At 39.7% G+C, this 72,089-nt stretch overlaps 2 protein-coding genes across 2 annotated transcripts in view; both read right to left on the bottom strand.

Moving 5' to 3' along the window:
• The window catches only part of LOC102788779 (C-type mannose receptor 2-like), a 10,119-nt gene extending 7,235 nt beyond the window's left edge, over window positions 1-2,884 (bottom strand). The window contains exons 1-4 of the mRNA XM_006805845.2: window positions 2,813-2,884; window positions 774-859; window positions 561-662; window positions 95-229 (exon numbers count right to left, since the gene is read on the bottom strand). Of these exons, the coding sequence (XP_006805908.1) occupies window positions 95-229; window positions 561-662; window positions 774-828 (292 nt within the window). The 5' untranslated portion in view covers window positions 829-859; window positions 2,813-2,884. The remainder of the gene's footprint in view (window positions 1-94; window positions 230-560; window positions 663-773; window positions 860-2,812) is intronic.
• A 27,742-nt stretch (window positions 2,885-30,626) lies between these two features.
• LOC118455425 (C-type mannose receptor 2-like) lies at window positions 30,627-67,849 on the bottom strand. Its single transcript, XM_087830040.1, has 9 exons — window positions 67,780-67,849; window positions 67,603-67,704; window positions 67,286-67,426; window positions 62,508-62,650; window positions 50,580-50,680; window positions 48,873-49,006; window positions 48,328-48,467; window positions 31,030-31,133; window positions 30,627-30,768 (listed from the first exon to the last, which is right to left on the bottom strand). Exons 1-9 carry the CDS (start codon window positions 67,847-67,849, stop codon window positions 30,627-30,629), a joined length of 1,077 nt encoding a protein of 358 aa, XP_087686166.1.
• Window positions 67,850-72,089: the final 4,240 nt, after the last annotated feature.

The following is a 72,089-nucleotide window of genomic DNA, read 5'->3' as shown; positions in this document are numbered from 1 at the left end:
ATTTATGTTAAGCAGAAAAAATTTGCTAGGAAACTGAATCACTGAATTCCCGTCTAAAGCTTTTTACAAAGACAAAAACTTTCATACAACTCACACTGATTGGACAAACATAGCAGCGTTTTCAGCTCTTTGGTCTTTTCAGTCAGCAGGTCTCTCTCCTCAGTCATTGAAGAAAGTTGTTTCTTTATTTCTGGCAGATGATCAGCTGAATCATGTAAGCAGTTATGATCTGAAATAAAGATAAATATTCATATATTTGAAACTCAAAAGACCTCATGCATTCATCCTGAGACTGTTTCAGATGTATTTTAGAGTTAAACAAAAAGTTTTCCTTTAAACCATGTTAAATATGTTTGTCAGTTTTATACTGGCATGTGAATAAAGAACCATTATTACTGTGATCTTGTCTTCTTAAAATTATTTATAAATTTTGAACTTGTGAGACTTCCTTGATTTGAATGTTACCATGTTTGTTAAATTTCAGTTGAATTTCATTAGAAAACTATTTATTATTTTGGGACAGTAAAGTAGAAGAAATATTGATGAACAATCCAACTCACAGTAAATACCAAAAGTGATCAGTCTAGCCAGCAGGAAAGCACCCAACAGGCAAAGAGAGAGAATACTAACTAAACAGAAACTCCTCTTAGAGCTCCTTTGACCTGAAAAGAGAAAAGGGGGGAAAAACCAGGAATCTGAAAATCCCCCAAAATATACAAGAGTAATAAGAGATATGAACAAACCTCTTCCTGTTTCTGTCACTTCTTTCTTACCCCTGTGATTTGTTGAAGATGTTGGGTTATCAGGTTTCAAATATATTTCCTCCATTGCATGCAGATACGAATTATCTCTGAGAGCTCTGCAGCAGAAGACATGTGAAAAGTCAAAGTATCACTGGTTTCAGTGGAAGTTACATATTTCATATGTAGTTTGTGCAGTTATGTCACCACTGACACTGGACATATTCTCAAGCTGTGTATATATTGTGTATACCGGAAATGTTCACATAACATGCAGGGATTAATTAATTTATGGATTAATAAAGTATGCTGATTCTGATAAAAGCTGTATGCCAGACACTAGAAGTACGAATAGACATATTAATGTAATACTGGATCCCTTTCCAAAATAAATATTAATAATAATAAAGTTTTTGGGTTTTTTTTGCCTTGTCTGCTTAATTGGCTTCTCAATATGATGGAATCTACATAAATACAGAAAATTCTCAGGAGTTCATTTTCAACTGTTTTAATCTCAGTTATTTACCTCAGTTGAAGATTTGTCAGCCTTGTGTAATGGATATTTTTAAGACTGCTACTTCTGTGTCAAGCTAACCTTAGTGAGTGAAATGCTCCATATCGTCTTATTCTGGCTCCATGTAATCCTTCAGCTACACAAAAGCTTTTATTACACATTGTTCTGACTGTATTCTAGTTCCTGTTTGTCCTCTTTCCTCTAGAGATTTGTTGTAAATGCAACTTTTTAGAAGCACTATTATATTGATATCTGTGGCAATATTAGTCTTGGATCTGTTAATAAGATGGACACGCAATGATTTCTGAGCAAGTATGAATGATAGGATATAGTCACATCAGAGAGTTTCTGCAGCAAAGTGACAGACATGTCTGGAATGGGACACAAAAAAAATCGTCCCTGGTATTTCTCGTCCAGTACAATCAGTTCTTTGCTCTGTGCTCTCTCCCTATATGTTTCAAATTTTTTGATTATTGATACTGAAGTTTCTTTTTTATCAGGTTAGTACAGTTATTGTTCAGTTAGGACATCTTAGTTTCACTCCAGCGCAGCATGTGATACTTAAAAGTTACACTTTCGCTATTAGAAGCTGCTCATGATTAAAATAGTCGTTCGTTTACTTGAATTGCTCCGTTCTTAAATATGTCTCTATCTATTTTCCTACCACTTTGATTCTATTTTCCTCTGTCTGTTCCTCACGCTGTTGTTGAAAATGTGATTCCTCCTCCTGCACCTTTTCTCAGCTAATCCTAATAACAGCAGCTTGCTGTCACTGCGAGGGCTTACTAGTTCGCTGACATTACTGTTGACAGTGCAGCTGCTAACATGTTGCTTCATTTTTACACATTTCACATCCATTTTAAGTTTCTTTTAAGATAAGATAACCTTTATCTCTCTCACAGCTTTTCTAAGAGAAAACTAAAACTAGATGTGAAAAAAACATTTTAGTTACAAATTATTTTGTGACCTTGGAAAGAAAAGAAAGGAAAAAATATTGAGAAGTTCTCGTTAGTTTTAGTATCTGTTATTTTGGTAAAATACCGAGCCTGATGAAGCATAGAGGGATGTGTTTGAGATTTTTGATATCTACTAGACTGAGTCAAGTACTTGCAAAAAATATGTACCTATGTTACAATTACAGTTACAACTAGAGTACTCTAGAATGTTGTTGTACTCGCATATATTTACAATCCACAATGGATTGAATAAATGGGGTGTTTCCTCAGGTTTTAAGTATGAGATCACTTAGCTGTTTGTTTATAAAGGTGTAAACACATGTAACATGTTTTGTTTTGGGGGGTTTTGTATGTAAGATGTGAAAGGTAGTGCATGTCAAACAGACTGCGGTAACATACACTTGTGGTTTAAACTACAAAATTTGAAGTGACATTAAAAATGGTTATGGACCTTTCAAGTGTGCATAACTTGAGCTCAAAAGAAGACACGAATTCAATGATAATTTTATAAAGAAGGCCCTCCAGATGTTTTTTTTAATTAGTTTTTCAGCACTGAAAAAATACAAGGGCTCAAAAAGGTTGAAATAAAAACCTCCACATACCCCGTCTTCTGCTGTTTCGCTCAGATACTTCTGCGGTGGTTGAAGAGAGCAGACAAATGAAGAGGCTGGAGATGAGCAGCAGATGTGAAGCAGAGACCGCCCACTTTCATCACCGGAAGATCGGCCCGAGGGAGGGCAGCAGCTGAGGAGGTTCAGAGATGCTGAGGTCCCCAAGAGCCAAGTCTCATATTATGGGGGTGCATGACCTGGGGCTTGCTGAGACCCCCACCCCTTATTTTCTTCTATAGAAGAAATTATCGATCACTGCCGATCTCTCACCAACTCTGCTGGGTTGATCTTACTGCTTACTATCTTCTTTTTTTTTTTTTTTTCTTTTTTTTTTTTTTCTCTTTTGCCTGTCCCGTTTGGCTCTTTTGCCATCAGAATTATTGTCTAAAGGCGAAGAAAGATGCCCAACGGATTTTCTTTACCAAATTGACCATCCCAGCTTTGCCGTAATGGTCCATTTGATTCACCTTTTATTATTTATTTTATTTTCACTTGCTGAATACGGGACAGACTTGACTGGGGGAAAGAAAAGGGAGAAAGAAAGAGGGAAAGAAAAACAGTTGAGAAGAGGGACGGGGGAGAAGGGCAAAAAACAAAAACCAACAGAATAAGCAGAAGAAAAAAATACATATATCGATCACCTGTTGAGAAAGAAAAAAGAAAACAAGCAGAAGAAAACGAGAGTAATAGAATAAACAACATCACAATGATATATGGGAATATGACAGTAAATACTAAATATTAAACATTATTGTGCAGCGCATAATATCGACAGCACAGTGTGCTTTGAGGTAGGAGCCAAAAAGGGTGTAGTTTGTGTGTGTGATCACCCGTGTGTACACCTGTGAGCATGGACGCGCTTATTTTTTTAAAAGGTTCCTTCATGTAATGATCTGCTAGAGGGTGTGGGGGGGCCACAGCCCCGTCCTCCAGGGCATGAAGCAGGTATGGAGGAGATCAAGACTCCAGACATCCAGAGGCCCCCAGAACACAAGAGACCAAGGAAGACCAACAGAGGGGCAGCCGTGCCACCATCCCAGAAAGAGCTGAGGAGAGTCCCAGATGAGGGGTCATTCAGCAGCCACGGAGCAGAAGCCAGGGGGGGTTGCAGTGACGTGCCCGTGAGTTCCGCCGGCAGCCAGCTGTGCCTGAGTGACCGAGCCCCAGGCCAAGAGGCCGGGGGCACCCCACCTCCGAAGTGGCCCGAGCGAGCCCCAGGCTCCAGGCCCCGATAAGCAGCCGCCAAGAAGTGAGCCGGTGTGTACCTGGGCGCCCATCCCCGGACACAAAGAACCACCAACGCACCGATGTCTGAGGGAGTCCGCCCCCGGCAGGGGAAGTGGTGGGGGGAGATAGGCCTCCAAACCTTGGAGGGCCTGAGATGTCCTCAGAGAGGTGGCGTCTGATACCCAACCTGACATATAGACACAGACATACAGGCACACACAGATACAAACATCCATTCCCACCCTCATGCTCTCATATGCAATTACTCAACACTCAACCAACGTGGAGACAGACATAAAGAGACGCTGTACACACAATCACACTCCCCAAGCGTACTCTACAAACCGGGTCTAGGTACCCTTGCCCCTGGAGGGGGGAACTGCACCCAGACCCAGGTGGTGCTACCCTTTTCCCTGCGGTGGGGAGAAGCAGACCACCCCGACTCCGCAGCAGCAGGGAGGCCCCACATTCCGGACCCCAGTCGGACGGCCAACTCCTCCTCCTAGCCCCCCCCCCCGCTCCAGCAGGCCGCAGAGAACGAGGGTGAGAGAAGACTCCTAACTTCCCTCCACCCGCTCACTGCTTACTATCTTCTGTCACAATAAGTTGGGTGTAACAGGCAGAGTGAGGACCCAGAGTACAGGACTATGAGACAAAACTGAATTAAGAGCACAGCTTTACTTCTCTAATTAAAAAACACAAAGGCTTAACTCCTGTGTGGTGTTCAGTTTGACCCAGATACACAGAGACACACAGAAACATGTCCATGCACACACACACACACACACACAATGTTACACTGTTTTCATTTAAGCACAGAGGAGCTTTTTGCTCTCACTTTCCCACACTCTTTACCGTCCATTGTGTGCTCAGGACAAGTTAGAAAATAATTTATTCTGATTCTGTAAATCTGAAGATTCACTTTGAATTCCCCAGTGAGAGATTTCCCCTGCTCAGCTACTGATATAATTCGGATGATAGCAGGGCCCACAGAATTTGCAGCAAGCCATGTTTAAGATATCAAGTCATCCTTTCTGCTGCTGATCCGACTAAATTCTGAGATTTATACTGGATATAACCAATCCTGAGGGGTGTAATGGAAAATTTTACCTCAAAGTTTTTACCTCATTTAACCTTGGTGTGAAGTATGCAATACTGCCATTAATGGTTATTTTACAGCAGCACTCACTACTGCATCATTGTAAATGCAAAATGTGGTTTTATGACATCTGCAAATCACTGCATTCTGTTTTAATTACATTTTGGTTTAAATGGGATATGGAATTATATTTGTGTGAGGCAAGAGTAGTTGAGAATTGCCTTTTAGATGCTGACTGACTGTGTCCACCCATCTTCTCGCCCCTGTGGTGCTTGGTGCTAACCTCATTAAATGTTGCACAGCTCAAAGACTGCAGACTTGCACATCATTTTGCCAATTTTTTTTTGCCAATTTCAAAATAAAAGAATATTTTCAAAAGTCCAGTTTTATTCCTTTATGGGGAAAAATCCCTTATTACAGGTGGCTAAGTGGAAAAGAAATGTCAAAGAGGCTGTGGTGCCAGGTTTAGGATTTTATGAAATAAACCAACATTACATAAAACAACATTGCCAAAGCAAATGCAAAATTTCCTTAAAATTATTTCAAATTATATACACTCTCGCTGCATTCTGTTATTTAGCCATGCTCTTATGGCCAAGAAGGAGCATGAGGAGGTGGGTTCTAGTAACGAAGCTCCTGTGGGCCTCGGCTCGCTGAGGAGTGGCTGCCTCGGAGTGGCTGCCTCGGAGTTCAGGGCTAAGAAGAGAGACAATGACATGAAGAATAAGGTTCGGTGCAGCTATATAAGGAGGAAAACGTGCCAAGTGAGAGGGGACATCTTTGTGAGGCGCTGAGGCTCCCAGCTGTTGTATGTGTTTTATGATTGCCAATGTTAATAAAGCCCGAACCTCTGACATGGACTGGGGCAGTCTCTGGTGTTACTTCCTTACATTCCAAGCCGAACCGGGCGGTAACACATGTTTTAATACCCACTGAACCACACTGAGCTTGGACAAAACTCAATCAATTCAGTGTTAATAATTCTATAATTGATGCCTCTAGAAATCTGCCGAGCATTTCTTTTGAACCTAAAAACAAGGCAGCAGCATCTTGAAGCCTTTGCTGTCTTTGTTTAACTAAACAGACTAATGGCTCAGCCCACCACTGAATTTATTTCTGGAGAAATGGAGCAGATATTATGTTCCCTGGGAGACTTCTTTATCGGCAGTGCAGGTTCTCAGTCATCCAGGTCATCGTAGTCAAAGGAGCTTGCAAAGAAAAGCGTCTGGACTTCTTTAAGTTACTTGAATGGGCATTCTTAAAGTCAGCAAAGAGGCACAGAAAAGAAGATCAGACACCAGCGAGGGAGGATAAGAAGGACAGACGCAACAACATTGTCATCCCCTATGTAGCTGGTGTATCAGAGAAACTCAGGAGGGTTTTCTCCAAGCATGACATCCCGGTGTACTTCAGACCCAGCAACACACTCAGACAAAAACTGGTTCACCCGAAAGACAAAACGCCAAAACACAGACTTAACAATGTGGTGTATGCCGTACAGTGCAGCGAGGAATGCCCAGACCTCTACATTGGAGAGACCAAACAGCCACTTCACAAGCGCATGGCACAACACAGAAGAGCCACCTCCACAGGACAAGATTCAGCTGTCCATCTGCATCTTAAGGATAAAGGACACTCTTTCGAGGATGCCAATGTTCACATTTTGGACAGAGAGGACAGATGGTTTGAAAGAGGAGTGAAAGAAGCCATCTATGTCCACTGTGAGCGACCATCTTTGAACAGAGGCGGTGGTTTACGACACCAACTCTCTGCCATCTATAATCCAGTTTTGAGATCCCTTCCCAGACGCCTTAACGCCCACTCACACCCTGGGCCATCTGACCTCAGGAATTCGCATGATAAGGTGGGGCCAGGTTTCACAATGAACTCACCCGAAACTCTGGCTGATTGGGACCCACACCCAGTTCCACACCTTGGCTCAGGCGATTAGAGGATCATCAGGGGGTCCTTTTGTCCCTCTGTGGGGGGACACTCCCACCAGGTTTATATCTGGGACTCTCCACAATTTGACCTTAGAACTGAAGAAGCCTCTCGGATGAAGGTGAAACGTCTTCAAGTAACTTAAAGAAGTCCAGACGCTTTTCTTTGCAAGCTCCTTTGACTCCTAAAACTATTAATACTTATAGCAAAACCACTCACTGAGTTTGCAAAACTAAAAGCACAAACACTGCTTTGCACTCAGTTTGCAATTTTGTAACACACACTTTGCAAAACTGTAGGCACAATTCACTGCACAACACTTTTTTTTGCAGAACTTTAAACACAACTCACTGCTTACACTCAATTACCAAATTTCCAACACACTCCTAGCAAAATTATACACATGTATGGCTATCATTAACACTATTTTGCCAACTGTCTGGCACACTTTCACATGTGAAAACTGTTTTAGATAATTAGTCCACTTTGCAATCAGCCTAAGCACTATAAACAGGCCACAGGTAAGCTGTCTATGTGGAGTACAATGGAAAGAGCAGTAAGAGTGAGAAGAGTGAGAATCAGAGGAGGCCGAGGGAGAGGACGTGGAGGTGAAGAAGTTGGAGGAAGAGGATGTGGAGGTGAAGAAGCAAGAGGGTTAGAGGAAGTTAGAGGAAGAGGACAAGGAGGAGCAAGAAGAGGACGAGGAGGGGAAAGAGGAAGGGTAAGAAGAGTAAGAAACAGAATAACTGATGACATCAGAGCTACAATAGTGGACCATGTCATCAACCATGGGATGACCCTGAGGGAAGCTGGCCAACGGGTTCAGCCTAAACTGAGCCGCTACACTGTGGCAAGCATCATTAGGACATTTCGAAATGAGAATCGGTAAGTACTTTGTAGCACTGCCATACTCTGATGAGAAACACAACAGTACCATACATGCAAAAATACTGAAATTGTTACTTTACAGAATTGCTAGACGTCCAGATGTTGGGGGCAGAGGCAGAATGTTCACTCCAGAGCAAGAGACCCATATAGTGAACATGGTGATTGCCAATAATGCAATAAGACTGCACGAAATACAGCAGCGCATAATTGATAATGACACCATCTTTCAAAATATACACAGTGCAAGCATTTCTGCACTAAGTCGTGTACTTGCGCGCCACAGAATAAGAATGAAGCAAATTTACAGAGTTCCTTTCGAGAGAAACACAGAACGTGTAAAGCAACTGCGATATGACTATGTGCAGGTAAGCTAGTGTCATTGGTTCTGAATTTGGAAGTGCATACTGTAGTGCTGTGCATGGGCCTGATGTGTTGCATTTGTTTTGTCTTGTCCAGAGAGTGATGGAACTAGAAGCAGATGCAACGGGACATGAGCTACTTTTTGTAGATGAGGCTGGTTTTAACCTCAGTAAAACCAGGAGACGTGGCAGGAACATTATTGGACACCGTGCCATCATCAATGTCCCAGGACAACGTGGTGGTAACATAACCATGTGTGCAGCTATAAGCCAAAATGGTGTTGTTCACCATCATGCAACCATAGGCCCATACAGTATACCATACCAAAAGTATGAGCTCAAACTGACATAGCCTACCTTGTGCACAGAGAAAGCAAAAGCCAGATGTGTTTTTTATACATACCATCAGTTTTTAGTTGGTGCATTGTGTGCTTATTAATATGATGGCTTGTGTTAACTGTTGGATACGAAAATACCATTTTTACAAAGGTGTGGAGAGTTAAGCAAGGGTTATTCGCTTTTACAAGAAAACTACAATGTTTTGCTGATTGGGTGAAGAGTTTTCTTATTTGTGTGCAGAGTTTTGCAAAAATAGCCAATAGTTACAAAAAAGGTGCTTAAGTCATCAGAAAAAACTGTAATGTGACTGTGTTAGTGTTTTACATTAATGCATACACTTCCTTGCAGAAACCTTGTGCAAACCTCCTCCTCCCCATCATCACTTGTACCTCGTCACTCAGGCTTCATTCAAGCCTCCATCTTCATCTCCACACTAGCATCTAGACACAGAGGGATCCTGCCCTAATCCCTATCAAAGCTGGGATTCCATTCTGCTGTGATGGCCATCAGAGTCTAACCGCCAAAAACCTCAAACTCAATTCTGTACATCAATAAATCATGTTCACTTCCTTCTAATGACCTCCTTGTGGCATTCCAGCATGTTACAATTAAAAGTCACCCGTTAGCTATTAGTTGCTCATGATCAAAGTCACCATTAATTTTACCTGAATCCTTGAATATCTCCTTTCCTAATTATGTTCCTCCATCTATTTTCTTACTATGTTAATTTCAGCTTACTGTTTTTTCCTCATACTCTTGTTTAGACTGCTGTCCCTCCTCTTGCATTCCTCCATGGCTAGTGCTAACAACAGCAGACTCCTGTGACTGCAAGGGCTTGTTACAAGTTGTTACTGCTTGTGATAGTGCAGCAGCAGTAGCCCCGACAGCTAACATGTTAGTTAATTTGACACATTTTGCTTCATTTCGTTTTAGTTTTAGCCCTGGTTTCAATACACAGCTGCCTTAACTGAAAAACAGCTTTCCCACATAGCATTGACTGAAGTTCAGCACAACAGTCCCCTCTAGTGGAAGCGCTTATGGTTACGGTTTAAGAGGTGCCAGATTATACATACAACAAACCAACATGAGCTTTAAAGATTTTCAGTTTCAAAGCAAAGCAGCAGTTCACCAAAATTATTTAAAAGTATACTCTCTTATACTCTGTTGTGTTCTATCTTAAAGGAACTTTTTATGGCTTTCACTCGTTGTATTTCTCCATGTTCCTTCGTCGCTTGTCTTCATGTTCCGTGTTCCCCGTCTCAGGTTGTAATGTATGGGGTCAAAATGTGGTCATAAATATTTTGTACTTGTAAATCAGGATTTGTATGTGTGAAAAGAATTTGTGTGTGTGTTATGTGTGATGTTTGAAACATCACTAATGTCACATAACTTTGCCGACATGCGTCCAACAGTAATGGTTTAATGTTCTTCATTATTAAACATTCGCACATAAATAAGTGACATATTCAGTACTTACTTTTCACAGTTCACTCTTGGGCCGCTTCCTTCTGCTGTATTTTGCGGCAAAATTATCCACACCCAACGCCGCGCTATGAATTGTGGGATATATGGGACCACGAAGCGTGCACAGGACTGTCACTACCCGATCCGTACCGGAAACCCGATCGGTACCCCGCATGCGCGAAAGGTGTCTACTTCCGGTCGTAGCGTTTTACGATAGTTATGGGTCAGAGTATCGGTTAAGATGTTAAGAATAATAAGTATATCTTAAAATGTTTGCAATAATGAAGCATTTTAGTACAATGTAGACAAAAACGAAAAATAAAAAGATAGTTACGGATCGGGACTCCCCGATCTTTACTGCGCATGTGCAAAGTCGGACCGTACAATTCGGGTCTACCCGATCCGTACTGCGCATGTGCAGATGTTTTCTTCTTCTTCTGTTCGTTTAATGGCAGTTTACTCCCCAGTGTACGAGGATACTGCCACCTGCCGACCGAGCGAATGAACCCTATTGTAAACTGAATTGGCGTCATTACAAACGTGTGTTAAATTTGATTTAGTGATAATCGAGTGTGTTTATGCTTGTCTGTGTGGAGAGGATTGATTGGAATAGTGATTATGATGTCCGCTACCACTGTCAATTGCCAGTAAACACTTCATCTGGCTGCTGAATCTTCACGTGACATATTACAAAGTCTGTATTAATTCTGTAATTAGGTGTCATTCTTCTTATTTTACGGCGCTGTTGTTCAATCGGGGAACGCTCTCTGTTGAGGAGAAAAGCATAAATTTGTTTGTATACGGATTATCCATAGTTTAAATGTCCCGGTAGTCGAAAAGGAGGCAGAGCTGTTGAGAAATGCTAGGAGCTAACTGGGCGCTAACCGTATCATTCAAATATATTGAATGTCGCAATGTTGGCAAAGAGAGGAAGTGACGTAAGATTTGCGCATGCGGGGTACCGATCGGGTTTCCGGTACGGATCGGGTAGCAACAGGACCGTGTCACTACCCGATCCGTACCGGAAACCCGATCGGTACCCCGCATGCGCGAAAGGTGTCTACTTCCGGTCGTAGCGTTTTACGATAGTTATGGGTCAGAGTATCTGTTAAAATGTTAAGAATAATGAGTAAATCTTAAAATGTTTGCAATAATGAAGCATTTAAATACAATGTAGACAAAAATGAAAAATAAAAAGATAGTTACGAATCGGGACTCCCCGATCCTTACTGCGCATGTGCAAAGTCGGACCGTACAAATCGGGTCTACCCGATCCATACCGCGCATGTGCAGATGTTTTCTTCTTCTTCTGTTGGTTTAATGGCAGTTTACTCCCCAGTGTATGAGGATACTGCCACCTGCTGACCGAGCGAATGAACCCTATTGTAAACTGAATTGGCGTCATTACAAACGTGTGTTAAATTTGATTTAGTGATAGTCGAGTATGTTTATGCTTGTCTGTGTTGAGAGGATTGACTGCAATAGTGTTGATGATGTCCGCTATCACTGTCAATTGTCAGTAAACACTTAATCTGGCTGATGAATCTTCACGTGACACATTGCTAAATCAATATTATTAAGTCTGTAATAAGGCGCCATTCTTCTTATTTTACGACGCTGTTGTTCAATCGGGGAACACTCTCTGTTGAGGAGAAAAGCATGAATTTGTTTGTATACGGATTATCCATAGTTTAAATGTCCCGGGCAGTCGAAAAGGAGGCAGAGCTGTTGAGAAATGCTAGGAACTAACTGGGCGCTAACCGTATCATTCAAATATATTGAATGTCGTAATGTTGGCAAAGAGAGGAAGTGACGTAAGATTTGCGCATGCGGGGTACCGATCGGGTTTCCGGTACGGATCGGGTAGTGACAGACCGCGCTTGATATTTGGGGAAATCAACGGCGCATTTGGAGTACGCATTTGTTTTGGTTTTTTCCAAACCTTTATTTAAACATCAGTTTGGTCTCCAATTATCAATCATTAATAGGTCCTTATTAGGCTTCGGAATCAACGTCGTCAAACCTTGATTCATGTAGTGGGAAGTTGTTGGTTTCCTATGCTTTCTGCAAATACCTCAAGAAGAAAGGGAGACAACTCTTCAGAAAAAGTTTTATATAATTCAGCAGTAAGACCATCCGTACCTGGAGATTGGGCAATTGGGCTATTTATTAATAGCCCAATTGCATTTTTAACTTCTTCTAATGAAATGGGTTGATCACACAATAACGAATCTTCTTGGCTGATAGATTTAACATTCAGCGATTCTAAGAGGTGATCTGTAGCTTCCTGAGAAAATGTAGAGCTATAAAGTTCCTTATAGAAATGACTACAATGTTTAGAGATTAATCTGTAATCCTCTGTTATAACCCCATTTATCATTAATTTGCTAATATTATTTATGCTTGAGTGTTTCTTTTCTAAACTGAAGAAATAATGGGAATTACGCTCACCTTCTTCAAGCCATTTTGATCTTGATCTGATAAAGGCTCCTTTTGCTTTGTCTGAGTATAAACGATCTAATTTATCTTGTAATTTAGCAAGGCTCAATTTATCCTCTTCAGTTAAAGTGTCAATTTGTTTATTAGATAACTGTGTAATTTGAGAGATTATATTTTCTTCCTCTAACCTTTTGGATTCCACATTAAGGCTGCCAACCTTCCTTAAATATTTGCCAATTTCAAATTTTAATAATCCCTAGTTATTTCCATACTTTAAATATTCTTGAGCTATAGACCAAAGGTTTGAGATCAAATCTTTAAGATCCTTTTTCACATCGTCTTTCTGTAATAATGAGCTGTTGAGTTTCCAATATGTAAATTTAACAACAGAAGAATTAGAGAGAGAAGTTAGATTTATTTTAATATATATTGCTTTATGATCTGTTGCTGGAGAAGGCCATGAACCTACATCTATGCTATCTCATATGGAAAAGAAATAGTAAAAACATATATGATTTACTCATGAAAGTGGCCACTTTCATGAGTAAATCATATATAAATCATATAAGGCTTACATGATTTACTCATGAAAGTGGCCACTTTCTCATTACTTTCATATATTTTTTTTAGTAAGTATTCAAAACATACAAGTTTCATCATATAATTTTTCAAGGGATCTTATATGTGTTTCCACTCTTGTATGCTTTTCATACAAGTTTCATTGTCACGATCCTGGGTCTTATGACCCAGTGTTTTGAGTTTTAGTTCTTTTGATGTTTATAGTGTATGTTTAAGCTTATTAGGTTTCCTATGTTCATTTGCTTATTAGCTCCCCCTTGTGTTTTCAACCCCTGTGAAGTCTCCCTTGCCCTTCGTGTGTTTCATGTCTGTGTGTCTTATGTTGTCATGTCTGCCTCTCATGTTTCCTGTTTTATTTTGAAGAGGTCTTGTGTTCCTGTGTTCATCGTGTTTAGTTTTACTCTTCCACTGTGACCTTGGCTGTATCCCAATTCAGGGTCTGCAGCCTTAAAGGCCGCATTTTAAGGTCGATTACGTCACAGCGACGCGACAAAGGCTGTCCCAATTCGAAGGCTGCTCAAAATGCGGCCCTCAAATGCGTCCTTCATTTCCCTGAATTTTAAGGACGCGGCGGTGTAGACTTCGTGGCCCAACATATCCCAGAATGCATAGCGCGGCGGTGGATGTGGATATTTTGCCGAAAAAAACGGTGGATGAGGGGCGCCCGAAGAGTAACTTAGTAAACTAAATACTGAATATTGTGTCACTTATTTAAGTGCAAATGTTTAATAACGAAGAACATGAAAACATTACTGTTGGCCACATGTCGGCAAAGTTATGTGACATTAGTGACGTTTGTACTAACTTGATTTTAAAGCCTTTACTTTAAAATATACGCCGTTCAATAGCTGAGCTTAATCAGAGAATGATCAAAGCTCATGTAGAAACAAACAAACAAATGAACAAAAGATTTTCTCCTTCATTTCTGTCAAACAAAACTGTATGAAACGTTTCCAGCTGTTAGTATCATGGTTGCTAGGCAACCTGGGCAGCGCAACGGAGGCTAGACCGTCCCATTTCACAAGCCTCGCACTTCCGGCGTTAGCAGTCTTTAAGTACGCGGCCCTTGAGGATCATTGAGGCTGCGTACTTTAAGGCTGCAGACCCCGAATTGGGATACAGCCATTGTTATGTTCATGTGCGTCAGCTGTCCCCCATGTGTTCCCACTTCTCTCATTAGCCTCCTTTGTGTATTTAGTCTGTGTGTTCTCATTCAGTCTTTGTTGGATCGTCTGTGTTGTTCCCATGCCAAGTCCTGCATTCAGGTTTTCATATATATATATATATATATATATATATATATATATATATATATATATATATGCGCTCATCTTCATTGCCATGTTTAGAGTTCTGTTTGTTTTTCTGTTTGCCAGGGTTTTTCATAGTTCGTGCTTCCTTTCTAGTTTATCCAGTTTAGGTTATTGCTTAGTTTGCATTGTTTTTGCCCTTTTATTTTGTGCCGTTCTGTCTGCCTTAATAAACAGCTCATCAGTTAAGTTTGAGTTTTAGAATGTCTGCACCTGGGTCCACTCTTCACACTCCATGCAGTTTGCCTCGGCAAACTGTGACATTCATACAAGACAGATACAAACCTTATAAGATTTATATATATCTTTTCCATATAGGATTGCTGTCAAAACTCTCCGAAACTAACCAAAAGTCTATCCTTTAATGTCTCGAGGTAGAATTGTTGCACCAAGTAAACATTTTGGACTGAGGATATTTGAATCTCCAAATGTCTGTGAGTTTAAGGCGTACCATAACAGCTTTCAATGTAGTATTAATTCTGTTCGAATGTCCTGGAGGAAATGTATCTAATTCAGCATCCATAATACAGTTAAAGTCTCCACCTAGTAATAATTTTGCATTTGGAAATTTATTTACCCAGCTAGATTTTTTTTTTCAATCGTCAAAAATAAATGATAATTTTCTAGTTTTGTGTTAAACCCATATATATTAGTTACAAAATATAATGATTTAGTTTTAATTGTAACTTGATATATGTAATGACCTGCAGAATCACATTCTGTATGTAAACCATCCCCATTATATCTGTTTTTTAGGATTGATACCCCTGCTGATCGTTCAGTTCCATGAGATAACCATATAGAATTTCCCCATTGAGAACGCCAAAAACGAACATCATTGATAGTAGAGTGAGATTCTTGTAAAAACACAAAGTCAGATTTAAGTCGCTTTGCTTAAAGAAAAGTGGCTTTACGTTTTAAGTTGTTACGAAGACCCCTAGCATTAATAAAAACAAAGAAGAAAGAACACAAAATGACAAAGAAAAGATAATATATGGATTGAAATGTAAATCGAACTAAACTTAGTGTTAGGTTAAACTTTTTAACCTAACACTGAGATCAGCACTAGAATATGAAAATGTTCGCAGTATACAGTATATATATAAATAAACTTTAGACGCCTAATAAAACCGTAACAAAAAAAAGTGTTTTATCTATTTAACCATAAGTTTGTTTTTTGCTAACATCAAAGAGCAATTTAGACAGCCAAACATGACTACAGATATCAGGCACATCAATATAAAGAACACCTTGTAAACAAACCTGAGAACTGAGGGTCAGGAATATCAAAGAGATTATGTGTGAATTTCAGCACCATTTACGAAGCCTCAACCTCCAACAAAGTACCGGTAAGCAGATTTCCCTTCTTCACGTGCTTTCTTTGAAATGGGCCACAGCTTCAGTCTATTTTCTTTGTCATCTCTCGTCAGGTCTTCAGTGAACAGCAGATGATTATTTTGAAGGAAAGTATTGTTCTTGGCAGCTTTCCACACCGCATCACAAATTCTCCTTGAGATAAACCGGATGATGATTCCTCTGGGTCTCGGGTCATTTTGTTTTGGTTTCCCCACTCGATGAGCGATGTCTAAGACCTCTGGAAGCTTTTCCTTTTCTGCTGGCAGAACCGTTTGGCATATCTCAATCTTCTTTCTCCAACTCCGGTACCCCATACAGTCCCAGGTTCCAACGGCGGTTATAGCATTCAACTTCAGAGATGCGTTCATCACATTTCTGTGTAAGCCTTTCGTTTTTCTCAACCCTCTTCTCAATGACCATAATCTTATCACTTATGTCCTTTAATTCCGTACGAACTTTTCCTACCATTTCTTCAATGGCGTCACTTCTGGTGTTGATCAGATTGATCAAAGTGTTGACCGCATCAGCTTTCAGGGAGTCGCCATCAGAGTGACTTGTAAACAATGTTGATTTTTTAGCCACTGGAGGTTTGGAAGGCGTAACTGGTAGTGGTCGAAATTCTTTTACAACCATCTGCTGACACTCCATTTCTTTCATGTAGCTATGGTCGCTAGCTAGCATGCTAGTTGCATGTGGTTTGCCCGAGTTACTCAGCCTTTTCTGAGCAGATTTTGACATGTTGTTGTTATTAAATTTGGATTCAGATTTAGCAGGTTTAGTGTGCTGATCTTCAAAAAAGTCTTGGAAGCTAGAAAGATGTCAAACAGGTGCTATAAAACTGCTTTATATCTTTCTAGTGCTGAGAGCTCGAAAAAATACTCCTCTTCACGCCGCAATCTTGCTCGGCCCCCCTAGGAGTACACATTTTAAGTACACTTCGAATTGGGACAGCCGTTGTTGCGTGGCGGTGACGTAATCGCACTCAAAATGCATACTTCAAGCGTGCAGTCTCTCGCTGTGTCCCATTTCAGGGTCTGCAAGCTTGAAGTACGCATTTTAAGTGCGGTTACGTCACCGCCACGCGACGACGGCTGTCCCAATTCGAAGTGTACTTGAAATGCATACTCCAAATGCGCCGTCGATTTCCCCAAATATCAAGCGTGGTCCGGTGCACGCTTCGTGGTCCCATATATCCCACAATTCATAGCGCGGCGGTGGGTGTGGATAATTTTGCCGCAAAATACGGCAAAAGGGAGCGGCCGAACTGTCAAAGGTAAGTACTGAATATGATGTCACTTATTCATGTGCGAATGTTTAATAATGAAGAACATTAAAACATTGCTGTTGACCACATGTCGGCAAAGTTATGTGACACTAGTGATGTTTGTACTTTCAGCATTAACTTGGTTTTAAAGCCTCTACTTCTAAATATACATATAGTCGACCTTAATCTTACAGAGAATCTGATGATTTTATGGATAATTAAAGTCAGTCATATATCCACAAACACAACAAGCTGAAAGTCAGTGATATAGATTATATATAATATATATATATATATATAAGAATAAAGAATAGAAGTATAGAATAGAATAAATAGAAGAATATATATATATATATATATATATATATATATATATATATATATATATATATATATATATACAGTGGGGCAAAAAAGTATTTAGTCAGCCACCGATTGTGCAAGTTCCCCCACTTAAAATGATGACAGAGGTCAGTAATTTGCACCAGAGGTACACTTCAACTGTGAGAGACAGAATGTGAAAAAAAAATCCATGAATTCACATGGTAGGATTTGTAAAGAATTTATTCGTAAATCAGGGTGGAAAATAAGTATTTGGTCAATAACAAAAATACAACTCAATACTTTGTAACATAACCTTTGTTGGCAATAACAGAGGTCAAACGTTTACTATAGGTCTTTACCAGGTTTGCACACACAGTAGCTGGTATTTTGGCCCATTCCTCCATGCAGATCTTCTCAAGAGCAGTGATGTTTTGGGGCTGTCGCCGAGCAACACGGACTTTCAACTCCCGCCACAGATTTTCTATGGGGTTGAGGTCTGGAGACTGGCTAGGCCACTCCAGGACTTTCAAATGCTTCCTACGGAGCCACTCCTTTGTTGCCCGGGCGGTGTGTTTTGGATCATTGTCATGTTGGAAGACCCAGCCTCGTTTCATCTTCAAAGTTCTCACTGATGGAAGGAGGTTTTGGCTCAAAATCTCACGATACTTGGCCCCATTCATTCTGTCCTTAACACGGATCAGTCGTCCTGTCCCCTTGGCAGAAAAACAGCCCCATAGCATGATGTTTCCACCCCCATGCTTCACAGTAGGTATGGTGTTCTTGGGATGCAACTCAGTATTCTTCTTCCTCCAAACACGACGAGTTGAGTTTATACCAAAAAGTTCTACTTTGGTTTCATCTGACCACATGACATTCTCCCAATCCTCTGCTGTATCATCCATGTGCTCTCTGGCAAACTTCAGACGGGCCTGGACATGCACTGGCTTCAGCAGCGGAACACGTCTGGCACTGCGGGATTTGATTCCCTGCCGTTGTAGTGTGTTACTGATGGTGACCTTTGTTACTTTGGTCCCAGCTCTCTGCAGGTCATTCACCAGGTCCCCCCGTGTGGTTCTGGGATCTTTGCTCACCGTTCTCATGATCATTTTGACCCCACGGGATGAGATCTTGCGTGGAGCCCCAGATCGAGGGAGATTATCAGTGGTCTTGTATGTCTTCCATTTTCTGATGATTGCTCCCACAGTTGATTTTTTCACACCAAGCTGCTTGCCTATTGTAGATTCACTCTTCCCAGTCTGGTGCAGGTCTACAATTCTTTTCCTGGTGTCCTTCGAAAGCTCTTTGGTCTTGGCCATGGCGGAGTTTGGAGTCTGACTGGTTGAGGCTGTGGACAGGTGTCTTTTATACAGATGATGAGGTCAAACAGGTGCCATTCATACAGGTAACGAGTGGGGGACAGAAAAGCTTCTTACAGAAGACGTTACAGGTCTGTGAGAGCCAGGGATTTTCCTTGTTTGAGGTGACCAAATACTTATTTTCCACCCTGATTTACGAATAAATTCTTTACAAATCCTACCATGTGAATTCATGGATTTTTTTTTCACATTCTGTCTCTCACAGTTGAAGTGTACCTCTGGTGCAAATTACTGACCTCTGTCATCATTTTAAGTGGGGGAACTTGCACAATCGGTGGCTGACTAAATACTTTTTTGCCCCACTGTATATATATCATAATAATCTGACAATACTATAATATTGGCCATATTATATTTACATTACCATAGTGAGATGACTTTAGTCTCATGAACAACATTAACTAATTATTATTTACTAGCTAATCTTAAATGACTGTTCAGTACAGAAATGAAGCCCTTGAATCATGTTTTACAGTCCTGTGGTCTCAGCCTCAGATACTCAACTAATCAAAGTGATGTTATGACAAAAATGATTGACCAACAAAATAATTTTCTCCTTCATTTCTGTTAAACAAAGCTGTATGTAGCGTGTCTCGCGGTTAGTATCATGGTTGCTAGGCAACCTGAACAGTGCGACGAAGCATATACCGTCCCATTTCACACGCCTCTCACTTCCGCACTTCTCGTACTTATAGTACGCACCATACGTAGTACGCGTAGTGCGCGTACTTCAAGCGTGCAGACCCTGAAATGGGACACAGGCACTGTGTCCCATTTCAGGGTCTGCACGCTTGAAGTACGCATTTTAAGTGCGGTTACGTCACCGCCACGCGACGACGGCTGTCCCAATTCGAAGTGTACTCGAAATGCATACTCCAAATGCGCCGTCGATTTCCCCAAATATCAAGCGTGGTCCGGTGCACGCTTCGTGGTCCCATATATCCCACAATTCATAGCGCGGCGGTGGGTGTGGATAATTTTGCCGCAAAATACGGCAGAAGGGAGCGGCCGAAAAGTGAACTGTCAAAAGTAAGTACTGAATATGACGTCACTTATTCATGTGCGAATGTTTAATAATGAAGAACATTAAAACATTTCTGTTGGCCACATGTCGGCAAAGTTATGTGACACTAGTGATGTTTGTACTTTCAGCATTAACTTGGTTTTAAAGCCTCTACTTCTAAATATACATATAGTCGACCTTAATCTTACAGAGAATCTGATGATTTTATGGATAATTAAAGTCAGTCATATATCCACAAACACAACAAGCTGAAAGTCAGTGATATTTATATATATATATATATATATATATATATATATATATATATATATATATATAAATATCATAATAATCTGACAATACTATAATATTGGCCATATTATATTTACATTACCATAGTGAGATGACTTTAGTCTCATGAACAACATTAACTAATTATTATTTACTAGCTAATCTTAAATGACTGTTCAGTACAGAAATGAAGCCCTTGAATCATGTTTTACAGTCCTGTGGTCTCAGCCTCAGATACTCAATTAATCAAAGTGATGTCATGACAAAAATGATTGACCAACAAAACAATTTTCTCCTTCATTTCTGTCAAACAAAGCTGTATGTAGCGTGTCTCGCGGTTAGTATCATGGTTGCTAGGCAACCTGAACAGCGCGACGAAGCATATACCGTCCCATTTCACAAGCCTCTCACTTCCGCACTTCTCGTACTTATAGTAGTGCGCGTACTTCAAGCGTGCAGACCCTGAAATGGGACACAGCCAGCGTCTTAATTGGGACACAGCCACTGTCATCTCATTGGAGGGCCTCTTTAGTGACAAACAGGGAGTGACAAACAGGGGAGAAACGAGACACACGGATAGGCCATGAGTGGGTGAAGACGCGTGTGCCAGCAGCTCCTGCACCTGATTTGATGAAATTGTGATAATCATCAAAGTAATACAAAGTAATACAGGGGTTGTGAAGAATTCATTCTTCTCCAAATGCCACCAAAAAAACCAAATCCGAAGCAAGCGGCGACCGAAACGACCAACTTTGGCGTGGCCTCGGCTGAAAATGACGGCGTTAAAACCACGCCAGTCATCTCCGCATTTGAGGAGTATACACAAGGTAACAAACAAGTGCTGTCAGCGATTGCTTCTTTGGACCCCAAGATCACTCAAATGAAAGCAGACATTTGTGATACCCTACGCGGGGAAATTGCAACGCTGAGGGCTCAAAATGATGAGGCCATCTCAGCTTTGAGAACCGTAATGGAAAACCATAATGTCCAGCTGAAAGATTTATCAGAATCGGCGACAAATACTTCAAACTCCGTGGTGAAATTAGAAGAAAAAGTCAAACAACTTTCTAACAAAGTGGAACAATTGTCTGAAAAATGCATTGACTTGGAAGGGCGCTCAAAGAGGAACAATATAAAGATAGCCGGGGTACCTGAAGGCAGAGAAAATGGTCAGCGTGTTAGAGATTTTGTGGCAAAGCTGTTACGAGATCTATTGGACCTGGATGAAACTCTGTTGTTGGACCGAGCACACAGAGCCCTGCGAGCGACCCCAGAAGATGAAGCCCCGCCACGACACTTGATTGCGAGGATACATTACTACCACACCATGGAAGAAATACTACGAAAAGTCTCTACCAGAAAGAATCTGAAGCTTGGAGATATTCGCGTTCAGATTTTCCGCAATCTACCTCAGGCAGTGGTAAAACGACGTGCTGCGTTTACTCCAGTAAGAAACCTGCTTCGAGGGGTCGGTGCATTGTTGGTTCTTGGTGTCCGGGGCTGGGCGCTCGGGTATGTACCAGCTCACTCCCGGTGGCTACTTGGCGGGGCCTGGCGCCTGCTGCTCGGTCAGGCCTCTTCCGGGGCGCGGGGGGCCCTCGGGCCTCCGGCCTCTGTGCCTGCGGCTCGGTTCACTCTGGCACAGCTGGCTGCCGGCGGAGCCGGCGGGCACGCCGGTGCAGCCCCCTCTAGCTTCTGCCCGGTGGCTACTGGGTGACCCCTCGTCTGGGGATCCTCAGCCCTTCCCATGAAGGTGGCACGGATGCCCCTCCGGTGGTCCTCCTTGGGCTCTTGCACTCTGGGGCCTCTGGATGTCTGGGGCCTGGATCTCCTCCATGCCTGCTTCATGCCCTGGGGGGACGGGGCTATGGCTCTCTACATCCTCTAGCAGACCATTACATGGGGAAACCATTTGAATACAAGCGCGCCGATCCACACAGGTGTGCACATGGGTGTTCACTGTTCGTAGACTTAAATCACACCTTTCTTGGCTGCTACTTCAAAGCACATTGTGCGCTGTCTGTCCTGCGTGCTGCACAACAACATTCAATATTTAGTATTTACTGCTGTTTACACTTAGCTAGATTAATGCGATGGTGTTGTGTATAGTATGTTGCTTTGTTTTGTTTTTTTGCTTGTTTTCTATTCTTTTTCTCTCAACAGGTGATCCCGGAGATATTTTTTCTCCCCCCCTTTCTCACTGTCCCTCTCCCCTTCTGTTTTTCTTTTCCTTCCTCTTTCTTTCTCCCTTTCCTATCCCTCACTCATGTCTGTCCCGTCTGTAACAACTGAAAATAAAATAAATAATAAAAACAAAGGTCGATCAAATGGACCAATACGGCAATGCCATGATGATCCATTTGGCAAAATAAATCCATTGGGTATCCTTGTTGGTCTTCAGACAACAATTCTGACGGCTAAAGAACCAAATGGGACAGGTGGAAAAAAAAAAAAGAAAAAAAAGAAAAAAAAAGAAACCTGCTTCGAGACCAACCCGGACTCAAATATGGACTTCTATACCCCGCTAAACTCAGGGTGACATACAATAGAACGGTGTTCCAGATCTACTGGCGTTTAGATCAACTGGCGTTGGTCGAACAGATGTGTGGCAGTCTTGCGTTTCAGGAGCTGCTACCAACAAATCAGCAAAAACACGCCAAATGTGTCATCTGTGACACTTGTGAGGTTATCTCAAACACACTCCGTCAGTCTTGATGCTGTTGAACAACAAAATGTTTAAAAATGTGGCGAGTTTACCTGGTGATATCCTCATGCGCGACGCGATCGCGAAAACAGCAAACAATTAACACCACGCCGATGTTGTTCACAGGACAGCAACAGTAAACGAGCGGGAGACTCTTGTCGTCGTTATCGTTCCCCTCGCACGTTTTATTTCTCCGGTTTCAGCGTTTTTGCTTTACAACTAAAGCGAGCAGTTTACTTTGTGTCACTAACATGGACTCGAATCAACCAGCGCCACCTCTGGCCAAGTGCCACAGCCTACAGCCAGATCAACTTGTGACACACATCTGCAGCACGTTTGAATTCGTTTCATGCACAACACATTTGTACCTTTTAATTGTGTCTGTTTGTGCGTCATGCAAATAAACCTTTGACAAGAATGAAATGACACTAATATTTCACTAGTGTTGTAACATCACATGTCGTTAGCGTAGTCTGTCTGTGTCTTTTCTCTGCGAACAAACATTTTAGAGTTGGTTGTTATATACAGTCTGTATAAGTATGGTTAATCTAATAAACATTTGTAAGGAGATGGCAGTTACTGTGAATGTACAGCAGGTGATTAGTAATAAACAGTCAGACAATGACCCTGACAATATCATTCAATCTTGCAGATTGAATGCACCTTCTGTGGGAAGTGGTACCACACAGTGTGTGTGGACTTCCCCTCTGCAGAAGGCGACTACAAATGTTGTGGGTGCTAAATAAACAGAGAAAATTGATTCCTGTGGTCTTTGCTTACTGATTGTTTTTAGTGTTGACAATCCACATTGCTGGCATTCCATCTTTCAACATGTTTGTAGGTAGATTTAGATGTACCAGGGGTAAGTGCAGCCACTCAGCTTTTACTCAATGTGATCATAGCAGCAGGTGCAGATGTGTCACAAGTTAATCTAGTAGTAGGCTGTGGTATTTGGCCACAGGTGGCAGCAGTGGACTGACCTCCATTGGAGACTGCTCCAGCTGCTATGTGATAGTGGATCTGCTACAAATTGAAGATCATATGCAAGTGTTGGAAATTAACCCTTGTATTATGTTGAAAAACAAAAAAATGACATTGATTTTGTTGCAGGTCATTTTAACCCGTACTGTGTAAATCCACTCAGAACTGTCAAAAAACTGCACTGAAACAATAGCAACTTTATTTCCCATGAGATAAACATGTAGAACACAGACATACAACAGTTTGACTTTCCATAGCTATTGTAGGAACAATTTGGTTTTTCGTTGTTACAAACACATTTCTTTTGAACGGGCCCAACGTTCTCAGTTTTTCAATGTTCAACATTTTCAGTTTTGTACACATGATGGACAGAATGTAACTATGTGCTTTCTGTAGATGAACTTCTTGCATTTCTCACAAAAAGTGTTTGTTTTAAAACAGGAATCTTCCTAACTAAGATTTAAAACAAAAGATTTCTACGTCTCCTCCAGACTCAAAAACAGATGACAAACCAATCGACACACCTGAGTCACTGACTTTCTTAAATCCGCTCACTCTCACTGGCTGTTCATTACTAATCACTGTGTAACTGCTGTGGATTCACAGCCATCTCCTTACAAATCTTCATTAGATTAACCACACTTATACAGACTGTATATAACTACCAACTCTCCAGCCACGTTGATGGATTGCCTATATTGGCTGGAAATATTCATTTCCACAGAAAAGACAGACAGACTCTGCTTACAGGATGCGATGTGACAACACTAATGAAATATTGATGTGTCATATTTGTCCAAGGCGTATTTCATTGTTATGGAAAAAGAGAATATTAAAATCATGATGAACAGGGGTGGTGATTTCTATGACTTTGTGTATATAATTTGGAATTTTGTACAAATGTAGGCCAATAAGGAATATATCATTTCATTCTTGTTAAAGGTTTATTTGCATGACGCACAAACGGACACAATTGAAAGGTACAAATGTGTTGTGCATGAAACAAATTCAAACGTGGTGCAGATGTGTGCCACAAGTTGATCTGGCTGTAGGCTGTGGCACTTGGCCACAGGTGGCGCTGGTTGATTCGAGTCCATGTTAGTGACACAAAGTAAACTGCTCGCTTTAGTTGTGAGGCAAAAACGCTGAAACCGGAGAAATAAAACGTGCGAGGGGAACGATAACGACGACAAGAGTCTCCCGATCGTTTACTGTTGCTGTCCTGTGAACAACATCGGCGTGGTGTTAATTGTTTGCTGTTTTCGCGATCGCGTCGCGCATGAGGATATCACCAGGTAAACTCGCCACATTTTTAAACATTTTGTTGTTCAACAGCATCAAGACTGACGGAGTGTGTTTGAGATAACCTCACAAGTGTCACAGATGACACATTTGGCGTGTTTTTGCTGATTTGTCGGTAGCAGCTCCTGAAACGCAAGACTGCCACACATCTGTTCGACCAACGCCAGTTGATCTAAACGCCAGTAGATCTGGAACAACGGAGCTGGTGTTTACGGATCCTAACGAAGCACGCCGCTACGCACAAGAAAAATTTGGATCTTAAAAAGGACGGCATAAGGTAGACAAATCAGAGCTCAGCCTCTGGCCTAGTGACACATATTTACTTTGATGTAAAGAGACTATAACTTGTTATGGAGCTACGTTGGATAGAGGAAGTTTTGAGATAAAGTATTTTGGTAAGCTCAGTTTTTGTTATAGCATCCCCCCTAGATTTTTTGTTTTCATTTTTGTTTTTTCATCTGGGAATGCACGGTTGGGGATGCATCGCTTACGTATTTGTACATGGGTAGGGCGGTGGGGGGTGAGGGTTGGGGCCCATATCTTGACTGCATAAGTATGGAAAGTACTAGAATTAAGCCGCCTTAATTTATTTAAATGCAAGACAATGGAAATGTAAAGAATGTGGATTTAACCTTTTGTACATAGAATGTAAAAGGTGTAAATGAGCCTGTTAAGAGAGGCAAAGTGTTATCACACTTGAAATCTCTTAAAGCGGATATTATTTTTTTACAAGAAACTCATCTGAAAAATGCGGCTCACAATAAACTTAGGTGTAGATGGATTAAACAGGTGTATTATTCAACATTTTCCGCTAAAACTAGAGGGGTAGCGATATTAATTAAGAAAGATACCCCGTTCAAACATACTTCCACCATAGCTGACAAGAATGGTAGATATGTATTAGTGACCGGGGAGCTGCACGCTACTCCGATTATCCTACTGAACATTTATGGGCCTAACCATGATGATCCAGAGTTCTACAGAAAGGTTTTCAGCTTAATTCCGGATATACCTAATGGTAATTTAATAATTGGAGGTGATTTCAACTTAGTGTTAGACCCATACTTAGATAAATCCCTCTCCAAAAGAACTACACCGTGTAAAGGTAGCAACTTTATCAAAACATACATGAACAATATGAATATCTGTGATGTGTGGAGAACTTTAAATCCATCAGGCAGAGAGTATTCCTTCCACTCCCCTGCACATAACCGTTATTCAAGGATTGACTACTTTTTGGTGGACGGAAAAATGCTCTCCCTAGTTCGTAATGTAACCTACCACAATATTATTATTTCTGATCATTGCCCTGTCACATGCTCCTTCGCACTTAGTAATCTCACTAAAGCATACAGGAATTGGAGATTCGACCCACAACTACTGAGCGATTTAAAATTTCAACAGTATATAAGTTCTCAGACCTCTTTATTCTTCGATATAAACGATAATGCCGAGACCTCACCGGAAATACAGTGGGGCAAAAAAGTATTTAGTCAGCCACCGATTGTGCAAGTTCCCCCACTTAAAATGATGACAGAGGTCAGTAATTTGCACCAGAGGTACACTTCAACTGTGAGAGACAGAATGCGAAAAAAAAAAAAATCCATGAATTCACATGGTAGGATTTGTAAAGAATTTATTCGTAAATCAGGGTGGAAAATAAGTATTTGGTCAATAACAAAAATACAACTCAATACTTTGTAACATAACCTTTGTTGGCAATAACAGAGGTCAAACGTTTACTATAGGTTTGCACACACAGTAGCTGGTATTTGGCCCATTCCTCCATGCAGATCTTCTCAAGAGCAGTGATGTTTTGGGGCTGTCGCCGAGCAACACGGACTTTCAACTCCCGCCACAGATTTTCTATGGGGTTGAGGTCTGGAGACTGGCTAGGCCACTCCAGGACTTTCAAATGCTTCTTACGGAGCCACTCCTTTGTTGCCCGGGCGGTGTGTTTTGGATCATTGTCACGTTGGAAGACCCAGCCTCGTTTCATCTTCAAAGTTCTCACTGATGGAAGGAGGTTTTGGCTCAAAATCTCACGATACTTGGCCCCATTCATTCTGTCCTTAACACGGATCAGTCGTCCTGTCCCCTTGGCAGAAAAACAGCCCCATAGCATGATGTTTCCACCCCCATGCTTCACAGTAGGTATGGTGTTCTTGGGATGCAACTCAGTATTCTTCTTCCTCCAAACACGATGAGTTGAGTTTATACCAAAAAGTTCTACTTTGGTTTCATCTGACCACATGACATTCTCCCAATCCTCTGCTGTATCAACCATGTGCTCTCTGGCAAACTTCAGACGGGCCTGGACATGCACTGGCTTCAGCAGCGGAACACGTCTGGCACTGCGGGATTTGATTCCCTGTCGTTGTAGTGTGTTACTGATGGTGACCTTTGTTACTTTGGTCCCAGCTCTCTGCAGGTCATTCACCAGGTCCCCCCGTGTGGTTCTGGGATCTTTGCTCACCGTTCTCATGATCATTTTGACCCCACGGGATGAGATCTTGCGTGGAGCCCCAGATCGAGGGAGATTATCAGTGGTCTTGTATGTCTTCCATTTTCTGATGATTGCTCCCACAGTTGATTTTTTCACACCAAGCTGCTTGCCTATTGTAGATTCACTCTTCCCAGTCTGGTGCAGGTCTACAATTCTTTTCCTGGTGTCCTTCGAAAGCTCTTTGGTCTTGGCCATGGCGGAGTTTGGAGTCTGACTGGTCTGGTGGACAGGTGTCTTTTATACAGATGATGAGGTCAAACAGGTGCCATTCATACAGGTAACGAGTGGGGGACAGAAAAGCTTCTTACAGAAGACGTTACAGGTCTGTGAGAGCCAGGGATTTTCCTTGTTTGAGGTGACCAAATACTTATTTTCCACCCTGATTTACGAATAAATTCTTTACAAATCCTACCATGTGAATTCATGGATTTTTTTTTTCACATTCTGTCTCTCACAGTTGAAGTGTACCTCTGGTGCAAATTACTGACCTCTGTCATCATTTTAAGTGGGGGAACTTGCACAATCGGTGGCTGACTAAATACTTTTTTGCCCCACTGTATTATGGGAAACGTTTAAAGCTTATATTAGGGGGTCCATAATATCATATCAAGCTTCATGGAATAAAAATAATAAACTAGAACAGTTAAAATTAGAAAAAATAATCCATGATTTGGACGCTAACAATGCAAAGGCTCCCTCTTTAGATAAGTACAACACTATCTGTGCATTAAAATACAAACTAAACCAGATATTAACTAGCAATATTAATAGAATGTTCATTTTTGTGAGACAGAAGTATTTTGAATTTGGGGATAAACCACACAAGTTGTTAGCTAGACAACTAAAGAAGTTAGAAAATGACAGAACGATTAACAAAATTAGATCATGTAATGGAAACCTGGTTACATCACATAAAGATATTAATGATAACTTTAGACAGTTTTATGAATCTCTTTATACCTCTCATCTAACTGCAGGGCCTAAAGATATGCAGGATTTTTTAGATAAGTGTGATCTTCCTGTGTTAGATCAGGCGAATCGCAATATTTTGAATGTCAAGATTACAACTGAAGAAATCATTAAATCTATTGATTTATTAAAAAATGACAAGAGTCCATGTAGTGGAGATATCAAAGATAGGCACGGCTGTGGCACTGATTCAGTTTTGAGCACTACGGTCACCCCGGTGTGTCAGCCAGAACACCACTTAAGGCCAAATAGTCCCAGAGTATGAAAGAAGGAGGGAGCTTGAGGTTCCGTTTGAGGCACTTTATTGTCACCACTCAATGTCTGGGCTTTAAACACAGCGGGTGTACATAGGTGTGTGTCCGTGTGTGTGTGTGTGTGTGTGTGTGTGTGTGTGTGTGGTTTCCTACAAAGGAAATAAACAAGGGAAAATAACAATAACAGCTAACCTGTTACAGCTAACCCCTCTTTCCTTCCATCTTGTGCAGACGGAGCTTTCAACGTGTGGCAAGAATTGGGAATTTGTAAACTAAAAGACTTATACTCAAATGACACCTTCATGTCATTTCAACAATTAAAAGATAAATTTGGATTACCGCATAGCCATTTTTTTTTAGATATCTTCAATTACGAAACTATATCCGTACATATCTGCCGCAGTTTGAAAACATGCCGTCTGACTTTTTGGATAGATGCCTTAGTGATAGACGGGGGTCTGAACAGAGAATTTCACTATTCTATAACTCAATACAGGAGATGAGTATACCTTCAACTTTCTCAATTAAAGAGGAGTGGGAAAAGGAATTTGGGATCCCCCTATCAGAAGATTTTTGGCAGGGGGTCTTACGCAACATAAACACGCCTTTTATTAATTCCCGTCACTGTTTAATTCAATACAAAATTATACACAGGTTACACTACTCAAGGAAAGACTTCACAAAATGTACCCAGATTGCTCCCCCCTCTGTGAAAAATGTATGATACATTATGGAAATCTGTTACATTGTTTTGGACTTTGTCCAAGGCTTCAGGGTTTTTGGTGTGACATTTTTACTTACTTGTCTAATATTTTTAAGAGTAAGATTGAGCCAAATCCGATAGTAATTATCTTTGGGATCTCCAAAGAAACACAAAATTTACAACACTCTCAAAAAAGGTTTATGTCATATGCATTGATTATTGCAAAGAAACTGATCCTGCAGCTTTGGAAAGGCAAAAACGTGTACGTGTAGACGTGTATTAAAGACGTGGCTTACAGAACTTACAAATACTCTTCATCTTGAAAAAATAAGATATACCATGAATGATAATGTAAAAGACTTTGAATTAATCTGGCACCCTTTACTTATATACCTTGGGAAAATATAAACTTTCCTTTTTTCTGGCAGTCGGGGGATTGGGGCCCATAGTGGGGGTTTTTTTTCCGTTGTTTTGTTGTTGTTGTTGTTGTTGTTTATTTGTCTGTTTTGTTAGCTTAGAGAAAAAAGGGGCATACGCTCTATCAATTTGTAACAACCATGATACTTGCTCCTAATAATAAAAGATATTTGAGAAAGAAACGAGACACCTGCAGTAACAACACAGATGAAAACAATGTTCAAATCAGGGGAAAACAGATGCAAGAATTAAAACTCATGCAGGTCAGAAACAGACATTTGTTTCAAAGTAAAACAGTAATTAAGGAAAATAATGAACACAGACATGACTATAAACACTCAACTACAAAGAAATATGAATCAGGGAGGAACTGAGAAACCCTGCAGGAAGTAAAACTAGACTTGAGTCTTGAAACAAATATAAGGATCACAAACTGACAGTTACCACTAGAACAACCATAAAGTCAAAACAGAAACACTCAATAAAAATAATAATAATGATAATAAAAACAATATCGCAAGAAAAAAAAGAACAAAAACAAAAATTCAAACAGTAGAATAAAAATCAAACAGAAACCCAAAACTTAACCACTTATATATGAACAAAAAATTATATATAGGCCTTTTAGGATAAAACTGAAATACAGAAGTACAATTATTGTAATCAAAGAAAAAACTGCAAAACATTGATGAATAGATCATCTTTCTGAATCAGTTGTTTTCTGGAACTTTTTCACAGATCCAATGATTAAAAAATGAACATGGAAGATCATTCCAAGATTTTTTTTCATCACTTGTGACAGAAACACAGTCCTCTTGTCCACCATTATTAGGCTCATCTCTTGCCCAGTACCTACCAGGTCAGCGACAGCAACATTATCTTATTATTATTAAGAATTATACAGTGTATATATATTATACACTGTACATTAAGATCACCAAATTTCTTTCTTCTTTTGCTCCCACTTGGCCAAAACAAGTCATTAGCACACATCTTTATGCTATTAGCAGTCAACCACTGACATGTAAGCCTTTGTGTTTATATCTGCATGCATCTGTGGATTTAAAAATTTTTCTATGTAAAGAAATAAACTGAACCAAAGTGAAGACTTACGTCAGAATCTGTGGAGTCCCATCTACCCATTTCCATGATCCCTCCTGCTCTTTGTCATTTAAACCAATCCAAACTTTTTCTGTGGTGACCGTAGAGAGGAAGTTCTGTTTAATGTGAAGAAAAATCTTTTTATTTTACTTTAAAACCACAATTTTAGTCTATGCCAGGGGTCGGCAACTGCATGCAGCTCTTTAGTCCTTATAGTGCGGCTCCAGGTGGTTTGGAAAAATAAATTAGAAGTATTTAGCTGAAGTGTATTTTATTTATGTTAGTTCTTTTTTAACTTGTAGTTCTAAATTGGAAATTGCTGTGATATTGAAATATAAATATAAAATTATATTCTATTATTTTTTCATTGCTCAAAATAAGCGTCACACTGGCGGAAGCCGGTATACCCGCCGAAACGCCGTGCATTTATCGAGACTTTCAACCCCAGGTAGGCCAATTATGGATCTTCGGATCCACATTATGTCAGCAGCTATTCTCCACCGTGAACTATGTTAAAAACAAAAACCGCTCACGCCTCACAGATGACAGCTTACAGTCCTGCGTAAAGATGAAAGTGACTTCGTACAGCCCTGATCTGCAGATGCTGTGCGCAGAGGTTCGGGACGATAAGTCTTATTGTAAACATATCAAGGCAGACCCGACGATGTTTGTATGAACACGCTTTTCAGCATGTCTTTATTGACCAGTTTTTACACACGGTTGCTGTACGCTTACAGCCGGCTGTAGCTTTGCAGCTCACAGCCCGACACATACCAACACAACAGCATTGATAGCACAGACGTAAAGGCGGCGAGGCGTGATTGCGGGTCAGGCTCAGATCCGTCCGCCTCCCCTGCAGCGGCGCTCCGCCACACATATTAACCAAGTAAAATACATATTTAGGCAGAATTTTGCAAATATCTATTTTTCATTTTTTAGCAGCATAGTGCTTTTTTCCAGTTATTTTTTAAAAGTCAGGTCAAGGCTCCAAAATTCCAAAGGCGATATAAGGGTGGCGGCTCACAACAGTTTTTGTTTGCTGGATCATTTTAGTTCAGCTGGGTATCTTTCCTTTTGTTATATTTCTTTAAGAGTTCAAAATGTGTTAATTACATAAATAAAATGTAATTTTCTCTGTAGCACTTCATGGATTTCATAAGCAACATACCTAAGTTGTTCACACAAAGCATAAAGGTAAAAAACGATATATACACACTCTTAGAAAGGATGTGTTAAAAAATGACACAAAAAATGTGTTGTTACACTATTAACACATTTTGTGTGAATTTTAACATAACATGTGTAAGAAAATGTGTAAACATTGAAAAAATGTGTAAAACGCTTAACACACTAGATGTGTTGCACAGTTTAACACATTTTGTGTGTTATTTTCAGAATCTAACAACAGGACCTAAAATTAGCAGCTCAGTAATTAAATAGTGAAATAAATTGTAGATTAACAATGTATTATAACTATATTAACTGAATAAATAAAATGTTTAGTTATTGTTTGTTTTCCATAATCCTTTCCTCATTACTTTCAACAAATAAAACATTTTATAATGTAATGTGGACCAAGTTGTGTATGGTGTACTAAAATTCTGAAAGAGGATTAATTTTTTATTTCTCAATATGTGTGGCATACCAATTAATGGCCATGGCTATACTATAAACATAAGTATCCACAAAGAACAGGCTTAATTTTGACCGTAACATGTGAATACAATTGAAGCCAAAGTAGGAAATTAAATGAGTAAGAATACACATGCTGAAAATTGAAACAAAATCTGCCCAGCAACATGACATACCAGCGGCGGGAAGGGGGCGCTATCTTTCGCGCCACTGAGACAAAGGAGGCAAAGATGGACGTTACGTCGCCTAATATGTTGTCAGACCTTACAGTAAGTATCATTTACCAGTTTATCTTAATGTACTGAAAATATGCCGGGTTTCTGGAAGAATGTGAATTTATATAAAATATAGGCGTTATGTAGGAGTTTTGAGTTTAAGTTAATTACTGCTTAACTATACCTAGCTAACCTTAATGTAACAGTCTTGCTAACATATCCTACTCTTAATTTTATTATTAGTTGTTGGCTTTCGTGCCATACTTCATTAGAGTTAATGTGTTTTGGTAGTATTTTTATGTATTACTTTATTCATGTATTTATCTATTTACTTTATTTATGTATTAGAGTAGTCAGAAATTGCTCTTAGAACCAGTGTGGTAGTTGGCTAGCAGCTCCGACAGGCATTTTGTTGTCTATGAGCAACGCCAGAGTCGGCACCTAACCGTAGCAGTGTTGAGTAAAATGACAATATTGTCGTTAGCTCTGAATAGAGCAAATGTAGTTATCACCGCGACCATTCGTTTACTAGCACAGAATAGGAATAAAGACTGAGTAACTTTAACATGAAATATACCTCATATTGACAGAGATAATTATTTTTTCAAGCAGTTAAAGCAGTTTTTGCATCTAGTATGATTAACTAAAGTATGTGCACATTCTTTTTTAAGGCTTATTGCTGGAAACATGCCCTGATATAGTTTCTTTTTTATGCAGAACTTCTGAGGAAGTAATAGTCAGTGTTATTTAAAAAAAAACCAAACAACAGCAACTTGACCATGCAAATTATCTTACTTATTTAGCCATGTGTTTCATTTTTTCAGCACACATATGACAACTTAGAATCTGTCAAAGTCCTTGTAACCACTTTTATAGATGAGAAAGAAATTTGTAAAAAAAAAAAAAAAATTCTTATTGTCAGCAGTGCCACAGACATCATAGGTCAAAGCCAAGCTCAGCACATGGGCTGTGTGCTTGATAGGTTACTAAAGTATAACACTGATTTCATGGAATATATTGATGTTGACAGTGAGGTAGACATTAAGGACTTTGATAGATTCCATATCGTTCTGTCAAGCGGAGGGCCACCGATGGAAACCTCTCTTGGGGAGATTAGACAAAATCAGGTACACTTTGCATTTCTCCAGTTTCCTAAGTCATGAAATGGGTTTTAACAGTTATTAACTATTAGTCAGGATTGAAATTGTCTGCTAGAAAGTTGAACATCAGCTAAAAAGTCCTAATTTTTTCTCAGGGTCTGATGGGACCCAAATTATAGCTAAAATTAAGGAATAATGGACTTGTATTCAAACACCACTCCAAGTAAATTGTTATGTTTCACTGTGTAGGTAAGCTTGATGTGGAATGGGTAACAGAAATGTGATACTGTAAAGTTTGATTTTAGCCATACAGCTACCAAATGGACAGAATGTACTTTTGATTTAATGTATTTAATGCTTCATTTTAAACTTAAACACTTTTTTTCTTTCCATAAGCTGGACTTGGAGTTTGGCAATCTTACAGGAGGAAAGGTGGACCTCTTTTTGCGAAAATGGGAAGCCAGTATCATTCCGAAGCTCAAATCAGTAGCTGCCCTGGAAACAAGAACCCCCCCGCCGTGTGTTAACACACCTACTCCCACCAGTTGGTGCCAGTCGTGCAGCCTTGCAGCCTTGAATCAGCTATAACGCACTTGGTTGATTTTGCACTGGTATGTATTCAGTAAAGTTCTCACGGTATTTACCTGAGGAAAGCATTTGTCTACACCTCACTGAATACTTCTCTAAAAATCTATCTTTATCTTCCCCATCTCCAAGCCTGGAACAAGTATTGCATCGCTTTGCAGTAATCCTGAAGCATCATCCACAACACACCAACCCCAGCTGATATGCATCGGTGATCTAAAGAGGGCAACCAGGCAGTACATCATTGTTGCTAAGAATGACAGAGTAACCATTTCTCTGAATGATGGCCTGACGTGTACTTGGATAAACTTTTCAAACTGTACTGGGTATGTAACTTGTCCTATCCAGCACCACTTGGCTCCGTCTTCACCTTCTTTGAGTTTGTCTATGAACTGCCGCTGTCCACCCAAAGGAAAACCAAAGTACTGGAGCTGATTGCACAGATTAAAGGATGCAAGTAAAATGTTCACCGTCCAAAATGTAGAGAGTCTCTGTTCACAGAGGTGAGAAACCTCATTTGGCATCTTTGTCAAATACACTGCTTATCAGGACTGACCATTTTTATGCCTATGCAGTGGAAAGGTCAGACAATATGAACTGATTGGCTGAAATTTTTGATTTTCGTATTTAAACCCAAGGTACAGAATTGTATAACCTGGATGCTATATTTGCCAAAATGTATGTTTTTCTGTTCGCATGCAACTGCACATTTGTTAAATGTTGACAATTTGTTGAAGATGACAATTGCTACCTTTAAAAAATTTAATTCATGTATTGTCTGGATTATATCAGAACATTATATATATATATTGGAAAAATTGAAAAAAGGGCAATCATATATATATATATATATGATTGCCCTTTTTTCATTTTTTTGACATTTTAATGATCTAGAGAGATAGAAAGCTAGTCAGATATGAATTTTGTTTGATTTTGTCAAGTAAAAATTGTGATATAGCTTTGGCAAAAATTGAATTTAAAACATTTTAATTGAAAAGATTCTGACAGCTGTTGTTCATTCAGTTTGTAATGATTTATAATATGCCAGATAAAAAATGGAATTCAATAAATGTATAATATATACCCATCTTTTTTCTCCTTTTTTTAAAAATAATTGAAATGTACACATTTTAACACATCTTTGTGTCAAAATAACACATCCTTGTGTTTACATTTTTTAACACAGAAGATGTGTTAAAGGAGCAGACACATTAATTGTGTTAAAACTGACACATCATGTGTTGTCCCTAATCTGATGCAGCACATGTGTTACAATTTAACACATGATGGGTCAATTTTAACACATCCCTTCTAAGAGTGCAGTGTTATCTTCATTTTAGATGTCAAAAAGTATTTGCGGCTCCCAGTGTTTTCTTTTGCGTGGAAACAGGGACGATTTTAGCCCATTTTGGGGGGTGCTTCAGTACCCCCAAAATGAATCAAAGCACCCCCAAAGATTTCTTGCTTTTTTTTTGACAATATTTGCTGTTTGTGTGACACACTACTAAAATATAACAAGCATACAGTACATAGGTTGAGACGTAACATTTTAACAGTAAAAGTATAGATAACCCCCCTCCCAAAATGGTTTGTTCCAGCTCGCTGAGACGCAGCGGAGCGGAGGTGTAAGTGCCTGGCTTAAAACAGGACATGTTAGCTGCATTTAACCTTCAGTTACTCTTCATATAGTTAGGTAGGATTCAGACCATGTTTCTTTTTAGCTAAAAAACATTACAACCAGGTAACCTGCAGTGTTGAAAACGTGTTTTCCAATTATGTTTGCTACCCTACAATCCGTCCTACTCTGTAGTAAATTCAGCAACATTTGACCGCCCTGTTGCTCCCATCGAAAGTTATACAGACTATTTAAAATCTAAAACTTAAAATTGTCAGTAGCCTGCTGTTGTTACCACTGTCGTGTTTGAAATGGAACGAGAGAATCTGGTTATTTTGTCATTTGTGCCAATATTAAACCCAGGAGCAATTCAGGTAAAAGTGTAAGAACAAATGATCCGTCAATAAAGGATAATGTTGGATCAGTGTTTCAATATTTATATCTTTTATTAGATGTTCATGTGGTTTGGTTATTTACCTTGTGGTGAAAACACACTGAGAGAGGACTTTTTTATTAGTGATCTTAATAATATATTTTTTTCACATTAATGTAATTTTTTCATCTAATTGAATACAATCGATTTGTGTATGATTGTCAGTCCAAAGAGGGAGAGAGGAAAGAGGAGAACATGAGGAGAAAGTACAAGTTCAGGAAGAACCAGGTAAGGAAACAGGGAATAGTGACAGGCAAAACAGAACACGTTTAACCGCTTCAGAAAATTGACCAGCAAAAGTGATTTGCCAACTTCAAGATGAGGTGACATAGGTTAAAATAAAATAAAAAAATCTGCAGAGCCATAGTAGTATCGTCAATAAAGATCTTTTCATACATTGTACCATAGGCAAAGTTGCCTCCATTTTTATAAATTTTTTTCTAATCAATATTTTGTACATTTGTACATTTCAAGGACTCTATTTTTGGAGTGTATTTTTATATATCTGTATTGTATTATACATACACATTAAAAGTTAATCTCTGTCCAAAACATGCACTCAGTTTACTTCTTACTCACTATGAGCATCATTCATTATTCTCCCCCAGTAATTAAGGTTAGGATGTGTATTTTTTTTTTTATTCCAATCCATTCTTCTTTTGCGGCATTTAAATAACCTTTATCAGATTTGATGGTTTTGTTACAGACTTTAAAAAAAGTGTTTTGCTTTTCTTTCACAAATGTTGGGATTAAATTGTGTTAAAATGTACAAAACAGTGATGTCATGTTTCGTGACGAGGACCCAGGCACAGAGAGACTTGATGAATTTAAGAATCTTATGATTTAATAAAGAAATTTGCTGACTTGCACAGAGATGGTAAAATTATGATGACTGATAACGGCGATGAAGACAACAGATGATGAGGACAGGGAGGAACAGGGGTTTAAACCAAGGAGACAGTCAGAGGGAACTTGGAACAACTGGAGACATTTAGGGATGCAGGGACTGACAGAGACAGGGAAGAAGTCTCATCATGATGAGTAAAGTTTATCTTGCCTGGCTGGGCAGCTCTCTGAGTGCTCAGCACCCCCAAAGCTCTGATCCTAGAATCGCCCCTGCGTGGAAACCAGGTCCAAATGGCTCTTTGGGTGTTAAAGGTTGCAGACCCCTGGTCTATGCAGTGTTAGAGAATTGTGGATCAATATGGTTGTCACTGTGCAAGATGATTAGATAATTAGCAAGAATGCTCACCTCTGTTTTACACACACACACGACCCGATCTGTACTGCGCATGTGCAGGGGTTTTCTTCTTCTTCTGTTCGTTTAAGGCAGTTTACTCCCCAGTGTTCGAGGATACTGCCACCTGCTGACCGAGAGAATGAACCCTAAACTGAATTGGCGTCATTACAAACGTGTGTTAATTTTGATTTAGTGATAGTCGAGTGTCTTTATGCTTGTCTGTTTGGAGAGGATTGATTGGAATAGTGATGATGATGTCCGCTATCACTGTCAATTGTCAGTAAACATTTCATCTGGCTGATGAATCTTCACGTGACATATTACAAAGTCTGTATTATTAACTCTGTAATTAGGCGCCATTCTTCTTATTTTACGGCACTGTTGTTCAATCAGGGAACACTCCCTGTTGAGGAGAAAAAGCATGAATTTGTTTGTATACGGATTATCCATAGTTTAAATGTCCCGGTAGTCGAAAAGGAGGCAGAGCTGTTGAGAAATGCTAGGAGCTAACTGGACGCTAACCGTATCATTCAAATATATTGAATGTTGCAATGCTGGCAAAGAGAGGAAGTGACGTAAGATTTGCGAATGCGGGGTACCGATCGGGTTTCCGGTACAGATCGGGTAGCGACAGAGCGCCTTTTTGTTGTTGTGCTAAGCTAATAGGCAGAATGCAAAGTTGACCCAGACAACAAAGTAAAGCTAGTTTTCGGCTACAAGCCCGACACGAACCCACCGTATTAGCCAGAGGTCCCTTTACTATGGTTTGGAGCCGCGGACCTTCAGTAATAGTAAGGAATCACACAGCAATTGTACATTCATGTAGTTGTAAACAGCATGATAATATATTAAGTAATCCAAAGTATTCAGAATACGTTACTCTCATTGAGTAACGTAACGGAATACGTTACAGAATACATTTTGGGGCATGTATTCTGTAATCTATAGTGGAATATGTCAGGTTTATATTATTGGATTGTCATTTATGCTTAGAAGTATTTACTCATATATACTTAGAGTTTTATAATCAATTGCATGTTGATAAAGGTCTGATCCTTAGCAGTCTGTAAAAACTCTGTGTGCCTTCCAGAGTGTTCTGGCATACACACTCACATCCTGGGGTCACAAGAAGAGGTCATACCTTCTTTTATTGTTTTATGGTATAGCAAACACAAGTATATCTGTTTTAGTCTAAGTGCCTTTTGTTTAGATGAACTGCTGGACTTCCAGACCAGCAGGTTTAGGGAAGTTGTTTATGGGGTCAAATCTTGACCACACACACACACACACACACACACATCACATGTTCACTGTTGCAGACACACACGACCAGTGTTGGGTAAGTTACTTTAAATTAGTAACTTAGTTACATTACTAGTTGCTTCTATCAAAAGTAATTCAGTTACTTCAAGTTACTCGTTACTTTCAAAGTAACTAGTTACTAGGGAAAGTAACTTTAGTTTTACTCAGAATTCTCTTGTTAATGTGTTGCTTCCATAACTTTGCCAGTCTTCTAGCTTGCTTACTTGCCACAAGTGCACTGTGCCACCTACCAATAGAAAGGAAAAGATAATGTGCATATTTCCACGAGAGAAATCCCACGCCTGGACCATCATTGACTGCTGCCATGATTCTAGCCTACATCACAGCGTCATGTGCGCCTTTTACATCCAACACAAAAACTGCAGTTGTGATGCTTTCGATTGTACTCAGAACTCTGAAATTCTGCCTTCTGAATAGGAAGATGTAGGCAACACCAGACTGCAGATGAGCTGCATACAGGGCTGGACTGGGACAAAAAATTGGCCTGGGCATTTTGACTAGAGACCGGCCCACCATTATAGGAAAAATCATAAAGCCTTTGAATGAAAACAAACGCTGTTGTGACAGTGATGTACACTGTCTTGATGGTATATATGTATCAATCTATCAATCGTTTGTTGTAAGATTCAGATAATTATCTTTTAAAAGCTAGACATTTTAAATGAGAATAAGAAAGTAATTGGTAAATGGCCTGTATTTGTATAGCGCTTTTACTAGTCCCCCCTAGGGACCCCAAAGCGCTTTACACACCCAGTCATCCATCCACACACATTCACACACTGGTGGAGGCAAGCTACAGTTGTAGCCACAGCTACCCTGGGGCAGACTGACAGAAGCGAGGCTGCCATATCGCGCCATCGGCCCTTCTGGCCAATACCAGTAGGCAGTAGGTGAAGTGTCTTGCCCAAGGACACAACGACCGAGACTGTCCGAGCCGGGGCTCGAACCGGCAACCTTCCGATTACAAGGCGAACTCCCAACTCTTGAGCCACGATCGAAAGAAAAGCATTTCCTTGTGCCCACCTCTCCCTGTTAATGCCCTACCTGCACCCCTGGCAAAACTTTGCTAGATCCGCACCTGCACAGTTACCAGCTGTCAGCTAAACCTGTTTCTCCATCACCTGTTCAGCTCTGATGATTCAGTAAGGACATCTCCTGGTTTCATCTTCATGTTTCCCTCTCACCAGATAACCAAACCGATATCATGACCAGCAGCTTTTTTGCAGCTGTGGCTCCAGCAAACATCAGCTGATATTAGAAATTAATATTAAATAAATTCTAACAACAGCTGATCAAGGTTAAACGTGCTGCTGTTGTTTAACGCGACACCGGCTGCTTTCCTCTTTCTGGCGTGAAGTGGGCTATAAATAAACAAGAGAGCCGATCAGCTGATTATTGATCAGTTTTCATGATTGAAGTAGAAACAGGAGATGGAGGGGGGAGAATGAAAGAAGAAGAGGCAGCTGTGCAGCAAACACAGAATAACTCCAGCTTTGTGCCTTTTTCATTGTAGCTGAATTACGGGACAAACTGTTCCTTTTCACCTCAATAAGAAACGCCTAATATTTTCTCTGAATACCAGACGGGACGGTTGGCAACTCTAATAACTTATGAACAAAATAAAGTTCAACATCATTAACTTCATAGCACCCACCCAGCTGTACAGAAACTCCGTCATGCTAGCTAGTACGCAGTACGGAAAAAGTCAGAATAACGAAAATAAACTCCACCTAAACTTGGTTTATATCTGACCCAGATAGACTGCAGGTCATAACTTCTTACCTGAAGTTCACACTTGGACCGGCGGCCGCCTCGGGTCTCTTTTCCTTCTGCGTCCCCTTTCCCTCATCCACCTGCTGGCCTCCACCACTTGCTAACGTTACTGAATCTGTAGAAGCTCCGCGATAGCCACCACACGAAGTAACGAGTAACGACCCTATCTAAATCCCAGTAACGACTAACGCGTTCCTGATTTTGGCATAATAACTAGTTACCGTGCTTGTTACCACAATAATAACGTAGTTACTGTAACGCGTTACTTAATAACGCGTTAGTCCCAACACTGCACACGACACATGTGAGTGTCTTATCTGTTGCATGATTAATGAGATGTTTGTGTAGCCACTGAAGGGCTGCAAGGGAAGGCCGGAGTTTGGAGTTGGCTTAGATCAGATAAGGAGCTTCTCCCCTTGTAGCAAGTTAAAGAAAGCACTGTGGTCTTGGTTTTGTACACAAGTGACTGGTCTGTGAGTCAGTGGGGTTTAATTGTTAGACCCAACATGCAGTTTATTTTATTTAAGTTTCTTTTAAAAATCCAAAGCCAGCAATAATAAAAACTTTGAATTTCCTTTAATGCTTTGACACATTTTTGTGCAACACTGAAGATGCATTTCCTGACAGCTCACACAGCAAAACACTCACTCAAATCTCAATAGCAGTCATTCAAATCTGTAATTGATTTGTCATATGTTTTCTCAACCATCAGTATGTCATTACCACCAAAATCTATTCATACTGTCTAAACAAATGTAGTCAAAATGTTAATATATTTTGTCATTTTTACTAAAACATAGGTCTGTGAAGGTTCTCAGTCATCCAGGTCATCGTAGTCAAAGGAGCTTGCAAAGAAAAGCGTCTGGACTTCTTTAAGTTACTTGAAGACGTTTCACCTCTCATCCGAGAGGCTTCTTCAGTTCTAAGGTCAAATGGTGGAGAGTCCCAGATATAACCCTAGTGGGAGTGTCCCCCCACAGAGGGACAAAAGGACCCCCTGATGATCCTCTAATCGCCTGAGCCAAGGTGTGGAACTGGGTGAACTGGCTCAGGCGATTAGAGGATCATCAGGGGGTCCTTTTGTCCCTCTGTGGGGGGACACTCCCACTAGGGTTATATCTGGGACTCTCCACCATTTGACCTTAGAACTGAAGAAGCCTCTCGGATGAGAGGTGAAACGTCTTCAAGTAACTTAAAGAAGTCCAGACGCTTTTCTTTGCAAGCTCCTTTGACTAAAACATAGAATATTAGAAATGGAACTGTGGAAACCAAACATAATACAATAGTATTCTGTAAGTTACTGGACTGCCTGTCACTCCTGCCCCTTGCCTTGCAAATGCTCTCTCCTGCAATGTATGCTGTATCCACTGCATTTGTTGGCATCATGATGATGAGCCTTTATTTGTCACTACAATGTTACACATACATGTTACCTGCAGTGAAACAGGACTGCAGGCATCTTTACCATATCCTGTTTTCCTTATCCTTGCTACACTGCCACATTTCCTTATTCTTCTTCCGCTTCTTCTATTGACAGGTTGTTTCCCCCTATACAATTTCTGTCTAAACAGATTTCTTTGATACACTCTAGAACATTAAACATGTTTTAAAATGCTCATAAACATCATACATAATGATTTTTTTTTTACTTTATTTTGAATGTGTTAACACTGTCCATGGGTCATTTTTGTCCTCTAAAGAAATCTTTTGCTATCAAAAATGTGTTTTTTATTCATTAAATGGTCTGAAAATAACAGAAGTTATTCATTACTATACTATGCGTGATTGGAATAAGTTTTAAGTAATTTGATTCATTTATGGGGTTTTTATTGGATTTTATAACACCTGCTGTCCTCAGGGGTCAAAAATGACCCCAAAGTACAAAGTGTTGCAAAGAGCCGTATTTTCACAACATACTGCTTTCAAACATCTTTGATCTTGGATCACTGATGTGTGGGGTCAAGCAAAGGTCATAACAACCACAACAACAACAACAACAGGCAGCACAATGAGGAGGCAGGTGCTCTATATTCAATGAAAGTTTATTTACACAGCACCGAATCATAACAACAGTCGCATCAAAGTGCTTCGTATTGTACGGAGCCCCGCAGGGGACATGGGAGAAAAAAAAATTAAGACGGACTTTTGCGAGATCTCGCAAAAGTTTTGCGAGATCTCGCAAAACAAACTCGGGATCTCGCAAAACAAACTCGGGATCTCGCAAAACTTTTGCGAGATCTCGCAAAACAAACTCGGGATCTCGCAAAACTTTTGCGAGATCTCGCAAAACAAACTCGGGATCTCGCAAAACTTTTGCAAGATCTTGCAAAACTTTTGCGAGATCTCGCAAAACAAACTCGGGATCTCGCAAAACTTTTGCGAGATCTCGCAAACGTTTTTTTTTTTTTTTTCCCTCCTTTTTTTTTTTTTTTAACTTTATTTAACAAACAATGAGTATACAACATACGAACAGATGAAGTATACAAAACAACAGAACATGAACACAAATAGCCAGGGGTAAAAGAAAAAGGTAACAATTATAAGAATACATCTCGCAAACGTTTTAGCCGCATTCTTTGGACGCTGGCTCGAAGCCGACCGGGCGGTCGAGGCACGATGTGCCGGGAAAGCGGTGTTCCTCCCGGCTGTAGTAGGTCTCGACCTCCCGTTAGCTTCGAGCTAATGGGAAGAATGCGGCTAAAACTTTTGCGAGATCTCGCAAAAGTTTTGTGAGATCCCGAATTTGTTTTGCGAGATCTCGCAAAAGTTTTGCGAGATCCCGAGTTTGTTTTGCGAGATCCCGAGTTTGTTTTGCGAGATCCCGAGTTAGTTTTGCGAGATCTCGCAAAAGTCCGTCTTAATTTTTTTTTTCTTCCGTTTTTTTACCATGTTGTGCAAAGCAATGACCAGCAGGACAAAGCACATATTGTCCTCTAGTATAATGAGGAGGAAGAATCAATGTTCAGGAAGATCCAGGGTTAGAAGATAATGAAAATATAGCTAATATTTAGAGCACATGCTACCCTTTCTCTGAAAAAGCACATCACCCACCTGCAGAAGTGGAAGAAGGCTATGAAGTGAAGAAAAGTGATGAAGAATCTGAACTATGTTCAAGTAGGTTCTCAGGCCTCCAGGACATGGTAGTCTGAGGAGCTTGGAAAGAAAGTGACTGGGCTTCTTGAAGTTTCTTGAATTTTCAGAATGTGAAACTGAAATAGAAGATGTGTCAGAGGACTACACATCTTTCATTTCAATTATGATGAAGACAAAGAATCAAGCAGGAAAGAGGAGTCAGCTGAGACAGAGGAGTATTTGCAGTAATGTGAGGAAACATTGATCTGGTCTTCTATCCTTCCCAGATTCAGACGATGCATGAGTCTCTCATGTGCCTCAGAGAAAGACGATCTACCACAGTCCAAGCACATGTGCCAGGTCCCATACTCCTTCAGTTGCTTTTCTACTCGAGTACTGAAAGCATTACACACAGTGTATTCTGCTTGTATTCTGCCTTTGAACGTTTACATGCCAATGGATGCATCAGAGACCAAGTCGGGGTTCAGTAACTTGCCCAAGGACACCTTGGTAAGAACTCCAGACTAGAGCACACAGAGATTGAACCAACAACCATCCAATCAGCAGATGAGCTGCTCTGCAGCCAACTCAATGACAAAAAAGGAGGGACAACGAGAGAGGAAGAAAAATGGATCGAATGCAGCTGTAGGCGTATGTGGGTGTGTTGATTCTTACTGCCGTGCATCCAGTAGAGTCGCTACGGCCAGTTTATGACATCCTGAGTCTGGTAGAGAAGTTTTAAAGGTGACACAAGATTAATTATAGAAGCACAAAAAGGATATAATTTCTTGATAAAGACACAATAGATGATCATCGTTCATGACACAAACGTGCTCCCATTTGAGGTGTATGGAACAAGTGGGCGTGTCTCCTGCTGTGATGTCAGATCCTGGTACTGATGTGACTGTATGAGCACCAAGTCCCCTTCAGAGGACTCTGTCCAACAGAACATCCAAGTAAACCAGGGAACTATGAAATACAAACATGGGCAGCATGTGATGCAGGTCCAGCTGTACATGGAACATGCTAGTGTATGATGGCAAACAGTTTCCTGCAGTCAGGACACGCGAGTTGTCCCTAACATTGCAGGTTTCCAAAAGAAAACAATCACCTGTAACAACTTGTTTACTGTATATGACCCTTGGCCTGCAACTGCAGAAAGAAAGCTGTCCATGATGGGACCAGTGCAGAGGAATAAACCTGAGCTTCCTCCTGATGGGACCAGTGCAGAGGAATAAACCTGAGCTTCCTCCTGCACTTGTGTCAAATATGGACACGTCTTTGTCCTCATGAAAGTTTGCCTTCACTCAGACCCATGCCCTGGTGTTCCCACCATGCCAAAATATAGAAAACTGTCAGGTAACGAGTTGGAATAAAGTTGAATAAAACCTTGAAACACAGAGATGGATGATATTTTATACTTCTTGCTTTATAAACAGTCAAAGCAAACGGGGTCATTTTTGAGCCCAGAGGACAACAGATGTGATTATTTGCTGCCAGTAAAAAAACTTGAAGTAGTTTAAAAACAGCTTTCTAAATTAACTTTGACATAAACCCGTCTGTGATCATCTGTTAAAGCAACCGACTCTGGTTGTGAAACGATAATCACAATAACTGATGATTTAATTTATTTTTTACCCGAAAACAAAGAAAAAATTCCTTTTTATGAGGTTTTTATCAGACTTAAATTTGAAATGGAATTAAAAAAATGTTTAAAAATGTTTGAATTAAGTTTTAATTAAAAGTGGGGGAAAAATCGACTTCATATTAATTAAGTATCAATCAAACCAGATGGGGACATTTTTGACCCCTGAGGACCACAGGTGTGATTATGTGCTGCCATATAAAATTTATAAATGCTTCAAAAAAACCTTTCTCACTAAAGTTCAACATACAGCACTCTGTAGTTAGTCAGATAGTCAAAATTATCTAAACAATTAAATATTTTATTTTCTCAATTTGTTTTTGCTCAAAAACACAGTGTATTTTTTATAAACAAGGTCTGGTGGCCCTAAAATGTAAAATGTTGGGTAAATTATGTGTTAATGTGTTGGTCTTAAGTAAAACTAAGATGTAACACTGACTTGATTGACAATTTATACTTTATACTTGAAAAAACAGTCAAATGAAGTGGGGACATTTTTGACCCCTGAGGACCACGGGTGTTATTATGTGCTGCCATTTAAAATTTATAAACGCTTGAAAAAAAACTTTCTCACTAAAGTTCAACATACAGCATTTTTTAGTTAGACAAATAGTCAAAATTAGCTAAACAATTAAATATTTTATTTTCTTGTTTTATTTCCACTTAAAAACACAGTGGACTTTATGTAAACAAGGTGTGGTGGCCCTAAAATGTAAAATGTTGGGTAAATTATGTGTTAGTGTGTTGGTCTTAAGTAAAACTAAGGTGTAACACTGAATTGATTGACAATTTATACTTTATATTTTAAAAAACAGTCAAATGAAGTGGGGACATTTTTGACCCCTGAGCACCCCAGGTGTGATTATGTGCTGCCATTTAAAAAATTTAAATGGTTCAAAAAAAAAATTCTCACTGAAGTTCAACATACAGCACTCTGTAGTTAGTCAGATAGTCAAAATTATCTAAACAATTAAATATTTAATTTTCTTGTTTTATTTTCGCTTAAAAACAGGGTGTATTTTTTGTAAACAAGGTCTGGTGGCCCTAAAATGTAAAATATTGGGTAAATTTTGTGTTAATGTGTTGGTCTTAAGTAAAACTAAGATGTAACACTGACTTGATTGACAATTTATACTTTATACTTGAAAAAACAGTCAAATGAAGTGGGGACATTTTTGACCCCTGAGGACCACGGGTGTTATTATGTGCTGCCATTTAAAATTTATAAACGCTTGAAAAAAAACTTTCTCACTAAAGTTCAACATACAGCATTTTTTAGTTAGACAAATAGTCAAAATTAGCTAAACAATTAAATATTTTATTTTCTTGTTTTATTTCCACTTAAAAACACAGTGGACTTTATGTAAACAAGGTGTGGTGGCCCTAAAATGTAAAATGTTGGGTAAATTATGTGTTAGTGTGTTGGTCTTAAGTAAAACTAAGGTGTAACACTGAATTGATTGACAATTTATACTTTATATTTTAAAAAACAGTCAAATGAAGTGGGGACATTTTTGACCCCTGAGCACCCCAGGTGTGATTATGTGCTGCCGTTTAAAAAATTTAAATGGTTCAAAAAAAAAATTCTCACTGAAGTTCAACATATAGCACTCTGTAGTTAGTCAGATAGTCAAAATTATCTAAACAATTAAATATTTAATTTTCTTGTTTTATTTTCGCTTAAAAACAGGGTGTATTTTTTGTAAACAAGGTCTGGTGGCCCTAAAATGTAAAATATTGGGTAAATTTTGTGTTAATGTGTTGGTCTTAAGTAAAACTAAGATGTAACACTGACTTGATTGACAATTTATACTTTATACTTGAAAAAACAGTCAAATGAAGTGGGGACATTTTTGACCCCTGAGGACCACGGGTGTTATTATGTGCTGCCATTTAAAATTTATAAACGCTTGAAAAAAAACTTTCTCACTAAAGTTCAACATACAGCATTTTTTAGTTAGACAAATAGTCAAAATTAGCTAAACAATTAAATATTTTATTTTCTTGTTTTATTTCCACTTAAAAACACAGTGTACTTTATGTAAACAAGGTGTGGTGGCCCTAAAATGTAAAATGTTGGGTAAATTATGTGTTAGTGTGTTGGTCTTAAGTAAAACTAAGGTGTAACACTGAATTGATTGACAATTTATACTTTATATTTTAAAAAACAGTCAAATGAAGTGGGGACATTTTTGACCCCTGAGCACCCCAGGTGTGATTATGTGCTGCCATTTAAAAAATTTAAATGGTTCAAAAAAAAAAAATTCTCACTGAAGCTCAACATATAGCACTCTGTAGTTAGTCAGATAGTCAAAATTATCTAAACAATTAAATATTTAATTTTCTTGTTTTATTTTCGCTTAAAAACAGGGTGTATTTTTTGTAAACAAGGTGTGGTGGCCCTAAAATGTAAAATGTTGGGTAAATTTTGTGTTAATGTGTGGTCTTAAGTAAAACTAAGATGTAACACTGAATTGATTGACAATTTATACTTTATACTTTAAAAAACACTCAAATGAAGTGGGGACATTTTTGACCCCTGATCACCCCAGGTGTATGAAAATCGGGAGGACATTATGAGGGTTAAAAAAGGCTGAAATAAAAGGCTATTTACATTAAAAATGGTAGTTTGAATTTATTTACAGCCCAATAACACATACATACATAAACACTATACCTGTTCTTCAGGGCTGTTAATAACCACCAGATCTGCTCCCCTGTCTCTGCAGTCCATTCTGGCTGCATCCCAGGAAGCAGAGCTTTTAGAGATGAGATAGCAGCTATGGTTGAAGCTCCATCCTACAGGACATGTTTTATCTGGAAGAAATTACAAACAAATAACACTTCAGTTTATGAATGATCTTTTATGAACTGTATAACAATGAATTCTGTTTAATTAATTAAAATCCTCCAAAGACTTGACCACAAAGATCTAAACAGTCTATTTACTTGCGTGTCATTATTTATAATATAGTAAAAATAATAGAAAACTTTTAATAAATACAACAATTTAAACAATAAACACCACAATAAAAAACTGTCAGAAACCCCAAACTTAACCACCTTCTGAAGTCTCCACTAAGGTAAAAGGAAAAAGCAAATGCAAATTTTTAGCCACAACAAAACACATAATTATAAAATAAAACAGATTAAAATCTAGAATTATAATCATAGATAAAACTGCAAAACATTTATGAATAAATGATCTTAAAGAAACTGTACTGTGGTTTGGTGTATTTTTGCAGATCCATTGATGAGAATATGAACAAAAATAATCATTCCAAAACCTTCCCCATTCATTGATATAAGCACAGTCTTCTTCTCCACCATCATCAGGTTGTGTTGTTGCCCAGTACCTAGCAGGTCAGTGACAACAACATTATTTTATTATTATTGAGGAAAAAATGAGTCTTTGGTGTTTGTGTGAGGAGTTTTGTCAAACAAATTTTCCATCAGCAACTTTGAGTTTTTATAAACACTGCACATTAAGATCACCAAATTACAGATAACAATGGAAATAATATATATTTTATTTTACTTTTTTCAGTACATGGTGTTTGTTAGACAGGACTATACAAAGTATAAAGACAAACACATAAGCCCAGATTACACAGACATCTTGACTGATATAATAACTACTGCCTTGGCTCTAGTGATGGGTCGTTCACGAACGAAATGGCTCTTAGAGCTGGCTTTTTGACTTGTGCTTTACGCTGGGCAGAGGGGGGAGGGGCGGTAGTTACACTCGGTAGCACAGGAACAGAGCCAGAGGGAGAGAGAGAGAAAGAGAGCCAGGGACAACAACGTCACATTAGAAAGGTATAGTAGCCTAATCATCCACAACTATTTTAGGTTGCAGATGATAAAGAATTCAGAAAGTTTATTCATGCAGGCCCATATGACAGAGAATATGCATCTTCTTTTTGTTTTCATATTTTAATTTATATTTAATTGTGTTGTGGTTTGCAGTGTCTTGTGTTGTTTCACTTTAAATTTGTAAAAGGAAAAAGCTGAAAATTTAAATAGTTAAAATTTGAAACGTGAATAGTTGATTTTTGTATTATATGATTTATTTATTACATTTTATGTGGAGTGAATAAATAAAAGTATATTTACGGTGGCCCCTACAGACAAAGCACGTAAAAACTTCAAATCACGTACGAACTCAAATACACGTAAAAACACGTACAAACTCCGAAGCACGTACAAACTCCAAAGCACGTAAAAACTCAAAACACGTACAAAAGACAATAGAAGTGCTCCAGGATGCTAGGGCACAGTGTTGAGCTTTTGTTACCTAGTGGGTACACAAGCCAGCAAGTACCAATGACCGGATTTGGTGTGTGGTAGTAACAGGTAAATGAACTTTTTTTTTTAAATTATTTGAATATATATGAGTGCCTGTGTATAAATACACAAACAATACACACATGCTTTCAATTGTGTAATTTAAGTGATCTAGTAGCTCTGCTTTGGAAGTTCAGTTCATGCTAGAAATGTGTTTTGGAGTTTGTACGTGTTTTGTCTCTAGGGGCCACCGCATATATTTATATATAAACATATATAAATAAAACCACTTTTTTATACATTAGTAATTCCTTTTGTGCATAATTTTATATTATTGTTAATAATAAATTAATTAAAGCAACAAAACAACCTGAAGAGCTGGTTCGGAGCCGAAAGAGCCGGCTCTTTTTAGTGAGCCGAACCGAAAGAGCCGGATCTCTAAAAAGAGCCGGAAATCCCATCACTACTTGGCTCAGTGTGGCAAAAAACAAGTCATTTGCATGCATCTTTAAGCTTTGGGAAGCCGTTTGGCTCAACCAATATGCAAGCTGAACGATCTGCATTCATCTGTGGGTTTAACAAATTTTGGAAATATTTTGGAAATTTATTAAAAGTAATGAACTGAACCAAGTGAAGGCTTACATCAGAGTCAGTGGAGTCCCATCTACCCATTTCCATGTTCCCTCCTGTTCTTTGTCATTTAAACCAATCCAAACGTCTGTGGTGATCGTAGAGAGGAAGTTCTGTTTAATATGAAGAAAAATCATTTTATTTTACTTTAAAACCACAATTTTAGTCTATGCAGCGTTAGAGAATTGTGGATCAATATGGTTGTCATTGTGCAAGATAATTAGATAATTAGCAAGAATGCTCACCTCTGTTTTACACACACACACACACACATGTTCACACAAAAGTTTCTTTTGTGGTGATCATAGAGAGGAAGGTTTGTTTAATATGAAGAGAAAACATTTCAGTTTTAAAACCACAAGTTTTTATTTGCATATTTTACATATAAACTATGAAATTATTTTTATGTCATAGTTCGCATGCGAGAAAAAACATAATGCGAGCAAATGATGTCATTTAACAGGCGCAGTTAAATTCATCGCTTCTAAATTTAAAAAAACCCATGTGCTTAGAATGTGCATAAAGAAGCCATCGCACACCAAGATTGTCTGCTTTGCATACACTGCTATTTGTTTGTAATTTGAAAAATTGTTTGCCAAATAGTTATCAACAGTTATTCATTTCCTTTGTAGCAGTGGAAATACAGATAACTATCACTGGATTACTTTACTGCTGAACAAATCTTTTAAACTGTCCCCTTAATCTGGTGTACAACATAGCTCTTGTGATTTAGAAAAATCACTGTAATAAGAAGAATGCATCATTCCTAAAAGGAAAAAAAAAGAACAACATTAAAAAAAGAAAAAAGTGCATAAACTTATTATTATAAAATGTAAATGAATGTAAACTGTGCCTATGATGCTGCCTTTGAGTGCACTTTGATCAGTCAAACACAGCTGTACACATCTGGCTGCAGAGCTTCACTGACTGTGGGTTCAGGCGCCACTGTAATTCATCTAAATAATATTAAAGATTCTCTGAACAGTCAATCTGTGGACAGGAGAGGAGGATGTTACAGGCTGTCATTAGTAAGTAGCTCATTTGTCTGATCTGAACTAGTGTCTAATAAAACTGTTATCACTGTTGCTATAATTTTGTGTAAATCTAAAGGGTCTTATAGCTACATTATGCACCATCCTTGAAGCTGCTGCACGCTAGGTGTTTTAAGTTTTTATTAGTGGTGTCAATAGATTAAAAAAGATTAACTAACTAATCTCACAATTTTCTGTTATTAATCAATATTAATTGTGATTAATCGCAATTTCTTGATCAATAGCCTGGCTCCAATTACATTTTTTCAGCTTTATATTTTAAGGTTGTAACAGACATTTATGCAATACAATGAAGTAAATGCAGAATAAACACAAAGAATATATGCTGAAATTCAAAGTGAATTTTAATAGTTTTCATCAATCTTTAACACAGTGAAAACTTAAAAAACCTTCAAGGTCATCAACAGTTACTGAACCCCGGCCTAAAGGTTAAAGTGAATACCATAACAGAATACCATAACCATAAAGGGTGCACAAAACTCAGTATTTAAAACAGAAAAAGACACAGCTGAAAACCCAGAATGTTGAACATTTTCACTTAAAAAGGAGCAATTTGGCTTAGTCCTTCTTTGCACTAAGCCAGTTACTGAGACAGACTATTCTGTTTACATTATCTGATGACAAAGAAGCACGCTTCTTTTGAATGATGTGACCTGAGAGTGAGAATAAGCTCTCACAAGGCACTGTGGTTGCAGGGGTTGACAGGTACTTGACTGTGTGCAATAGGTGCCAGCCTGGAATGTGCTCCTTCTCTCTTTAACACCACTGTAGTGGACACTCTCCTACGTCAATTTTGGGCTCTGCTTTGTAAAGATTAAGACAGTGGTCATTAGTGTCTTCCTCTGTATCTGAATCAGAAGAACCCAGCACACATGCTGGCAAGGTTCAAGTAGTTCTTCCAGCTTTTGCAGTCTGTGAAGCTCCTGGTCAGTCAACATGGTCACCTTGCTGTTTTGCTGAGCCAGGACGGTGGTCAGCACAGATTTGTTTCTCTGGATCCGCTTGATCATCTCTAGGGTGAAGTTCCATCTTGTTGGAATGTCCTGAACAAGCGGTTCTGTTTGATGTCCATGTGCAGCTTGCTGTGCCTTTGATTCCTGAGCGTTTGCTGGACTATGCTTAAAATGTCCAACAATCTTGTGAAATTTGGCCAGAGCCCTTTCAAATGTGCTGTCATTAAGAGAAACTGTGACCATTCTTTTGCAGAATGTGGGCCATGCAGGGCTGTGTTCAAATGGAAGTAGTCTGGCGGCTGCAACCATGTTACGAGCACTGTTGGTGCCAAGCGTGGTTAGTCCTGATTGTCCCTGATTTTCCATTCGTTTGCAACACTCAGAAAATGGTCAGCACACACCTCAGCATAATGCCTCTCTTCAGTTTTACTCACTGCTAGTGCAAACGATTGTAAAGTCCAATCGTAATCAATAAAATGTGCCGTGACCCCCAAGTAATTATTGTTGTTCACCGAAGTTCAGTGGTCTCCAGTGAGAGCGACATTCCTTACTTGCACAAGCTTACTGGACTGCTGAGCCCTCTGGTCCTCATACAAAGCATGCAGTCTCGACACAGTGGTTCCTCTCAAGGGCGGATTGTAACATACATCTCCTGCTGTAGCGCGAATGACTTCTCTCAGTCCGTCATCTTCTACTATGCTAACTGCTCGTGAGTTTTTAGCTATCCAAATTTCCAAGGAATTGGTTAATTTTTCTCTAACATTTTTTGGTTTTCGTCCACGAGCACCATACTCCTGAAGTGTAGATTGGCGAGGTCCCGTAGAGGCGGATTCAGTTGGGTGTTTTGCTCTCAGGTGATACGCCAGTGATGAACTGCTTCTGTGGTACTTGAATTTAGCTTTGCAAACTGTGCACTTTACTCTCATTTTGTCCAACAAGCCATCAGGAAACTTCTTAAAGAGAAACTTTCCACCCAAAAGTCCGTCTTCGTCCATGCTCGCATGTGTTAGCTATAGTAGCATGGTATCACTTCTTTTTCTTCTAATCATTTCTGTCAGGCCAAATGCCAGCATAGCACAATGCTGCCCCCTCCTCCAGAGCTGCTCATGAGTTTAAAGATCTTAGATTACAGGAAATAAAAAACAAAAAACAAAACTGTGCTATAGGGATGGGTATCAAAACCCGGTTCTTGTTGAGAACCGGTTCCCACTGTTTCAATTCCTTGGAATTGTTTGCCATGTTTGCAAACGATTCCCTTATCGATTCCAGTCGCCCCGAATGACGTCACCACGTTGCGGGGCGTCATTTACCTGGCAGGAAACATGGCAGCTCAAACGCTCAAAAGTTTGGTTATATTTTACGAGAATGGATGACAACAGGGCAACTTGCAATACTTGAAAAGTAGATATTTCATTTAGAGAGGAAACACTACGAATATGCAAAAGCATTTGCTCACAAAACACGCGATGACCTTAAATGAATGTCGTGTTTTTAATTCCGCTCCGGACTCGTGAATCTCAACCTAGCAGCAGCGGTAACGTTTGCACGTCCTCTCCCGTTAATGCGGTAGGTAAATAATCAACTAACAGTGCATATTATGTTAGCGCGATCTGTCTTATTACAAAACCTGCCATTACTGTGCATTTAGGTGACCATGATGAGAGAGACAGACACAGTCTGGCTGGCTCAGACGCTGGCAGTTCTTGCTGCAGTCTATCGGTATCGTCTCCTTTCAGGCCAGGATAGACAAATGTCACCGAGCAGTGACTAAGTTTGAGGTAAAAGGCTTGCACCCATTTTGCCACAGCAGATACCCCCGATTTTCGGTAAGTGAATGTGTTTAATTGTAGGCAGGGACATTACTGGATATTCTTGTGTAATTGCTACAGAATAATTTATGTTATACTTTGTTATTGCTACAGAAGAATATTTATTTTATTGTTTTACATTTACAATTTTTTTTCCTGGGGACCCTGTGACACCCCATTGAAGAGCCATAGGCTGTGGATCTCTTAAGATCTCACTGTTGGGTTTGTAAGGCCATGTTACACCTAAATTTCTATCTTGTTCAAAGAGAAGATATAAAACAGTTCTAAGCTAATTGACCTTAGTGTTCTCCTTTTTAAAAAAGAATCGATAAGATAATCGATAAAGAATCGAATCGTTAAACAGAATCGAAAATGGAATCGGAATCGTGAAAATCGTACCAATATCCATACCTACTGCGCTAATTGCGTTAAAATTTTTAACGCATTAAATGTTTCACGTTGATCTCAACAATTAACGTGTTAATTTTGACAGCACTAGTTTTTATGCTTTGTGGTTTTACTGTATCTGTGCAGCTAACCAGCAGATTTACTTTAGTCATGTCTACTGTAGATTCATCACTGTGGTCTCGGGTCTTGGACCAGCACACATCTATCTGATGTCTGTTGTCACCGCTCAAATATTTGTTGTACAATTTTCTTTAAATTATTTACATTTTAGTTTGATCAATGTTTTTATTCAGTAAAAAATACATTTTTATTACAGTAAAATGTATAAATATTCTGCATTAAAACAGTCTTCAAACTCTATATAATTGTTTAGTCTTTAAATTGTACACCACAACTGAAGCTAATTCACTGTAGCTAAATCATACCACAATTTGTTAGTTGATTCATTCCTCTGTTGCCCCTCTCTGCTGTGGTGTGCCCCAGGGGTCTGTATTGGGCCCCTTATTATTCTCTTTGTATATGCTACCCTTGGGCTCCATATTTCAAAAATACAATATTTCTTATCACTTTTACGCTGATGACATTCAAATCTATTGTCAACTGACTGATGATTTGTCAGCATCACTGAACTCCCTGTACGATTGCCTGAGAGAGGTTAAAGATTGGCTGTCAGAAAATTCTCTCATTTTAAATGAGAAAAAAACTGAAGTTATGGTGTTCGACAGCCATATTCCTCGAGACCAGCTTGTTGCCCTGCTGGGGCCCCTAGCTAACTCTCTCTGTGATTCTATGCGTAACCTGGGTGTCTATTTGGATAGCTCCTTTAAGCTTGATAAGCAAGTATCATCTGTAGTTAAATCTGTTTTTTTTTCTACTGCGCCAGATTTCTAAAGCTAAGCATTATATACCACACAAGGACCTGGAAAAACGTATCCACGCTTTTGTGACCTCTGTCACAACCCGGCTCACAGGAAGTGACAATCAAGAGGGAGACCACACACAGGCTTTTAAAGGCTGTAAGACATATTTAATGAAATTAGGTAAAGCAACTTAAAGACCATTTAAAGGACATAACAGCCCTAACTGAAAATTCCATGATGGGTGCCAGACAGAGAGAGCCAGAGCCCAAAGCCAGCCTCTCTGGTTCAGTCAAGGTGTCTTTTATATACACTGGGACTGGCCTCTCAGGTGTGCTGCATCAATAATTGGGTCAGCTCCACCTACCTGCAAGAAACAGGTAAAAGAAAAAGCAAAACACAAGGCCAGCCCACTGGCCGTCACACTTCCCCCCATAGAACAGGGTCTCACCCTGAATTGGCAAACACATTTACATTATGAATTTACAACTAGAAGAACATGCACATATTAAATCCATAACATATATACACACACACCCTCACTTTCAACACCTTTTGTATGCTCAAAAATCATCTTCAGCTCAACTCCAACCTCAGCAACCTTGGTACCTAGGAGCAATTTAAGAGGAAGGAAAACGATACTGGAGAGGACATACTTTAAAGCATATGAGGAGCGAAGCTGCTGGTTACAAAGGGGCACGGGACAAAGCATCTGCCAAGACATTATCTTTGCCCTTAATGTGCTGGATATCCAAATTGTAAGGCTGCAAAAAGAGGGCCCACCGCATGAGCCTCTGATTTGGGTTCTGCAATGAGTTCAAGAAAGTGAGAGGGTTATGGTCAGAAAATACCTCAATTGGCCGAGCAGAATCTAAATATACCCTAAAATGCTGCAAGGCCAAGACTAATGCCAAAGCTTCCTTTTCAATGACCGAATAATTCAGCTGATGGGAGTTGAACTTCTTGGAATAGAAACTAACTGGATGTTCAGTACCTTGCTTGTCAGCTTGGACTAGGACAGCACCTGCACCAATGTGGCTTGCGTCCACATACAGCTTGAAGGGCTGATCCAGACGAGGTGCTAAAAGCACAGGTTCAGAGCACAGTAAAGCTTTTACATCCCAAAAAGCTTGCTGGCATGCTGCAGACCAAATAAACTTTACTTTGGCCTTCAACAAATCAGTCAGAGGAGCAACCACTGTTGAGAAGTTTCGACAAAAACAGCGATAATAACCGACCAGACCCAAAAATCTCATGAGTTCTTTTTTGGTTACTGGAACAGGGAACTCTTTGATGGCCAACACCTTTGCATCAACTGGCCTCACATAACCTTGGCCCACAACCTTACCAAGATAGGTCACAGTTGCTTTTGCAAATTCACATTTTGCCAGGTTGATAGTCAGATTTCCCCAAACTAGTCGTTCAAACAGAGTGCGAATACGATCCAGATGATCCTCCCAAGTGCTACTATATACCACCACGTCATCTAGGTAAACAGCACAGCCTTTCAGCCCATTAACAACCATATTCATGAGTCGCTGAAATGTAGCTGGAGCATTGCGTAAACCAAAACCCATGACTGTATATGAATAAAGACCAGTTGGTGTGATGAAAGCAGATATTTCCTGAGCTCTGGGAGTCAGTGGCACCTGCCAATATCCCTTCAACAGATCAAACTTGCTCACATGTTCTGCTGCACCAACTTGGTCAATACAGTCGTCAATACGAGGCAAGGGATAGGAATCGGGTTTGGTCACTGCATTTACTTTTCGAAAGTCTGTGCAACAACGTGGTGATTTATCAGCTTTTTCAACCAACAAACATGGGGAAGCCCAGCTTGATGACGACGGCACTGCAATGTTGTTTTCCAACATGTACTGAACTTCCTTATCAATTATCTTCCTCTTTTCCTCAGAAACCCTGTAGAACCTCTGCCGGATTGGTTTTGCATCACCCACATCAATATCATGCTCTATCAAAGTTGTTTTAGAAGGTGTGTCTCTAAACAAGGTTGGATACCTTTTAATTAATGCAGACAGTTCTGCACATTTGTCAGCAGGCAAATGGCCCAACAGCACATCCAAGCTCTGAAGAGTTTCTGAATTCTTCAGACGACCAAGCAATAAAGGATCATCAGGTGCTGCCACATCCTCCCCCCCACAATCCGACCGCGCCATCGTACAAGCAGTCAACCCTGGACTCGATGTGGAAGGAGAAATGAGAGAGCCTGACAGACCGACGGATAGAGGACGAACATGATAGGGTTTCAACAAATTAACATGGCAAAGTTGATTTCTTTTCCGGCGATCTGGGGTAGCAATCAGATAATTCTGTTCAGACAGTTTCTGTACCACGGTGTAAGGCCCAGCAAACCGTGCCTGGAACGGTGACCCTGCAATCGGCAATAAAGCCAAAACCTGGTCACCCGCACTAAACTGCTGCTCTTCAGAACGCTGGTCATACAAATATTTCATCTTGACCTGAGCCTTTTCAAGGTTCTGTTTTGCCAACAGACCTGCCACATACAGTCTGTGCCGAAAACCATTAACATAATTTATCAAGTTCACTGGTGGTTCACCTGACAACCACTTATCGCACAGCACTGTCAATGGTCCCCGAACTTTGTGGCCAAAGACCAAGTCATTTGGGCTAAACCCAGTACTCTCCTGGCACACTTCTCGCGCTGCCAACAGAAGCCACGGTAAACCTTCCTCCCAGTCACTCCTCAGGCAGATATCATCATCCACAAAACTGCATGACAGCCTGACTTTATGCAATGGGGCACAGATAGTGGTTAAACCCATGCCTTGAACAAGTACACACTCACCAGTATCAGTAACCTGTGAAAATGGCAACATGGAAGCTAAGATAAAAGAATCCTTCGCTCCTGTGTCACGTAAAATCTTTACAGGAACTTTATGAACATCACCCGGGAGTGATACAAACCCATCTGACACAAAATCCTCAAACCCCGAATAGCTCTCCGAGTCAGACTTAGGCGAAACTGGCGTCTCTCGAGAGACCACTGAAATTTCCCGTGCAGGAATGGTAAGAGCCGCAGGCTTAACCTGTTTGCCTGTACGTGCCAACTTGCTTTTCAACAAGGGACATTCTGCTTTCCAGTGTCCATCGCCATGGCAGTAGTTGCATGCTTGACCAAACTTACTGGGCTTCACACCACCAACGGCCTTCGCAGGAACCGATGACATAAACTTAGTTTGACATAAAGCTCTAGCGGGAGCACCAACTGAAAAACAGTTTCTACCAACCTGCCCCTTATGTGCCAAGATATATTCATCTGCCAATTTAGCAGCGTCAGAAACTGTTGTCACTTCCCGTTCGGCAATGTAAGTGGCAACCTCAGGAGGAACACAATTTTTAAACTGCTCCAATACCATTAACTCACATAAATCCTTAAAAGTTGACACTCCCAGTGCAGAACACCATCTGTTGAAGTGTTTAGTTAAATCCCTCGCAAACTCTATATGCGACTGCTTATCAGACTTCCTCCATGATCTGAAACGTTGACGGTAAGCTTCTGGTACCAACTCATATGCCTTCAGAACTGCATCTTTAACAGTAGCAAAACTCCGACAATCAATTGCACTGAGTGCTGAATAAGCTTCCTGAGCCTTTCCAGTCAAAACAGACTGTAACATGACAACACAGTCAGCTTCTGGCCACCCTCCCAATTCAGCAATGCGTTCAAAAAGGGAGAAAAAGGCATCTGGCTCTCTTTCATCAAATTTCGGCACCAAGCGCAAATTACGCACAATATCAAAAGTTTCAAGTCCTTGTGGAGGAGACTCTTTAGCCTCAACACCACCTGATAACTTGCCCGCCTTGATTAGGTCTAGCCGATACTGCTCTAGCTCCAACTTTTCCTTTTCTAAAGAATGCCTTACACGTACAGGTTAGATTATTGTAATTCTCTCTACTGTGGTCTCCAAGCCTTCTCTCTTCGAAGGCTGCAACTCGTTCAGAATGCTGCGGCCTTCTTACTGGAACTAGAAAATTTGACCCTATTACTCCGGCTCTTGTTGATCTACACTGGTTACCAATCAAATATCGCATTGAGTTTAAAATCTTGCTACTCACTTTTAAAATCCTGAATAACATTGCGCCCAGCTACCTCACTGACCTCCTCAATCTGTACACTCCTTGTTGTGCATTAAGATCATCAGGTCAATTACTCCTGGCCCAACCTAAGTTTAGACTGAAGACCAGAGGCGATCGTGCCTTTGCTTCAGCTGCACCCAACCTTTAGAATAGCCTCCCTGCTTCTATTCGAGCCTTGGACTCTATCCAATCCTTTAAATCAAGATCAAAAGCATATCTATTTGACTTGGCTTTCCTGACCAGTTAATACCCTTTTAAATCTTTTAAATTTTAAACTTTTAAATCTTTTATTAGATTTTATTAAATTTATTATTTTATTATTAATTTTACTGCTGTTTTTGTCTTCTTAGCAGATTTTGTATTTATCTAATTCTCCTGGTCTGTTAGTGCCTCTATCCTGTCTGTGCTAGTGCCCGATTTGTACCCTGTTATTGACTTATGTTGACTCTCCATATTACTGTGAAGCACTTTGGTGTGCCTTCGGGTTTTTAAATGTGCTATATAAATAAAACTGTATTGTATTGTATTGTATTCATATGAATCTAATTATGCTACATGGGATGTTCTGTGCACCAGTGAATGTACTGATTTATCACTGGCTTCACTTTAACACTGAAAAACATATAATTCTAGGACACGTTTTGAAGCACTCCTGTCCAGTTATGGTATGTGCAGTTACATGTGTTTGATGCAGACTGAGCAACTTTTTGTTCAAAGGTTTAAATGTCTGTATTTTGGCCAAAGTAAAAATTTGGCCCTTAGAGGTTCTGATGCACACTTCTTTTCCTGATCCTCGTTATGTGTTTTTTCAGTCATAAAAGCTTTGTAATACTGTACAATAGATTAATGGGACAGCTGTGACATGGCTTCACAACTTCAGAACTTAACTTAGATTTCTCTGGTTTGTAGGATTTGTTCAGCAGTAAAGTAATACAGTGATGGTTGTTTGCATTTACACTGCTATGCATCAAACATTAACTGTTGATAATTTGGTAAACTTTGTCTTTCAAAATGTAAACAAATACGGACACAAGCAGCGCCTATGTCACTTTCACTGTGTAACTGAATTTAACACAGTAACCTGAAGTGTCCATCAAGGTGACCAATCACATTAGGACCACCTTTCTCCTTTGCACTACTGCACCCCATCAGTCAAAAATGAGTTGATTTGCACAAGCAGGATTTCTCTCCAAGCACAGAGAGCTAAACACAAGGGCGTGAAACAGCAGCACTGTTTTACTGAAGATAAATTTCACAACAACAAATATAGTAAATCACTCTCGTTAACCTGCAGCATGCTGTAAATCTTTTTCAACAATCAATAAATCATTGTCACCAAAAACTTGTTGATGCTGTCTAAACAAGGTGATCAAGATGTTAATATATTCTCTCAGTGGTGTTACAGCCCTGGCCATATACAGAATCAGTGCGTGTCAGTATGTCTGTATTTTTTTTATATGTGTGTACTGTGCCTTTAAGAGTCTCAGCAGGCCCCTCCTTGGGTGAGCTGTTTTGGGTTGGCTTTGACCTGGCAGCTCCTAATTGGCCCCACTATCAACAGGCTGTTTTTTTTTTTTTTATAAAAACCTTTATCCTTCATAAAAAAAAAAAAAGTTCATAAAAAATTTAAAGAGATTTTGCTGATACACTTTAATTCAGCAAATGTAATGTAAAATAACCATATTCATCATGGTTTTTTAACTTTATTCTGATTGTGTTAACGTTAAGAAAAATGTTCATTTTTTTAATAGTACAACTATTCACCAAATAAGAAAAGAAAAACAGAAAATGTCTTTTAGTAATAGGATAAGATGGCCCCAACTGACAGCGTGCTCAGTGAATACCTCAGGCAGCGGAAACCCAAGGAAGAGGAGGAAGGCGAGGAACCATTATGGAAGGACAGCCCCCTCCATGGCATGTACCACCGGCAGATAGCGGAGGTGGCTGATATCCAGAAATGCTGCCATTGGCTGGACAAAGCTGGACTGAAAAACAGCACGGAGGCTGTGCGCAGCACAGGAACAAGCTCTGAGCACAAGATCCACAGAGGCTGGGGTCTATCACACCAGGCAAGGCCTCAGGTGCTGGCTATGTAAAGATGCCCCTGAGACAATCCAGCACATAACAGCAGGGTGCAAGATGCCAGCAGGAAAGGCATACATGGAACACCATAACCAAGTGGCCGGCATAGTGTACAGGAACATCTGTGCCGAGTATAACCTGGAAGTCCCGAGGTCAAAATGGGAGACGCCAACAAGGGTGGTGGAGAATGACCAAGCTGAGATCCTGTGGGACTTCCAGATACAGACGGACAAAATGGTGGTGGCTAACCAACCGGACATAGTGGTGGTAGACAAACGGAAGAAGACGGCCGTAGTGATCAATGCAGCAGTTCCAAATGATAGCAACATCAGAAAGAAGGAACACGAGAAGCTCGAGAAATAGCTCGGGAAGATGATGGAGGGTGAAGGTAACAGTGGTCCCAGTTGTAATCGAAGTCCTTATATATATATAATTACGGGTGAGGGTCAGGAGTCCCAAAATAAATTAAAAAAATACATCATTAAATAATTTATTAAATGTTTTAAATAGATGAATAGGCATGTAATTAATTACTTAAATATTTATTTATTTATTTATTCCAATTTTAATGAATTAATGAAACATTTAATTAATTATTTAATGGTGTGTTTAATTAATTCATTTTGTCACTCCTGGCCTTTCATATACATAAACACTGTACCTGTTCTTCAGGGCTGTCAATAACCACCAGATCTCCTCCTCTGGCTCTGCAGTCCATTCTGGCTGCATTCCAGGAATCAGATATTTCAGAGAGGTAATAGCAGTTATGGTTGAACTTACTCCATCCTATAGGACATGTGTTTTCTGGAAGACATTACCAACAAATACCACTTCAGCAAGTCACTGAATTATATTTAAAGAACTCTATAACAATGCTCATTTGATCTGTTCAATTAATTGGAATTTTAGTACTTCAATAGTTTTGCTTTCATCAATCACACCAACAAGAACAGTAATTTCCTGCGGGGAAATTAAAACAGAGTGGACTGTGTGAAAAAATAAGACAATGAAAACACTCTAGACAAATTTGTGTAACCACTTTGTTGGTGGAAGTGGGACCCAGATCCAGTTTATCAATGATGTGCTTTTTTTATTTGTTGTGATCAGTTTCATTTCTGATACTAAACTATTATTGTCTTGGCTGGAATGACCATGTTGCTGATGAGACTGCCCACAAATATTATGACTGCATCGTGGTCAGAACTGTTGTATTAGCACCGTGACAGGCTGGTGACCTGACCAGGCTGTACGCTGACTCTCACTCCACAGCAGCTGGGATAGGCACAAAACCTTCCAAGACCCTGAACTGGATAAGTGTAAGACAATGGGTAGATGTGTCTGTTAACCCACTTTCAGGCCTTTTGTTCACACATTGATATCTAAGGCAATGTTTGAACATCTAAAAACATTTTAGAGATAAAAGACTGAAATTTTCACAGACCTTTATTACCATCAAAATAAATCAGAATCTGTAATACATCAAAAAAGTCTTGACTAGTTAAAATATGAAAAAAGTCCAGCACTCCTGCAAAGAAAAGTGCTTGTATGAATGTTCGACTAGATCAGGGGTAGGGATGGGTATCGAAACCCGGTTCTTGTTGAGAACCGGTTCCCACTGTTTCAATTCCTTGGAATTGTTTGCCATTTTTGCAAACGATTCCCTTATCGATTCCAGTCGCCCCGAATGACGTCACCACGTTGCGGAGCGTCATTTACCTGACAGGAAACACGGCGCCTAAGCGGCTCAAACGCTCAAAAGTTTGGTCATACTTTACGAGAACGGATGACATCAGGGCAACTTGCAATACTTGCAAAGTAGATATTTCATTTAAGGGAGGAAACACTACGAATATGCAAAAGCATTTGCTCACAAAACACGTGATAACCTTAAATGAATGTCGTGTTTTTAATTCCGCTCCGGACTTGTGAATCTCAACCCAGCAGTAGCGGTAACGTTTGCACATCCTCTCCCGTTAATGTGGCAGGTAAATAATCAACTAACAGTGCATATTATGTTAGCGCGATCTGCCTTATTACAAAACCTGCCATTACTGTGCATTTAGGTGACCATGATGAGAGAGACAGAGTCTGGCTGGCTCAGATGCTGGCAGTTCTCGCTGCAGTCTACCGGTAGCGTCTCCTTTCAGGCCAGGATAGACAAATGTCACCGAGCAGTGACTAAGTTTGTGGTCAAAGGCTTGCACCCATTTGCCACAGCAGATGCCCCCGATTTTCGGTAAGTGAATGTGTTTAATTGTAGGCAGGGACATTACTGGATATTCTTGTGTAATTGCTACAGAATAATTTATGTTATACTTTGTTATTGCTACAGAAGAATATTTATTTTATTGTTTTACATTTAAAACAAATTTTTCCTGCGGACCCCGTGACAACCCATTAAAGAGCCATAGGCTGTGGATCTCTTAAGATCTCACTGTTAGGTTTGTAAGGCCATGTTACTCCTAAATTTCTATCTTGTTCAAAGAGAAGATATAAAACAAAGTTCTAAGCTAATCGACCTTAGTGTTCTCCTTTTTTAAAAATAAGAATCGATAAAGAATCGAATCGTTAAACAGAGTCAAAAATGGAATCGGAATCGTGAAAATCTTATCAATACCCATCCCTAGTCAGGGGTCAGCAACCTTTAGCACCCAAAGAGCCACTTGGACCCGGTTTCCACACAAAAGAAAACACTGGGAGCAGCAAATACTTTTTGACATCTAAAATGAAGATAACACTGTATATATTGTTTTTTTTTTTACCTTTATGCCTTGCGTGAACAACTAAAGTAAGTAAGTAAAGTTTATTTATTAAGCGCTTTTAACAGACAGGCAGTCACAAAGTGCTGTACACAAATATTAAAATAAACAATACAATCAATAAACATTATACACAATGTAAAAGATCAAATGTAAAGAATGTGAAGAATATAAAATACGTAGATCAACAAAAGGCTTGTTTGAACAGAAAAGTTCTTAACTGCTTTTTAAAAGAATCCACAGAGCAACTAATGTGTGTCAAATCCATGAAGTTTTACAGAGAAAATTACATTTTATTTATGTAATTAACACATTTTGAACTCTTAAAGAAATATAACAAAAGGAAAGATACCCAGCTGAACTAAAATGATCCAGCAAACAAAAACTGTTGTGAGCCGCCACCCTTATATCGCCTTTGGGATTTTGGAGCCTTGACCTGACTTTTAAAAAATAACTGGAAAAAAGCACTATGCTTCTAAAAAATGAAAAATAGATATTTGCAAAATTCTGCCTAAATATGTATTTTACCTGATTAATGTTTGTGGCAAGGCGTGGTCTGCAGCGCCGCTGCATGGGAGTCGGACGCACCTGAGCGGCACCCGCAATCACGCCTCGCTGCCTTAAAGTCTGTGCTCTCTCTGCTGTTGTGTTTTTGGGCTGTGAGCTGAAAAGCTACAGCCGGCTGTATGCATACAGCAACCGTGTGTGAAAAGTGGTCAATAAAGACATGCTGAAAAGCATGCTCATGGAAACGTTGTCGGGTCTGCCGTAGTATGTTTACAATGGGACTTCTACTCCTGAATCTCTGCGCACAGCGTCTGCAAATCGGGGCTGTACGAAGTCACTTTCATCTTTATGCAGGACTGTAAGCTGTCATCTGTGAGGCGTGAGCGGTTTTTGTTTTTAACATAGTTCACAGTGGAGAATAGCTGCTGACATAATGTGGATCCGAAGATCCATAATTGGCCTACCTGGGGTTGAAAGTCTCGATAAATGCACGGCGTTTCAGCGGGTATACCGGCTTCCGCCAGTGTGACGCTTATGTTGAGCGATGAAAAATAATAAAATATAATTTTAATTTTACATTTCAATATAACAATAATCTTCCAATTTAGAACTACAAGTTAAAAAAACAGAACTAAACACAAATAAAATACACTTCAGCTTCTAATTTATTTTCCAAAACCACCTGGAGCCGCAGTACAAGGACAAAAGAGCTGCATGCGGCTCCGGAGCCGTAGGTTGCCGACCCCGCAGGTTGCCGACCCCGCAGGTTGCCGACCCCTGGACTAGGTGAATGAGGCATGTTGAAAAAAAGTGCTTTGACTGCTCAAGCAGAGAAGAAAAGTGCTATATGTAGATATATATATCTTGAAATATATGAAGCTAAATTATCACAAAACCCATTAGATGTGTTCAAACTCTGAACCATAAAATTTGTATGTAAATGTGTGATGGTGTTACGGCCCTGGGCCTTGGAGGGAGTGAGACTGCCATGACTTGTGGGTGATTGGTTACTGGGAGACCCGTGCCAACCCTCTCTTATGCAGAATGAAGTGTGCCAGACCACACGGACGATTGGCTGCCTGGGGATCCCGTGATGCTCCAAGAGGCAATCAGTGGCTGATCGTGCCCACCTGTGGCTACAAAAGGCTGGAGGTCCTTCACTCAGTGGCTGCTGCTTAGGACTGAACATGCAGTTTGCCCTTTGTGCCTCCCTCTTCGATCTTTGTTGAACTTGTTCGTATTGCTGAACTTTGTCAAGCCTTGGCGCATGCTTGAACTTAGACTGATTAGAGTTTTGAGCTGCTAGCTGGCTGTGAGTAGAATTTTGTGATGCTGGCTTGCCTTAGTTAACCCTTAGCTTTTATTTTGTGTGTGTGGCCAGCTTGCCTTAGTTAACCTTTAGCTTTTACTCTTGACTGTTTTTTTCTTTATGTAATAATTGTTTGCACAGTGGTCTGTTGAACAGCCCTGTCGGTTTGTGTATGTTACTCCTTCCCTGACGCCTAGCAGAGGGGGTCGTAACAGATGGTCAAGCAGAATGTTCTAAAGAAAAAAAATGTCTGACTTTAGATCGAATGACTGTAACTACCTATATTAAGGTCTATTTGTTGTAGACTCATTAATTTATAAATTTAACTACAATTTCTATAAAGGAATCAATTTCAGCATTTTTGTACTGGTTTGATTTTGTGATCCAGTTGGCATCGACAATGTTGCTTCATGTTGCTACTACTGGGGTTAGTTTAATTGGTGAATCTAAATTGTTCATAGGTGAGAATGTGAGTGTGAATGGTTGTGTTTCTATGTGTTGGCCCAGCAATAGACTGGCCACCTGTCCAGGTTGTACCTTGCCTCTTGCACTATGGTAGCTGGGATAGGCTCCAGTGACCCTGAATTGGATAAGCGCAAGAGAATGGCTGGATGGAAATAAATTAAATGAAATGTCATCCAGCAACTTTCTTGGGTTGACTTTATGAATTTTGAATAATTTCAGTGAGTGCAAAGTCTTAAAGAACCACAATCCCAAATGACAATGCATATTTGGTCTCTTAATGCAGCATTTAAGTTTGATTAATTTAAGTGAATTAAATTTCTTCTCAGTGAGAGAAAAGGAGAACAGTATTTGCTAGAGAATTGAATCACTGTAAAGACAACGGTAAATAAAAGGACTCACTCAGAAGCACTTCAAGCTCTTTGAGATTTTCAGAGAGGTTGGCACGCAGCAAGTCTCTTTCCTCAGTCATGACAGCAAGTTTTTTACTCACAGTGGAGAGATTTGCATTCAGGCTGTCTCTTTCCTCAATCATAATGAAGTCTGAAATAAATATATTAGGACAGGTTTTTGAGACACAAAACATCTTGTGCATTCATACTTAGACTGCTTCTGATTTATTTTAAACCATAAAAACTTTGAACATTGCTTAGCTTGTCAAATATTAATTCAGCACTCAGTGGCAGTTTGAACAATTATTTATGAAGAATCAGACTCACAGTGGACACCATAAGTGACAAATCCAGTTAGAAGTAAAACACCCAGCAGACTCCACAACACAATAACACATAAATAACCATTCTCCTTACAGCTCTTTGGACCTGAAAAGAGAAGAAAAAAAGACTGAATTATACAACAGTAACAACAGCTGTTAAAATAAATCTATCACTTCCTACTTGTGTGATGTGTTGACAGTTTTGGGTTGTCTTGTTCAGCAGATTCAGCACTGGCAGAAATTTCCTCCATTGCTCACAAGCAGGCAAACTATTTCCTAAATGGTGAGATCTGTAGCTCAGCGCTTGTAACCTCAAATTATCAGTAGTTTCAAGTTCTTCTTTTTTTGAATGTCTGAGGATGTCACACATTTCAGATGTTGTTGATATGCTTTTCACAGCACTGATCGACCAGTAAAAATGGATCTGATCCTTTCTAAAGATAATTTTGTATATGATAGTCATATGAAAACTAATAAAAGTTAAATTTCTTTACGCAGTTCTTTTTAAGAACTTTAAAGTTTCAGATTTCAGGTTCATATAAAGAAAATGATCAGAAAGTTAGCAATTAAAACTTTAGGCTCCTGCCTAAAACCTTTAAGTTCTTATTTAGAAACTATATAGAAACATGCTAGATAGTATTTTTAATCACTTTTTAAAGATGGATTATTTACTGTCATTGCTACAGAGACATTTGTGTGATATGTGATTAAAAATAACCTCAACACAAGAATGAGATAATAACGTTACACATGAAAGTGCTAAAAGGGGAGAATTTCTCTCCCTCTCTCTCTTGCTTTTTAAAACATCCAGAAACTTGTATAACCATTATAATTTCTTGAAAACAGCACAAAAACAACAGGTCAGCTCCTAAAAATGTTAGATTAGCACAAGTGGAGAGTCGCAATTAGGAGATCTTTATCTGATTTAGCCTTCGATTGATAAACATGTTGTAAGAATCCTATTTTTAACTACCAAGAGTGCCACTACCATGCTAGTAGATGGCAACACCCTCTGTTAGGTTTTGTAATGTTGATTGTCATTTATGCATAGAAATATATACTTATATATGCTTAGAGTTTTATAATTAGTTTTAGATTGGTAGAGGTGTATAATCGATTGTGTAGTGATAGGATGTGTGATCCTTAATAGTCTGCAAAGGCTTTGTGCGCATTCCAGAGTGTTCTGGCATCCACACCCACACTCTGGGAGCATGGGAGAGGTCGTGCCTTCTCTTATTGTTTTATGGTAGGATAAACGTATCTATATCTGTTTTAGGCTAAGTGCCTTTTGTTTAGATGAACTGCTGGACTTCCAGACCAGCAGGTTTAGGGAAGTCATTTATGGGGTCACACTCTGACCCCACACACACACACACACACACTTACACAACGCACAGGCAAGGTACTCTTTGTTTGTATGTAGACATCGTATGTTAATGAACCTATGCATATTCATGTAACCTCAATAAACGAGCAGTGTTACGGGGGAGCGGACGAGAGTCTGACGGAGGTCAAGTGGTGGAACGACACTTGGCTCCAGGCAGGTCTCCCTCATGCATGAGTAACACGAAGAACTTTGCCTACTTGGTGTTCAATGCTTTTGCTGTGTTTTTAAATTGTCTCGTTCCAATTTTTTGCATTGATCCAATGCAAAAAATTGACTCTCTAGGTTGCAGGACAACAGTTTGACCAACCAGTGATCAGGCAATAAATTTAGTTGTTAATACAGTAAATTGGGAGATGCTTTCTGCTTGATTGATGCAGCGCAAGTAATTTACTGTATGAGGAAAATTCTATTTTTGTGATAACATTTTGAACATGCATTTCTGTTGTCCTGTCATCTTAGTGGGTTAATAGCTGATATGCAAATTAGTTGGTGGTTCTTAGATAAATGAACGGTGACTGAATTCTAGCACAAGTGAATGGGATGTGTTGGAGTTTGTTGTGTGTTGAGTGGAGACTCTAAAACACTGAGTTTCCTGTTTTGATGTGCGAGTGAATCCTGTACCTAGATACACAACTCTGAATACGTCAGAACAAACGTCTTTTGTGAAGTGCATGACAACATGTCACATGTTTTATGATGAAGGGAAAAAGGAAAACTGAATAAAATGGGTGTGTGGCCTAAATGAGTGAAGAGCACAGACCTGGGGATTAAACTCATATCTAATTACATATTAGGCTTATGTTGTGTGTTGTGCAGCTGATGATTGGTTTGGTTAATCTGGCTGATGATTTTTCTTTTGTTGTGAAGTTGAGCCTGCCAATTAGTATGATGGTATGATAAATCATGCTAATGGTATGATTTACCCTCCTGAGATGAGGAGCTTGTGTCATGACTTAACAAGGCCTTTTTATTTTGATACTTTCACAGTGCACTGAAAGTTTTGTTCGATAATCTTTGTTTGAGCAGATCTGCACGATTAGAACAAAAAGCGCTGTACGACACGTCGTCGAGAAAATTGTTACAAGTGAGCTTCTCCACATTAAAATGGGCTCGGGAGAAAGTCACTTATCTGGGACAATTAGAAAGAGAGTTCCTGCCCAAAAAGGATTCAGCGATGTAATCCGAGCTAAAGTTCTTCTTTTTCTTTTTGAAATGACGTCATTTTGCTGAGAGTGGAAACTAAATGCGACGATAGGTTCCACTATCAGCAAAGAAAGAATGAATGTATGAATGAATGAGTGAAAGAGAAAAAAAAACTGACTGACTGGTAAAAGCTGACAAAAGCTGACAAGACTTTACTGATGTAACACGACTGTGTGAAGTTAACCCCCACCTGGCAAAGGTGCAGATGAATCTATGTGTGTTTCCTTTTACAGGAGCAGAGAGATGACAGCAACATTCGAGGTTGCATGACGATTTAACCTTTTAAATGCCACTTTCTGTGTCTGTGCATCTACCAGGGGTGTTACCTTGTGTTGCTCACAGAGGAAACTGTGAGAAAGTGTGTATACATGTGCGCAGCGCTAACATTTGCATTTTCTTTTCTACAGCATTACAGTTCTTCATGTGAATTGATCGTGTGAGTTATACCAGGACTGCTGGTTGATGTTTTTCTACTACAGGAGTTCTGGGTTTGTGTGTGAAGAAAACTGTGTTTATAGGTTATGAGTGGTGATGCTGTTACACTGTGTTTTTGGGAAAATGTGAAGGTTACTTTGATGATGTGAATAACATTCTTTTCACAGCTATGGATGGCTAACTTTATGGTCTTTTTATAGCACCTCTGGAACCTGTCGACCTGCGCCTGGTCACCATCTATGTGTATTGCTAATGTTTGTTTTTCTAAGAGTACATGTAGAGGATTCAGCAGAAGCGGATAAGTGACATGAGAAAAACAAATAAGAGATGCAGTGTTTATGGAATAGTTGAATATGGAGCTCATTAACTGGCCACTATTGAGCTCCCAGTGATTGATGAGTGGAGTGACTTTGCTTAAGGGAAGTCACCGATTACATTAATGTTGACTGAGTACATGGGATGATCCATGTCTGAGGCAAATTATGGAAATAATTGTAGTTTACTGATTTGAGAAAACCTGCACATGACACTTGTCTTGCTGGTGCTGAATACTTATTACTCTTATGATACAATTGTTTATAAGCGTGAAGTTTGATTTCACTTCCAGATCTTGTTTTCCAGGCCATGATGGTGTGTATGCAGGCTCCTGGCAGAGCCAAGTTTTAAGCAAACTTAATATGCAAAACCGACTGACATCTTTTATTGCAGGGTTACGGAGCTACTCCGGCGGAGATGCCCTGATGTTGCCTGGGACATGATCTAGCTAACCTTTTTCTTTAAGACAGGAATCTGGGTTTGATGAGTTGACTCATGGGAGTGTCCATGCGTCAAGAGGAGGGGTCCAAGATTAACATGAAACAATGTTTTTTATGATTGTTGCAGTGATTTGTGTGATTAACCGTCCATTTATGGGTATTAAACCTATGCAAGTGGTGCATCCATGTTCAGATGAGGCTTTGATGGCCTATAAGTGAAGTTCACTGAACTAAAGAATGTGGTTTGATGATTGTTGACATGCTTTCCAAATAGAAGTTTTTCCTCCTAGCAAGGAAATACAGGTGCAGCATCTCCTGAGAAATCTTCAGAGGTCCAGTGAGAAGCAAGAACCATTCCAGGCATAGCTGACAGCCCAGGCAGTGGTTGAGGTCAAAGGACGAGCTGGTTGGAGCCCATTATGAGATCAGATTTTGGAGCCACAGCAAGGACCATGAAGCTGCGTTGGAATGAGAGCTGTGCCAAGGGGGATTTCCAGAAGCCAACAGAGGAGATTGTGGACAACAGATGGGCACCTGAAGGATGAGGGGAGCGTGCCAAGCTCCATCGACAGCGCAGAGGGAGTCTAAGGATGGCATCATGATTCTATGAAAAGCACAGGAACCAGAAGCTATGGTGGTGATGACAGCAGTTTCCTATGAACATCACCTAATACTGTGTCACTGTACTGTGCATACGATGACACACTGAAG

Source organism: Neolamprologus brichardi, chromosome 16, assembly GCF_056152115.1.
Source record: "Neolamprologus brichardi isolate AB-2024 chromosome 16, ASM5615211v1, whole genome shotgun sequence".
Classification (NCBI taxonomy): domain Eukaryota; kingdom Metazoa; phylum Chordata; class Actinopteri; order Cichliformes; family Cichlidae; genus Neolamprologus; species Neolamprologus brichardi.
Note: the sequence above shows the minus strand (reverse complement) of the source record. Positions and strands in the feature narration are given on the sequence as shown.

Coding starts and splice junctions, on each gene's coding strand:
- LOC118455425 (XM_087830040.1), bottom strand. CDS start 67,849: ATGGAGGAAATTTCTGCCAGTGCTGAATCTGCTGAACAAGACAACCCA. Junction 67,705..67,779: donor ACTGTCAACACATCACACAA/GTAGGAAGTGAT, acceptor TTCTCTTTTCAG/GTCCAAAGAGCTGTAAGGAG. Junction 31,134..48,327: donor TTAACAGCCCTGAAGAACAG/GTATAGTGTTTA, acceptor CACATTAAACAG/AACTTCCTCTCTACGGTCAC.